Genomic DNA, 72089 nt, shown 5'->3' on the forward strand with positions numbered 1-72089 from the left:
AGTCCTTCCACTAGGCCTCCACTGACCACACCACTGCTGCCCGTGTACCCCTGGAACCAATTTAAAATTGCCTACAGCCATGTGTTATTATTTTAGGCCTTCGATGCCTGTCTGCGGTCACTCCTTCCACTAGGCCTCCACTGACCACACCACTGCTGCCCGTGTACCCCTGTAACCAATTTAAAATTGCCTACAGCCATGTGTTATTATTTTAGGCCTTCGATGCCTGTCTGTGGTCACTCCTTCCACTAGGCCTCCACTGACCACACCACTGCTGCCCGTGTACCCCTGGAACCAATTTAAAATTGCCAACAGCCATGTGTTATTATTTTAGGCCTTCGATGCCTGTCTGCGGTCACTCCTTCCACTAGGCCTCCACTGACCACACCACTGCTGCCCGTGTACCCCTGTAACCAATTTAAAATTGCCTACAGCCATGTGTTATTATTTTAGGCCTTCGATGCCTGTCTGCGGTGACTCCTTCCACTAGGCCTCCACTGACCACACCACTGCTGCCCGTGTACCCCTGTAACCAATTTAAAATTGCCTACAGCCATGTGTTATTATTTTAGGCCTTCGATGCCTGTCTGCGGTCACTCCTTCCACTAGGCCTCCACTGACCACACCACTGCTGCCCGTGTACCCCTGTAACCAATTTAAAATTGCCTACAGCCATGTGTTATTATTTTAGGCCTTCGATGCCTGTCTGCGGTCACTCCTTCCACTAGGCCTCCACTGACCACACCACTGCCCGTGTACCCCTGGAACCAATTTAAAATTGCCTACAGCCATGTGTTATTATTTTAGGCCTTCGATGCCTGTCTGCGGTCACTCCTTCCACTAGGCCTCCACTGACCACACCACTGCTGCCCGTGTACCCCTGTAACCAATTTAAAATTGCCTACAGCCATGTGTTATTATTTTACGCCTTCGATGCCTGTCTGCGGTGACTCCTTCCACTAGGCCTCCACTGACCACACCACTGCTGCCCGTGTACCCCTGTAACCAATTTAAAATTGCCTACAGCCATGTGTTATTATTTTAGGCCTTCGATGCCTGTCTGCGGTGACTCCTTCCACTAGGCCTCCACTGACCACACCATTGCTGCCCGTGTACCCCTGGAACCAATTTAAAATTGCCTACAGCCATGTGTTATTATTTTAGGCCTTCGATGCCTGTCTGCGGTCACTCCTTCCACTAGGCCTCCACTGACCACACCACTGCTGCCCGTGTACCCCTGTAACCAATTTAAAATTGCCTACAGCCATGTGTTATTATTTTAGGCCTTCGATGCCTGTCTGCGGTCACTCCTTCCACTAGGCCTCCACTGACCACACCACTGCTGCCCATGTACCCCTGGAACCAATTTAAAATTGCCTACAGCCATGTGTTATTATTTTAGGCCTTCGATGCCTGTCTGCGGTAACTCCTTCCACTAGGCCTCCACTGACCACACCACTGCTGCCCGTGTACCCCTGGAACCAATTTAAAATTGCCTTCAGCCATGTGTTATTATTTTAGGCCTTCGATGCCTGTCTGCGGTCACTCCTTCCACTAGGCCTCCACTGACCACACCACTGCTGCCCGTGTACCCCTGGAACCAATTTAAAATTGCCTACAGCCATGTGTTATTATTTTAGGCTTTCGATGCCTGTCTGCAGTCACTCCTTCCACTAGGCCTCCACTGACCACACCACTGCTGCCCGTGTACCCCTGGAACCAATTTAAAATTGCCTACAGCCAGCCCATTTTTTTTATTTTAGGCCTTCGATGCCTGTCTGCGGTGACTCCTTCCACTAGGCCTCCACTGACCACACCACTGCTGCCCGTGTACCCCTGTAACCAATTTAAAATTGCCTACAGCCATGTGTTATTATTTTAGGCCTTCGATGCCTGTCTGCGGTCACTCCTTCCACTAGGCCTCCACTGACCACACCACTGCTGCCCGTGTACCCCTGGAACCAATTTAAAATTGCCTACAGCCATGTGTTATTATTTTAGGCCTTCAATGCCTGTCTGCGGTCACTCCTTCCACTAGGCCTCCACTGACCACACCACTGCTGCCCGTGTACCCCTGGAACCAACATCAGAAAATATAAAAATAAGTATTTTGCTTATAAAAAAGAAAATACTGGAGAGATATCAAATGCAGACATTTTAACATTAACCCCTTTACCCCCAAGGGTGGTTTGCACGTCAATGACCAGGCCAATTTTTACAATTCTGACCACTGTCCCTTTATGAGGTTATAACTCCGAAACGCTTCAACGGATCCTGGTGATTCTGACATTGTTTTCTCGTGACATATTGTACTTCATGATAGTGGTAAAATTTCTTTGATAGTACCTGCGTTTATTTGTGAAAAAAACAGAAATTTGGCGAAAATTTTGAAAATTTCACAATTTTCAAACTTTGAATTTTTATGCAATTAAATCACAGAGATATGTCACACAAAATACTTAATAAGTAACATTTCCCACATGTTTCCTTTACATCAGCATAATTTTGGAACCAATTTTTTTTTTGTTAGGGAGTTATAAGGGTTAAAAGTTGACCAGCAATTTCTCATTTTTACAACACCATTTTTTTTTAGGGACCACGTCTCATTTGAAGTCATTTTGAGGGGTCTATATGATAGAAAATGCCCAAGTGTGACACCATTCTAAAAACTGCACCCCTCAAGGTGCTCAAAACCACATTCAAGAAGTTTATTAACCCTTCAGGTGTTTAATAGGAATTTTTGGAATGTTTAAATAAAAATGAACATTTAACTTTTTTACACAAAAAATTTACTTCAGCTCCAATTTGTTTTATTTTACCAAGGGTAACAGGAGAAATTGGACCCAAAAAGTTGTTGTCCAATTTGTCCTGAGTACGCTGATACCCCATATGTGGCAGTAAACCACTGTTTGGGCGCATGGGAGAGCTCGGAAGGGAAGGAGCGCAGTTTGACTTTTCAATGCAAAATTGACAGAAATTGAGATGGGACGCCATGTTGCGTTTGGAGAGCCACTGATGTGCCTAAACATTGAAACCCCCCACAAGTGACACCATTTTGGAAAGTAGACCCCCTAAGGAACTTATCTAGAGGTGTGGTGAGCACTTTGACCCACCAAGTGCTTCACAGAAGTTTATAATGCAGAACCGTAAAAATAAAAAATCATATTTTTTCACAAAAATTATATTTTTGCCCCCAATTTTTTATTTTTCCAAGGGTAAGAGAAGAAATTGGACCTCAAAAGTTGTTGTCCAATTTGTCCCGAGTACGCTGATACCCCATATGTGGCAGTAAACCACTGTTTGGGCGCATGGGAGAGCTCGGAAGGGAAGAGCGCCGTTTGACTTTTCAATGCAAAATTGACAGGAATTGAGATGGGACGCCATGTTGCGTTTGGAGAGCCACTGATGTGCCTAAACATTGAAACCCCCCACAAGTGACACCATTTTGGAAAGTAGACCCCCTAAGGAACTTATCTGGATGTGTGGTGAGCACTTTGACCCACCAAGGGCTTCACAGAAGTTTATAATGCAGAGCCATAAAAATAAAACAAAATTTTTTTCCCACAAAAATTATTTTTTAGCCCCCAGTTTTGTATTTTCCCTAGGGTAACAGGAGAAATTGGACCCCAAAAGTTGTTGTCCAATTTGTCCTGAGTAAGCTGATACCCCATATGTGGGGGGGAACCACCGTTTGGGCGCATGGAAGGGGTTGGAAGGGAAGGAGCGCCATTTGGAATGCAGACTTAGATGGAATGGTCTGCAGGCGTCACATTGCGTTTGCAGAGCCCCTAATGTACCTAAACAGTAGAAACCCCCCACAAGTGACACCATTTTGGAAAGTAGACCCCCTAAGGAACTCATCTTGATGTGTTGTGAGAGCTTTGAACCCCCAAGTATTTCACTACAGTTTATAACGCAGAGCCATGCAAATAAAAAATATTTTTTTTTCCACAAAAATTATATTTTAGCCCCCAGTTTTGTATTTTTCCAAGGTTAGCAGGAGAAATTGGACCATAAATGTTGTTGTCCAATTTGTCCTGAGTACGCTGATACCCAATATGTGGGGGGGAACCACCGTTTGGGCGCATGGGAGGGCTCGGAAGGGAAGGAGCATCATTTGGAATGCAGACTTAGATGGATTGGTCTGCAGGCGTCACATTGCGTTTGCAGAGCCCCTAATGTACCTAAACAGTAGAAACCCCCCACAAGTGACCCCATATTGGAAACTAGACCCCTCAATGAACTTATCTAGATGTGTTGTGAGAACTTTGAACCCCCAAGTGTTTCACTACAGTTTATAACGCAGAGCCGTGAAAATAAAAAATCTTTTTGTTTTCCCACAAAAATTATTTTTTAGCCCCCAGTTTTGTATTTTCCCAAGGGTAACAGGAGAAATTGGTCCACAAAAGTTGTTGTCCAATTTGTCCTGAGTACGCTGATACCCCATATGTTGGGGTAAACCCCTGTTTGGGCACACAGGAGAGCTCGGAAGGGAAGGAGCACTGTTTTACTTTTTCAACGCAGAATTGGCTGGAATTGAGATCGGACGCCATGTCGTGTTTGGAGAGCCCCTGATGTGCCGAAACAGTGGAAACCCCCCAATTATAACTGAAACCCTAATCTAAACACACCCCTAACCCTAATTCCAACGGTAACCCTAACCACACCTCTAACCCTGACACACCCCTAACCCTAATCCCAACCCTATTCCCAACTGTAAATGTAATCTAAACCCTAACCCTAACTTTAGCCCCAAGCCTAACTGTAGCCCCAACCCTAACCCTAACCCTAGCCCTAACCCTAGCCCTAACCCTAGCCCTAACCCTAACCCTAGCCCTAACCCTAGCCCTAACCCTAGCCCTAACCCTAGCCCTAACCCTAACCCTAACCCTAGCCCTAACCCTAGCCCTAACCCTAGCCCTAACCCTAGCCCTAACCCTAGCCCTAACCCTAACCCTAGCCCTAGCCCTAACCCTAGCCCTAACCCTAGCCCTAGCCCTAACCCTAGCCCTAACCCTAGCCCTAACCCTAGCCCTAGCCCTAACCCTAGCCCTAACCCTAGCCCTAATGGGAAAATGGAAATAAATACATTTTTTTTTATTTTTCCCTAACTAAGGGGGTGATGAAGGGGGGTTTGATTTACTTTTATAGTGAGTTTTTTAGCGGATTTTTATGATTGGCAGCCGTCACACACTGAAAGACCCTTTTTATTGCAAAAAATATTTTTTGCAATACCACATTTTGAGAGCTATAATTTTTCCATATTTTGGTCCACAGAGTCATGTGAGGTCTTGTTTTTTGCGGGACGAGTTGATGTTTTTATTGAAAACATTTTTGGGCACGTGACATTTTTTGATCGCTTTTTATTCCGATTTTTGTGAGGAAGAATGACCAAAAACCAGCTATTCATGAATTTCTATTGGGGGAGGCGTTTATACCGTTCCGCGTTTGGTAAAATTGATAAATCAGTTTTATTCTTCGGGTCAGTACGATTACAGCGATACCTCATTTATATCATTTTTTTATGGTTTGGCGCTTTTATACGATAAAAACTCTTTTACAGAAAAAATAATTATTTTTGCATCGCTTTATTCTCAGGACTATAACTTTTTTATTTTTTTGCTGATGATGCTGTATGGCGGCTCTTTTTTTGCGGGACAATATGACGCTTTCAGCGGTACCATGGTTATTTATATCTGTCCTTTTGATCGCGTGTTATTCCACTTTTTGTTCGGCGGTATGATAATAAAGCGTTGTTTTTTGCCTCGTTTTTTTTTTTTTCTTACGGTGTTTACTGAAGGGGTTAACTAGTGGGACAGTTTTATAGGTCGGGTCGTTACGGACGCGGCAATACTAAATATGTGTACTGTTATTGGTTTTTTTTTTTTATTTAGATGAAGAAATGTATTTATGGGAATAATATTTTTTTTTTTTTTCATTATTTTGGAATATTTTTTTTTATTTTTTTTACACATTTGGAAAATTTTTTTTTTACTTTTTTACTTTGTCCCAGGGGGGGACATCACAGATCAGTGATCTGACAGTTTGCACAGCACTCTGTCAGATCACTGATCTGACATGCAGCGCTGCAGCCTTCACAGTACCTGCTCTGAGCAGGCTCTGTGAAGCCACCTCCCTCCCTGCAGGACCCGGATCCGCGGCCATCTTGGATCCGGGGCTGGAGGGAGCAGGGAGGGAGGTGAGACCCTCGCAGCAACGAGATCACATCGCGTTGCTGCGGGGGCTCAGGGAAGCCCGCAGGGAGCCCCCTCCCTGCGCGGTGCTTCCCTGCACCGCCGGCACATCGCGATCATCTTTGATCGCGGTGTGCCAGGGGTTAATGTGCCGGGGGCGGTCCGTGACCGCTCCTGGCACATAGTGCCGGATGTCAGCTGCGATAAGCAGCTGACACCCGGCCGCGATCGGCCGCGCTCCCCCCGTGAGCGTGGCCGATCGGCTATGACGTACTATCCCGTCCAGGGTCAGATAAGCCCAGGGCACCTCGACGGGATAGTACGTCTAAGGTCACAGAGGGGTTAAAAACAAACACATACAACAAAAATCTGGTACAGTACTAAAAATGGCCACCAGCTACAATAACTTTCTCCTGCATGTAGTTAACTGAAAGGTTTTTTCAATTTTAAACACAGATATGGCATCCACCGAGTGTTGTCCTGTCGCGTCTTCTTTATATTATTGCCAAGAAGATGCAAAACAATGAAAATAATAAAATCATTATTTACCAAAAAAATAGAGTAAGTCAAAACCACATTGCAAATAAACATTCATTACAAATAAAGAAGCAGGGCGCGTCCGAGGGTGAGTATATACCTAATAAGAATCTAATCACCCTCGGACGCGCCCTGCTTCTTTCCGACAGCCTTCCTTCCTAAGAATCAGCCCTTCCGTGGTGTAGAGAGAGGGTTTGTTACACTCCAAGGTGTTCCCCAGGTTGCCTTTCCTGAGCTTCGATCTTCCGGCTCTCGTTTAGTAGTTGTTGGAAACTACGCTGCATTGGGCCTACAAATTGGGTATGGGGTGTAGATAGATGGTGTGTTCCACTCCAAGGTGTTCCCCAGGTTGCCTTTCCTGAGCTTCGATCTTCCGGCTCTCGTTTAGTAGTTGTTGGAAACTATGCTGCATTAGGCCTACAAATTGGGTATGGGGTGTAGAGAGATGGTGTGTTCCACTGTAGAGAGATGGTGTGTTCCACTCCAAGGTGTTCCCCAGGTTTCCTCGCCAATGCTTCGATCATCATGCTCTCGTTTAGTAGTTGTTGGAAACTACGCTGCATTAGGCCTACAAATTGGGTATGGGGTGTAGAGAGATGGTGTGTTCCACTCCAAGGTGTTCCCCAGGTTTCCTCTCCATTGCTTCGATCTTCATGCTCTCGTTTAGTAGTTGTTGGAAACTACGCTGCATTAGGCCTACAAATTGGGTATGGGGTGTAGAGAGATGGTGTGTTACACTCCAAGGTGTTCCCCATGTTTCCTCTCCATTGCTTCGATCTTCCGGCTCTCGTTTAGTAGTTGTTGGAAACTACGCTGCATTAGGCCTACAAATTGGGTATGGGGTGTAGAGAGATGGTGTGTTACACTCCAAGGTGTTCCCCAGGTTTCCTCTCCATTGCTTCGATCTTCCGGCTCTCGTTTAGTAGTTGTTGGAAACTACGCTGCATTAGGCCTACAAATTGGGTATGGGGTGTAGAGAGATGGTGTGTTCCACTCCAAGGTGTTCCCCAGGTTGCCTTTCCTGAGCTTCGATCTTCCGGCTCTCGTTTAGTAGTTGTTGGAAACTACGCTGCATTAGGCCTACAAATTGGGTATGGGGTGTAGAGAGATGGTGTGTTCCACTGTAGAGAGATGGTGTGTTCCACTCCAAGGTGTTCCCCAGGTTTCCTCGCCAATGCTTCGATCATCATGCTCTCGTTTAGTAGTTGTTGGAAACTACGCTGCATTAGGCCTACAAATTGGGTATGGGGTGTAGAGAGATGGTGTGTTCCACTCCAAGGTGTTCCCCAGGTTTCCTCTCCATTGCTTCGATCTTCATGCTCTCGTTTAGTAGTTGTTGGAAACTACGCTGCATTAGGCCTACAAATTGGGTATGGGGTGTAGAGAGATGGTGTGTTACACTCCAAGGTGTTCCCCAGGTTTCCTCTCCATTGCTTCGACCTTCCGGCTCTCGTTTAGTAGTTGTTGGAAACTACGCTGCATTAGGCCTACAAATTGGGTATGGGGTGTAGAGAGATGGTGTGTTACACTCCAAGGTGTTCCCCAGGTTTCCTCTCCATTGCTTCGATCTTCCGGCTCTCGTTTAGTAGTTGTTGGAAACTACGCTGCATTAGGCCTACAAATTGGGTATGGGGTGTAGAGAGATGGTGTGTTCCACTCCAGGGTGTTCCCCAGGTTGCCTTTCCTGAGCTTTGATCTTCCGGCTCTCGTTTAGTAGTTGTTGGAAACTACGCTGCATTAGGTCTACAAATTGGGTATGGGGTGTAGAGAGATGGTGTGTTCCACTGTAGAGAGATGGTGTGTTCCACTCCAAGGTGTTCCCCAGGTTTCCTCGCCAATGCTTCGATCATCATGCTCTCGTTTAGTAGTTGTTGGAAACTACGCTGCATTAGGCCTACAAATTGGGTATGGGGTGTAGAGAGATGGTGTGTTCCACTCCAAGGTGTTCCCCAGGTTTCCTCTACATTGCTTCGATCTTCATGCTCTCGTTTAGTAGTTGTTGGAAACTACGCTGCATTAGGCCTACAAATTGGGTATGGGGTGTAGAGAGATGGTGTGTTACACTCCAAGGTGTTCCCCAGGTTTCCTCTCCATTGCTTCGATCTTCCGGCTCTCGTTTAGTAGTTGTTGGAAACTACGCTGCATTAGGCCTACAAATTGGGTATAGGGTGTAGAGAGATGGTGTGTTACACTCCAAGGTGTTCCCCAGGTTTCCTCTCCATTGCTTCGATCTTCCGGCTCTCGTTTAGTAGTTGTTGGAAACTACGCTGCATTAGGCCTACAAATTGGGTATGGGGTGTAGAGAGATGGTGTGTTACACTCCAAGGTGTTCCCCAGGGTTCCTCTCCATTGCTTCGATCTTCCGGCTCTCGTTTAGTAGTTGTTGGAAACTACGCTGCATTGGGCCTACCAATTGGGTATGGGGTGTAGAGAGATGGTGTGTTCCACTCCAAGGTGTTCTCCAGGTTGCCTTTCCTGAGCTTCGATCTTCCGGCTCTCGTTTAGTAGTTGTTGGAAACTACGCTGCATTAGGCCTTCAAATTGGGTATGGGGTGTAGAGAGATGGTGTGTTCCACTGTAGAGAGATGGTGTGTTCCACTCCAAGGTGTTCCCCAGGTTTCCTCGCCAATGCTTCGATCATCATGCTGTCGTTTAGTAGTTGTTGGAAACTACGCTGCATTAGGCCTACAAATTGGGTATGGGGTGTAGAGAGATGGTGTGTTCCACTCCAAGGTGTTCCCCAGGTTTCGTCGCCAATGCTTCGATCATCATGCTCTCGTTTAGTAGTTGTTGGAAACTACGCTGCATTAGACCTACAAATTGGGTATGGGGTGTAGAGAGATGGTGTGTTCCACTCCAAGGTGTTCTCCAGGTTGCCTTTCCTGAACTTCTATCTTCAGGCTCTCATTAAATTGTGGTTAAACGGAACAACTGCATTTGGCGTACTAGTTGGTTTGGGGCCTACTATCGGTGTCTGCCGCTCCTTGCTGTTCTCCTGGTTTCCTGTCCTGAAATTCCGTTTTCAGGCGCTCGTTAAGTAGTTGTTAATGTTAGACTGCATTTGGCCTACTAGTTGGGTTGGGGCCTACTATCGGTGTCTGCCACTCCTTGCTGTTCTCCTCCACTGAACAAAGCTGTGCCGCCTGTTTACTACTGTTGCCAATTTTGAACTGCATTTCGACTACTTACTGATTTGGGCCTACTCTCTGTGTCAGCCTCTCATTCCAGTTGTCCTCCACTGCAATGCCCCCTGATTAGTCCTGTGTTACCAATTTTGAACTGCATTTAGCCCACTTTATTCTTTGGGCCTATATCTGTGTTTCCTCCTCATCCTGCCCATTGCCCAGCCAGTGATAGATGAGTCTGCTGGTACATTGACCCATAACGCAACATTTCCCGTGCACGCTACACTGCAAGATTGTGACCCTGCTGAAAGTCAGGTCCCTCTTCCCGCATACCATACCACCTTACACGGGGACAAACAGGAAGGTGCAGATGAAAGTGCAGGTTCCTTCATCAGGTGGGGGGAGGAATACTAGTTGGCGACGTCACTGGCACAGGGCCTCTCATGGTACGCAAAAGTGTTGCTGCCGGTGGGAGGCGCCCCCGCCGTGCAAACACACCGCTGTACTTTGAGGGGCCCTGTGCCAGTGCCAATGCCAACGAGTGGGCCCCCCCTGCTTGCTCAGGTTCACAGCACTTGCAAAGTTGAAATACTTACCTCTCCCTGCTCCACTGCCGTGACGTGGTCCAGATTTCCTGGGCCCACTAATTACTTGAACCAGCCCTACCCACCACAACTTTAGCCAAATGACCCCCAATTTCAAATGCCTTCCAATTATTATAAGGTAAATTACGCTTGACAAGCTTCATTAAGAAGAATGGATGGTTTTGACATTAAAATGGGCACTCTAGGTGTTTTCCTGGCCCCCACTCACTGCCGACTATGCTGCCCCATTGACTTGCATTGGGTTTCGTGTTTCGGTCGATCCCGACTTTACGTCATAATCGGCCGATTTCACTCGACCCGACTTTTGAGATGGTCGGGTTTCGCGAAACCCGGCTCGACTCTAAAAAGGTCAAGGTCGCTCAACTCTAGTGGCTAGTGTTACACTACAGTGATATATAAAACTCCACAAAAAGTTCATTTTTTTTTCTGGATACAATTAGTCATCCATACATCTTAACGTGAATTGTGTAAAATTACGGTACTTTAAAATGTTTAAAAAGCGCTTGGCCTGATACAGTTCAAAAAAATATTTCTCTTCCAAAAATTGACTATTGTCATTCATACAGCTTAACATGCTTTGGGATAAATTACGGTGCATTACAATTTTTGAAAAATGATTGGCCTTGTATAGATCACAAAATATTTTAGTTCCAAAGATTGACTATTGTCATTCACAGAATTTAACCTGCAATATGCGAAATTTCATTGGTTTGAAATAAAAATAGAAAAATTGGCCTGCTACAGGTATACAAATTTGGATGTTCATAACTGACTATTGTTTTTTATACTGTAGAACCTATTTTGTGTGAAATTTCATTGGTTTGAAAGAAAAAGAAAAATTGCCCTGCTACGGTTGTACAAATTTAGTTGTTAAAAAATTGACTATTGTCATAGATACTGTAGAACCTGGTCTATGTGAAATTTCATTGGTTAAGATAAAAAAAAGAAAAAAATGTTCTGCTACAGGTATACAAATTTCGTCCCTTGGTACTTGTTTCCAATCCACCACTATTTTTCCCGATGTGGCATCCCCGCCTAACAAGAACGTGCCCAGGAAAATCACCTGTGCCCTTATCAATGCAGTTACTGGAATTGTCCACTTAATGGCCGACACATAGACAAGCGCTTGTGGCCAGGTATGCTACATTTCCCTGATGGCACACTTAGTTAACATTGTGGAGGCCATAGCTGAGTCCTACTTTGGCATGTCGCATGTGCTACTGACACTGAGGATTGTTGGCCCTACTTCTATCAGGGCTTCCTCCACCTCCAACACCAATTACTGCACCCCCTCTTCCTCTATCTCTGATGTGCTCTCTCAGAGCACGTTGTCCACATCAGCTGGTCAGGCGGATGCGATTATTAGTTATAATTCCACCAGCAGAACTAAAAACCCTCTCTGACAAAATGCTAGCGCACGACAGGCCAGGACTTCCAAGGCATTGAGAGCCAGTTCATGCCATGTATCCAGCTTGGATAGCCAATAATTATAAGGCACAGAGGAATCACAGAGGACGTTGGTGCGGTCCGCAAGGTTATTCCTCAGCATCTTCCAAAAATGTGCACTCCTTGTGAGAGTACCCCGCGCCTCACGGGCAGTGCAATGGTAAGGTCTGAGAAAACTCCCAGAACATTGCCATTGTTCCCCTGCCTCTGCTGGATTTAAGTTATGCCTCTCTCGCCTGTACTCCCTGGTTGTCCAATGAACTGTGACCTCTGCCGCCAGCATTTTCAGATGGGAATTTTTTTATACTTCAGCAACAAGGGCCCTCTGGTACAGCCCCATTTTAGTACACCTGTCTGCCTCTGTAATAAAAGATAGAAACTTCTCCTTGTAGTGTGGGTTTAGAAGTGTCACCAGCCAGTAATGACTGTCACAAAAAAAAATTTGAGAATGCAAGGGTCACGGGAAAGGCAGCATAACATAAACTCAGCCATGCGTGCCAGACTGCTAACCGGCAAGACTTCTGTGTCTTCACCAAGAGGATGACTGACCATGCTCTCCTCCTCCTCCTACTCACCCATGTCCTCAGGCCATCCGCGCTGAACAGACGGTATGACAGTTGTGCTTGTAGTACCATCTACAGCACATGAAAATAGCTCCTGTTCTTCCTTCTCCTCTCCCTCATTCTAACCCAATCCATGTTGGGATGGGATGAGGCTAGGCTGTGTGTAATCACTATGTATAGTTCCTTGCTCCATCTCAATTTCCTCCGCTTGCAATGCATCCTCTTTGATTGTCAGCAGAGGGCTTTTCAGAACATAGAGAAGCGGGATGGTGACGCTAATTATGGAGTCCTCAAAGTTTTGCAGGATGGTATATATATCTGACATCCATGTCCACTCCTGAGGTCTTATGTGTGGAGCCTGAACTGAATACCGATGGCCTTGTTGATGCTGGTAGTCAACAACTGCCCTCTTCTGCTCACAAATCCTTTCCAACATCTGCAGTGTGGAGTTTCAACGCGTGGGGACATGTTTTGACCTGGTGGTTAAGAGGCCACACTGAAATGACCTGGTGGCTAAAACGCAACATGGAACGAGCTCTGAGAAGGTGGTATCTCTACTGACCGCAGTCCCTAATCCTAACAACACAACTAGAAATAGCCGTGGGATGTTCCTGACACTCCCTAGACACCTCGTCACAGCCTCAGATATAACTACCCCTAAAGAAGGAAATAGAAAGCTATCTTGCCTCAGAGAAACCCCCAAAAGGAAAGACAGCCCCCACAAATATTGACTGTGAAAGGAGAGGGAAATAACGAACACAGAAATGAAATTAGATTTCAGCAAAGGTAGGCCAAAACTAAACTAGATAGACAGAGAGCAAAGGATACTGTGCGGTCAGTATTAAAAACTACAGAATCCACGCAGTTTACAAAAATGAACTCCACACCGACTCATGGTGTGGAGGGGCAAATCTGCTTTCCCAGAGCTTCCAGCCAGCCTGAATAAGACATAGTGACAAGCTGGACAAAAGAGACAAAATGCAAAGCAATAGAGTCCAAACAAATGGACAAACAAAACTAGCAAAACTTATCTTTTGCAGACAAGGACTGGCCTTATGAAAAATCCAAGGGAAGAATCAAATCCAACCAAGAACATTGACAGCAGGCATGGACTAAAGCCCAGAGCAGGTTTAAATAACAAACCCAGGCAAGGGGATTAGTGAAGGCAGCTGCTACAGCCACCCAACGGAGCAGCAGTTCCACTTGAAACCACCAGAGGGAGCCCAAGGGCAGAACCCGCAAAAATACCATTAGCAACCACAGGAGGGAGCTCCAGAACGGAACTCACAACAGGAACATCACACAACAGTCTGTGAGCTGGAAGCTGCAAACACTGCTGAAGCAAGGGCGAGGGAAGCTGTAGCTGACTTTCTAAATTGGTCACTGCCTCAGCGAAGTGGCAACAGGCTCTGTTGAAGCTAATTTGTCTAGGAGATGAACCACATACTGTGGCAGAGTTATTGAAAGAAATAGCAGAACAAACAGATCTCTGGCCACTGAACCTACAACCAGGCATGGCCATGTATGAAAATGGCCGTAACTTGGTTGAGGCTATGAAGCTTGGCAATTCCACACATGTACCATGTTTGGGTCATGTGCTCATATTGATAGTTCAACAATTTCTGAAAACCTACCCACATTTGCCAGAGCTTCTGGCCAAGGTAAGTCACATCAACGCCCATTTCCACAAGTCAGTTACACCTGCAGCCACGCTGGCAGTGCTGGAGAAGCTCATGCAAGTGCTAGCTCACTGACTGGTGTGCAATGTCACCATGCACTGGAACTCTACACTGCACATGCTGGCAAGGCTTTGTGAGAAGAGGCTAGTTTTGGAATATCAGCTCCAACACCCCTGTCAGTATTCTGGTCAGCCTCCACACATAACAGCTAAAGAGTGGGCATGGATGTCTGACATTTGTGCTGTTATCCATGACTTTGAGGACTCCACAAAGATCGTAAGCAGCGATGGTGCCATCTCAACTATCGCAACTATCCTGTTTCTGTGCCTAACTAAATATTTGCTGCTGACAATTAAAGATGAAGCCTTGCATGTGGATCAGGTGGAGATGGAGGAATACATGAGACTGGGAGATACTAGCCAGCCTAGCCTAGTATCATCTGCTCAGTGCAGATTCGGTAACAATGAGGAGGTGGAGGCTGAGGAGGAACAGGAGCTGGCTGATAGCACAACTGATTTTAGAACCCATACAAGCTTTGTCCCATCACTCCTTCACCATGTTCCAAATTATTATGCAAATCATATTTTTCTCAGATTTTCCTAAATGTTCGGTGCAAATGACAGTCAGTCTAATAAAAGTCATCACCCGTTAAAGCATACATTGAATTTTATTGAAGAAACCTCACAATGATAACAATATAATCTCCAAAATGAATAAAAACTCAAAATGCGCTGTTCCAAATTATTAGGCAAAGTAGAATTTCTAAACATTCGATATGTTTTAAAGGACTGAAAATGCTCATTTGCTCATTTGTGGAATTTGCAGCATTAGGAGGTCACATTCACTGAACAAAAAAGCTATTTAACTCCAAAACATCCTAACAGCCCAAGTTACATGTTAACATAGTAACCCTTCTTTGATATCACCTTCACAATTCTTGCGTCCATTGAACTTGTGAGTTTTTGGAGAGTTTCCGCTTGTATTTCTTTGCATGAAGTCAGAATAGCCTCCCAGAGCTGCTGTATGATGTGAACTGCCTCCCACCCTCATAGATCTTTTGCTTGATGGTACTCCAAAGGTTCTCTATAGGGTTGAGGTCAGGGGAAGATGGTGACCCGTTTCTGCTTTTTATACCATGGACAAAAGTTGTCAGTCAGAAACTCTACTGTATATACAGTACTTTGCAGAGGTCATTTTCACACCTTCAGGAACCTTAAAGGGCCCTACTAGCTGTTTCCTCATGTTTCCAGCCCAAAACATGACTCCTCCACCTCCTTGCTGATGTTGCAGCCTTGTTGGGACATGGTGGCCATCTACCAACCATCCACTACTCAATCCATATGGACCATCCAGGGTTGCTCGACATTCATCAGTAAACAAGACTGTTTGAAAATTAGTCTTCATGTATGTCTGGGCCCACTGCAACCATTTCTGCTTGTGAACAATGTTTAGGGGAGGCCGAATAGTAGGTTTATGAACCATAGCAAGCCTTTGAAGGATCCTACACCTTGAGGTTCTAGGGACTCCAGAGGCACCAGCAGCTTCAAATATCTGTTTGCTGATTTGTAATGGCTTTTTAGCAGCTGCACTCTTAATCCAATGAACTTGCCTGGCTGAAACCTTCCTCATTATGTCTTTATCAGCACGAACACGTGTGTGCTCAGATTCAGCCACAAATCTCTTAACACGATCACGCTTACGTTTTCTGGAAATATCTAATGTTTTCATCCCTTCACCAAAGCATTGCACTATTTGATGCTTTTCGGCAGCAGAGAGATGCTTTTTCTTTCCCACGTTACTTGAAAACTGTGACCTGCTTAACAAAGTGGAACATCATTTTTAAGTAGTTTTCCTTTAATTAGAATCACCTGGAAAACTAATTATCACATGTGTTTAAGATTGATTTCAGAGATCCATTGAGCCCTGAGACACAATACCATCCATGAGTTTATTTGAAAAACAAAACAATCAAATCTTTACGACACTTAAATCCAATTTACATAATAATTTGGAACACAGTGTACATGGATGGGCTGAGGAGGGGAATGAGTAGGAAGAGATGGAGGAGGAGATGGAGAGTAGTCATCATGGTAGAGACAAAGAAGTGTTGGCTGTAGGGAGCTTGGCACGTATGGCCAACTTTATGTACCACTGCCTTTCCCATGACCCTTGCATTACATTCATCTTGGCCAAAAAAGAGTACTGGCTGTTCACTCTGCTGGACTCACGCTACAAGGAGAACCTTGCATTTCTCCTTTCTGAGGTGGAGAAGTCTACTAAAATAGTGCTATGCCAGACTGGCATTGTGGAAAATATGTTGAAAAAAATCCCATCAGACAATGCTAGAAGGTTCTTTGCCCAATCGAGGAGGAGAGGAGAGGTAGACACACACCAGGTACCGCAGAGGCAGGGGTACATTTTCAAAGGTCTGAGCCAAAGTCATGACACCTTTCCAGTGTCTAGGCCTTGATTACTGGGTATTTTTGACAAGGAGGGAAAAGTTTTTAAAGATGGTCAAGCAATACCTGTCTGACAAAACCAGGGTACTCCCTAATACTTCTGCAACCTTCTGCTATTTGGTCTCAAAGCTGGACATCTATGCGTTGGAAGTGTTGTGCTGCCCTGCTGCTAGAGTCTTGTCTGAGCGGGCTTTAAGCACCATTCGGTAGGTCATAGCAGAATGTGATGACACCCTCACTCTGGTAAAAATAAACAAAGCCTGGATTCGCCCCGACTTTTCCACACCACCTGATGACAACAGCAGATAAACTGTTTTTAATCTTCAACATTTGAATGAGACTTGCCAGTTGTTTCCATCTAGGGTCTATGGGTGACTGGATGACCTTCCTTATAATTTTTCCTCACTTTGCACTATGTGCAGTACTTTATGAGTACTGTAGAAGTGTCCTAACTACACTTTCTTAATATTTGAATGAGGTACTACAGTCAGTGCCTTGAAGGGTGTATGGATGACTGTGCTTGTAATTTGTGGCAGGCTTTGCACTGTGTGGATAGCCTTCATGAGTGTAGAAGTACCACAATTACACTTTGCTCACAATATTTCAATGGGGTACTACACTTGGTGCCTTGAAGGGTGTATGGATGTCCGTTCTTGTAATTTTTGGCAGCCTTCAAACTTAGTGCATAGCCTTTATGAGATAGGAGTACCACTAGATGACAAATTGAGCAGAATGTCTACGAGACCCACCTTTATGTCTAACACAGAGTGTATCTGAGTCCCTAATTTTTGTCAATTCTTGCTTCCTTCATAAACTACACTAAAATTTTGAATTTTCATATAAAAAATTCACATTTGGTTTTCTAAAATTGAAAAAGAATAGATATAAACACTGGGGCTCAGCAAATGACTGACCCAAGGATAAGATTTGTATAAAGAGCTGCTGGTGATTGAAGCAGGTTATGTGTATACCTGCTAGAAAGCAAAGCCTAAAAAAACAAGAATATATCACCGCGCTACTCCATACTTATGTAAAGCCAAATTGTGAAGATGTAAATATGCAAATGTAAAGAAACTTATTGCGGTTATGCCAAAAGGACAGATCTAATGAGTGGCACTTAGTTTAGTGAGGTGATGATCCCAACAATTGGTGGGAGAGGGTATGATCTGCCCTATGAGAAAAAAAAGGGAGTTTTGCTGTCACCCAGAAGACTTTTAATATGAACAGTAAAGAGTACTGATGTGTTCGTAGTTGTATTTACTTAATTGCCTTGAGGTGGTGTGACCGCTAGGGTAGTACTACCCTGAAGAAGAGGGCTGCTATCCCTCAAAACACATTGGTTTCTTGTTCCTTCTGCACACCAGTCCGTCTCTCAATCGGTGACATCACTCCGAAACCCCGCCCATCCCATTTCCGCCACATACACAGCATGCTTCCGGGCCGGGGCACATGTGATCATTGTCGGCATCCAGTGCAGCGGTTCCTGCACACTGACTACGGTCACCCTCTGCAGCACAGCAGTTAGTCTTCCGGACGCAGGCACACAACTTGTCGTCCCTACACCCAGGATCAACACAGTGAGGGCCGCCTTAAACCTGATTAACCCCTTTCTGACATCGGACGTACTATCCCGTTGAGCTGGGGTGGGCCCCTATGACCACCGATGGGATAGTACGTCATACGCGATCGGCTGCGCTCATGGGGGAGCGCGGCCGATCGCGGCCGGGTGTCAGCTGCCTATCGCAGCTGACATCCAGCACTATGTGCCAGGAGCAGTCACGGCACATTAATCCCCAGCACACCGCGATAAAACATGATCACGATGTGCTGGCGGTACAGGGAAGCATCGCGCAGGGAGGGAGCTCCCTGCGGGCTTCCCTGAGCCCCCCGCAGCAACGCGATGTGATCGTGTTGCTGCGAGGGTCTGCCTACCTCCCTCCCTGCTCCAGGCCTGGATCCAAGATGGCCGCGGCATCTGGGTCCTGCAGGGAGGGAGGTGGCTTCACAGAGCCTGCTCAGAGCAGGCGCTGTGAAGCCTGCAGTGCTGTAAGTGAGATCGGTGATCTGACAGAGTGCTGTGCAAACTGTCAGATCACCGATCTGTGATGTCCCCCCCTGGGGAAAAGTAAAAAAGTAAAAAAAAATAATTTCCAAATGTGTAAAAAAAAAAAAAAAAAAATATTCCTCAATAATGAAAAAAAAATATTATTCCCATAAATACATTTCTTTTTCTAAATAAAAAAAAAACAATAAAAGTACACATATTTAGTATTGCCGCGTCCGTAACGGCCTGACCTATAAAACTGGTCCACTAGTTAACCCTTTCAGTAAACACCGTAAGAAAAAAAAACGAGGCAAAAAACAACGCTTTATTATCATACCGCCGAACAAAAAGTGGAATAACACGCGATCAAAAAGACAGATATAAATAACCATGTTACCGCTGAAAACATCATCTTGTCCCGCAAAAAACGAGCCACCATACAGCATCATTAGCAAAAAATAAAGTTATAGTCCTAAGAATAAAGCAATGCAAAAATAATTATTTTTTCTATAAAATAGTTTTTATCGTATAAAAGCACCAAAACATAAAAAAATGACACAAATGAGGTATCGCTGTAATCTTACTGACCCGAAGAATAAAACTGCTTTATCAATTTTATCAAATGCGGAACGGTATAAACGCCTCCCCCAAAAGAATTTAATGAATAGCTGGTTTTTGGTCATTCTGCCTCACAAAAATCGGAATAAAAAGCGATCAAAAAATGTCACGTGCCCAATAATGGTACCAATAAAAACGTTAACTCGTCCCGCAAAAAACAAGACTTCACATGACTCTGTAGCTCAAAATATGGAAAAATTATAGCTCTCAAAATATGGTAACGCAAAAATTATCTTTTGCAATAAAAAGCGTCTTTCAGTGTGTGACGGCTGCCAATCATAAAAATCCGCTAAAAAACCCGCTATAAATAGTAAATCAAACCCCACTTCATCACCCCCTTAGTTAGGGAAAAATTAAAAAAATGTATTTATTTCCATTTTCCCATTAGGGCTAGGGTTAGGGTTAGGGCTAGGGTTAGGGCTAGGGTTAGGGTAAGGGCTAGGGTTAGGGCTAGGGCTAGGGTTAAGGTTAGGGCTAGGGTTAGGGTTAGGGCTAGGTTTAGGGTTAGGGCTACAGTTAGGGTTGGGGCTAAAGTTAGGGTTAGGGTTGGGGCTAAAGTTACTCTTAGGGTTTAGATTAAATTTACAGTTGGGAATAGGGTTGGGATTAGGGTAGGGGTGTGTCAGGGTTAGAGGTGTGGTTAGGGTTACTGTTGGGATTAGGGTTAGGGGTGTGTTTGGATTAGGGTTTCAGTTATAATTGGGGGGTTTCCACTGTTTAGGCACATCAGGGGCTCTCCAAACGTGACATGGCGTCTGATCTCAATTCCAGCCAATTCTGCGTTGAAAAAGTAAAACAGTGCTTCTTCCCTTCCGAGCTCTCCCTTGTGCCCAAACAGGGATTTACCCCAACATATGCAGTACTCAGGACAAATAGGACAACAACTTTTGGGGTCTATTTTCTCCTGTTACACTTGGGAAAATACAATACTGGGGGCTAAAAAATAATTTTTGTGGGAAAAAAAAGATTTTTTATTTTCACGGCTCTGCGTTATAAACTGTAGTGAAACACTTGGAGGTTCAAAGTTCTCAAAACACATCTAGATAAGTTCCCTGGGGGGTCTAGTTTCCAATATGGGGTCAATTGTGGGGGGTTTCTACTGTTTAGGTACATTAGGGGCTCTGCAAACACAATGTGACGCCTGCAGACCATTCCATCATTCCATCTACGTCTGCATTCCAAATGGCACTCCTTCCTTTCCGAGCCCTCCCATTCGCCCAAACGGTGGTTCCCCCCCACATATGGGGTATCAGCATACTCTGGACAAATTGTACAACAACTTTTGGGGTCGAATTTCTCCTCTTACCCTCGTGAAAATACAAAACTGGGGGCTAAAAATAATTTTTAGGGGAAAGTTTTTTATTTTTTTATTTTCACGGCTCTGCGTTACAAACTGTAGTGAAACACTTGGGGGTTCAAAGCTCTCACAACACATCTAGATGAGTTCCTTAGGGGGTCTAGTTTCCAAAATGGTGTCACTTGTGGGGGGTTTCTACTGTTTAGGTACATTAGGGCCTCTGCAAACGCAATGTGACACCTGCAGACCATTCCATCTAAGTCTGCAATCCAAATGGAGCTCCTTCCCTCCCGAGCCCTCCCATGCGCCCAAACAGTGGTTTCCCCCAACATATGGGGTATCAGCGTACTCAGGACAAATTGGACAACAAATTTTGGGGTCGAATTTCTCCTCTTACCCTCGTGAAAATACAAAACTGGGGGCTAAAAATAATTTTTAAGGGAAAGTTTTTTATTTTTTTATTTTCACGGCTCTGCGTTACAAACTGTAGTGAAACACTTGGGGGTTCAAAGCTCTCACAACACATCTAGATGAGTTCCTTAGGGGGTCTAGTTTCCAAAATGGTGTCACTTGTGGGGGGTTTCTACTGTTTAGGTACATTAGGGCCTCTGCAAACGCAATGTGACACCTGCAGACCATTCCATCTAAGTCTGCAATCCAAATGGAGCTCCTTCCCTCCCGAGCCCTCCCATGCGCCCAAACAGTGGTTCCCCCCAACATATGGGGTATCAGCGTACTCAGGACAAATTGGACAACAAATTTTGGGGTCCAATTTCTCCTGCTATCCTTATCCTCGGGAAAATACAAAACTGGGGGCTAAAAAATAATTTTTGTGGGAAAAAATTTTTGTTTTATTTTTACGGCTCTGCGTTATAAACTTCTGTGAAGCCCTTGGTGGGTCAAAGCACTCAACACACATCTAGATAAGTTCCTTAGGGGGTCAAATTTCCAAAATGGTGTCACTTGTGGGGGGTTTCTACTGTTTAGGTACATCAGGGGCTCTGCAAACGCAACATAGCGTCCCATCTCAATTCCTGTCAATTTTGCATTGAAAAGTCAAATGGCGCTCCTTCGCTTCCGAGCTCTGTCATGCACCCAAACAGTGGTTTACCCCCACATATGGGGTATCGGTGTACTCAGGACAAATTGTACAACAACTTTTGGGGTCCATTTTCTCCTGCTACCCTTGGTAAAATAAAACAAATTGGAGTTGAAGTAAATTTTTTGTGAAAAAAAGTTAAATGTTCATTTTTATTTAAACATTCCAAAAATTCCTTCCCTTCCGAGCTCTCCCATGTGCACAAACAGTGGTTTACCCCCACATATGGGGTATCAGCGTACTCAGGACAAATTGTACAACAAAGTTTGGAGTCCAATTTCTTCTATTACCCTTGGGAAAATAAAAAATTGGGGGCGAAAAATAATTTTTGTGAAAAAATATGATTTTTTGTTTTTACGGTTCTGCATTATAAACTTCTGTGAAGCACTTGGTGTTGTACAACAAATTTTGCGGTCCATTTTCTCCTGCTACCCTTGGTAAAATAAAACAAAATGGAGTTGAAGTAAATTTTTTGTGAAAAAAAGTTAAATGTTCATTTTTATTTAAACATTCCAAAAATTCCTGTGAAGCACCAGAAGGGTTAATAAACTTCTTGAATATGGTTTTGAGCACCTTGAGGGGTGAAGTTTTTAGAATGGTGTCACACTTGGGTATTTTCTATCATATAGACCCCTCAAAATGACTTCAAATGAGATGTGGTCCCTAAAAAAAATGGTGTTGTAAAAATGAGAAATTGCTGGTCAACTTTTAACCCTTATAACTCCCTAACAAAAAAAAAATTTGGTTCCAAAATTATGCTGATGTAAAGTAGACATGTGGGAAATGTTACTTATTAAGTATTTTGTGTGACATATCTCTGCGATTTAATTGCATAAATATTCAAAGTTGGAAAATTGCGAAATTTTCATAATTTTCACCAAATTTCCATTTTTTCACAAATAAACGCAGGTACTATCACATAATTTTTACCATTATCATGAAGTACAATATGTCACGAGAAAACAATGTCAGAATCACTGGGATCCATTGAAGCGTTTCAGAGTTATAACCTCATAAAGGGACAGTGGTCAGAATTGTAAAAATTGGCCTGGTCATTAACGTGCAAACCACCCTTGGGGGTAAAGGGGTTAAGCACACTAGGTTACTGCCATCAAACCCTGTTAGATCCTCCCATGGATTGTTAACCACTGAGTGCACCATATTTTATACAGACAATTCACTATGAATACTTATTGTGCTGTTACTGGGGGCAACGTAACAGAATACTATATCCACATCTGAATAACAGCATATTCATGCATTATTAAAGGATTCACCACCAACTATCCACAACTATCAATCTTCTTGTGGTCACACCACCTCAAGGCAATTCAGTAAGTACAACTACGAACACATTAGTACTCTTTACTGTTCATATTTATAGACTGGGGGGGGGGGACAGCAAAACTCCCTTTTTTTTCTCATAGTGGAGATCATACTGTGTCCCACCAATTGTTGAGATCATCACCTCACTAAACTAAGTGCCACTCATCAGATCCATCCTTTTGGCATAACCGCAGTAAGGGTACCGTCACACAGTGGCATTTTGATCGCTACGACGGCACGATTTGTGATGTTCGAGCGATATATCCGTGACGTTCCAGCGATCTCGCTGTGTCTGACACGCTCCTGCGATCAGGGACCCCGCTGAGAATCGTACGTTGTAGCAGATCGTTTGAAACTTTCTTTCGTCGTCTAGTGTCCCGCTGTGGCGGCATGATCGCATGGTGTAACAAAGGTGTGCACGATATTGTATACGATGTGCGCATAGTAACCAACGGCTTCTACATCGCACATACGTCATGAAATTATCGCTCCAGCGTCGTACATTGCAAAGTGTGACAGCAGTCTACGACGCTGGAGCGATATTGTTACGATGCTGGAGCGTCACGAATCGTGCCGTCGTAGCGATCAAAATGCCACTGTGTGACGGTACCCTAAGTTTCTTTTCATTTGCATATTTAACATCTTCACAATTTGGCTTTACACATGTATGGAGAAGCGTGGTGATATATTCTTGTTTTTTTTAGGTTTACTAAAATTATTTTTTTAATTGCTTTTTAAATTTGCCTTATATTATAGTCATTATATAGGAAAAATTGCTTTTTAATATTTTTGTCCTGTAAACTCTAAGTTCTCTTCGGTTTTGATTGTTTTATTGTCAGTCAAGTAAAAGTGTGACACCATTCTTGTCAGCAGCGATCTGGGAGTCTGATATGCTTCCAGTGGTCTTCCCCATGCTGTTCTCCTTCCATTCAGCACTTTTTCCATCCATTTCTCTGCTTGCCAGACCTTCTTGTAGGGTCTGCCAGAAAAATGCTCAGACTTCCCATTGACTCCCATTATACTCATTACTCAAAACAAGCATCCAAGCATTTTAGTGCTTGCTTATTCCAAGTGATTAGACAACTTTATTCTTCAGGTTGGTGCGATTACAGCTATAACAGATTTATATAGTTTTTTAAATATTTTGCTGCTGTCACGCACTAAAATATCCTTTGTTTTTGCAAAAAACTAGTTTCACATCCACTTGTTTTGAAAGCTGTAATTTAGGATCTTTTTTATGCCATTTCGCACGTAGTAAAATTGATATGGCATCTTTATTCTTCGGGTCAGTATGATTACAGCGATAACACATTTGCATAATTTTTTATTTTTTGGAGCTTTTATACAATAAAAACTATTTTAATTACAGAAAAAATATTTATTTTTGCATCACTACATTCTGAGAGCTACTGTATAGCTTTTCTATTTTTCTACTGATGGAGCAATATAGCGGCTTGTTTTTGCGGAACAACATTTTATTTTCATGGATACCACAATTATTTACAGTTGTAATTTTGCATTTTATATAACCTTTTTGTTCAGCACTATAATAAAAAGCATAGTTTTTTACCTCTTTTTTATTTTTTTTACGGTGTTCACTAAAGGGGTTAACCAGAGAGACAGTTTTATTGGTTGGATCTTTCCGGACATGGCGAACAATAAATATATATATATTTATTATTATTATTATTTATTTTTTTTACTATATACAGTAAATGTTTTTCAGGGTTTTTTTTACTGGACTATCACTATTTGCAGTCCAATCACTGTTATTAAGCATTACAATGTTTTATAAACTGTCAGTTCAGCACTGACACACAAGCTTGTTAGACTATGTTCTGAGCATGGTCTAACAAGCTTGCTAGCCTGGTGACCTGGATGTCATCATGATGACCTCAGGTCTCCAAGGCAATAACCGGGCCTTTGTTTTATTTTTATTGTGAACCAAACAATAAATATGACAAAGTAACTGTAAATTCAATATGCATAACTATTCACCCCCCTGAAGTCAGTACTTTGTAGAGCCTTCTTTTGCAGCAATAACAGCTGCAAGTCACTTTGGATAATTCTCCATGAGCTTTCCATATCTTGTCCCTGGGATTTTTGCCTATTCCTCAAGGCAAAACTGCTCCAGCTCCTTCTAGTTAGGTGGTTTCCTCTGTTGAACAGCAATCTTCAAGTCTGACACAGATTCTCAATTGAATTAAGGTCTGGGCTTTGACTAGGCCACTCCAAAACATTTACACTTTTCCCCTTAAACCACTGGAGTGTTGCTTTAGCAGTATGCTTTGGTTTCCTTCTTGTTGGAAGGAGAACTTCCATCCCATTCTCAAATTACTAACAGACTGAAACAAGTTTTGTTCAAGAATATTTCTGCATTTAACACCATCGATCTTCCCGGACCATTTTCCCTGTCCCTGCTGTTGAAAAAATTCCCACAACATGATGCTGCCACCACAATGTTTCACTATGGAAATGGTCTTCTTGGGGTGATGAGTTATATTGGTTTAACGACAGACATGGAGTTTACCTTGGTGGCTAAAAAGTAAAATTTTGGTCTCATCTGACCACAGCACCTTCCTCCATACATTTGGGGAGTCTCCCACATCTTTTGACGAATTAAAATAAGCCTTACAAGTTTTGTGGGTAAGTAAAGGCTTTTTCAGCCCCAATCTTCCATAAAGGCCACCTCTATGTAGTGTACAGCCTATTTTGGTCATATGGACAGATACACCAGTCTCTGCTTGGGAACTCTGCAGCTCCTTCAGGTTTAATTTTGGTCTCTGTGCTGTCACTCTGATTAATTACCTCTTTGTCTGGGCTGAGAGTTTTTATTGGTGACTCACTCTTGGCAGGTATGTTGCGGTACCATGTTCTTTCAATATGATGATAATGGATTTGATGGTGCTTTGGGAAATTATCAGAGATTGGGATTTTTTTTTAAATCCAACCCTCAACAACTTTATCCCTGACTTATTTGGGGATTTCCTTGGTCTCCATAGTGTTGTTTGGTTAATGGTGCCTCCTACTTATCCCTCTGTCATGTGCACTTCTGGCACTCCCGAGTTAATGCATGGTGCGCCTGATAGGCACAGGTTGTAAAACCATCTATAATATCTAATTACAGTGAAGAGCAAAAGGGTAACAATGTTTTGAACTTTTTAATTTCAGACTCCATATCTCACCATCCACTACTGATAGGATCATGAGATTACCATAATTTTACAGACAATCATCTTGGCGTTCTCACACATATATTTGACTTGCTACTATTTAGCATATGATTAGCTATGCAGATTCTTGTCATGTCACTGCATTGTTACTGTTTTCCACCTGGTGGTGGAAAATTATTTTTCTTCCTGAATACTAAAAAATGCAACCTATTCTCACATTCCCTAATAGCTCAGTGTATTATTTGGTTGATTTCCAAGTGAAAATTCCTTGGTTCGAATCAAGGAGCAGCCATGAAGACAGTTTCTCAAGAAAAGAGAAACAGAATCATCCAGCTCATCGATTGCAGTCTCTTGGCCTAGAAAATCGCCTAACTGCATCAAGTGAGTGTCATGAAAGTAGGAAGAATACAAAATGAAGTCTGTCTATCCATTCAGAAGCCAAAAGGTGGACATCCAGACAAAATATTGGAGTCAACGAGTCTGCTCATCCCAATTTCTATCAGTTCTGGTGTGACAAACACGGCAGTGGAGGTGACGTCAATGCAAGAACGGTGCAAAGCCCATTACATAAGTCTGGAATGATGGCCCAAAAAAGGTAAAGAAGAATCAACTTCAATATTGTTATAAGAAACATTGGTTCGAGTTTGCAAACAAGTACGAAAAGTAGACATTTAAAGATTTGAAACAGGTGATTTTGAGTGATGACACGAAAGTCAATAAACTAGATGTTGATAGGTGCAAATGGGCCTGAAATAAACAAGAGAAAAAGGGTCTAACAGAATGAGAAATTGAAGGAAATGTCAAGTTTGGTGAAGGAAGCCTGATTATCTGGGTTTTTTCACAGCCAAAGGCATTAATACTTTTCCATGCTCAATGGTGGTCTCAATGCTAATATATATTTGAGTATCCTACAAGATGAGTTACTTTGTACACTTAAGTACTATGGGTATGAAAAGCACAACTCAGTGTTCCAACAGGATTACAACATGAAGCATATGTCGAGATTATCAAAGAAAAGGATCAATGACAATTTAGTAGAGGTGCTGGAGTGGCCCCATGGCCCCAACAGTCCACAGACCTCAACCCAATGAAACACTTGTGGTTAGAAATGAAGATAAAACTCTACACATACCCAAGTGCGTCGATCAGTGTGCGCCAACTTTGGAAACGTGTAGAAGAAGCATGAGATCAAATTTCGGTCAACACATGTTTGAATCTGAGTAACAGCATGCCCAGAAGAATTCAGGCAGTGTTGAAAGCCAAAGGTGAATTTACAAAATAATAACAAAATAATAAAAATTTAAATATAGATCTTTAGGAGGAAAACAGTAACAATGCAGTGACGCAACAATAATCTGTATAACTAATCATATGCTAAATATTTGCAAGTCAAATTTAAGTATGAGATATCCAAGATGATTGTCTATAAAATTATGATAGTCTCACATTAGAAGCAGTACTGGAAGGTGAGATATGGAGCCTGAAAGTTACATATAGTTACATAGTTACATAGTTATTAAGGTTGAAGGAAGACTATAAGTCCATCTAGTTCAACCCATAGCCTAACCTAACATGCCCTAACATGTTGATCCAGTCAAAAGTTCAAAACATTGTTACCCTTTTGCTCTTCACTGTATCTAAATTTCCAGACTTTTAAAGTAATCTATAAGTGACATTTATAGGATGTATTAAAAGAGAGCACCCAAAATCAGATGGAAAAAACAACAATTAACCATAAACATGTTAAAACAAAAATTTCTCAACTACCGCCAAATAGCCTCCAGTTTCTATAATTAGAGGGATCAATATAACCAGGGGTCAATAAAGTGATCTAAAGCTCTTCGGAACCATATATGGAGGTGTAAGTTAGCCAGGTTAACAGTCAGCTTCTGTTACTATGTATCTGCATCATTCACAGTATGCACATAACTCTGCAATACACACAAAATTTCAATACACAGAAAATTTAAAAACACTTAAAAAGCATCCAAACAAGGATTGCCCAAATTGATCCAAAAAATATCCGTGTTCAATAATAAATGTCCCTAGCAGCCTGATGACAACAATAACACAATCAATAATAAAAAAAATCATACATAAATAAATACAATTAGCCATACATTATCCCAATCATGGATATAACTCCAAAGCCTTAATAGTGCTGATAATACATCCATTGCGTCATGATCAAATAAAAGGTAGCTATATACATGACCAAAAGGTAAAGCCAAGTGATCCAATATGCTCAGAACAGAGCAAAAGTTTGCAAGCATTCAGGCATCAAAACTATGAATTAACACATGTGGAATTATATACTTAACAAAAAAGTGTGAAACAACTGAAATATGTCTTATATTCTAGGTTCTTTAAAGTAGCCACCTTTTTCTTTGATGACTGCTTTGCACACTCTTGGCATTCCCTTGGTGAGCTTCAAGAGGTAGTCACCGGGAATGGTTTTCACTTCACTAGTGTGCCTTGTCAGGTTTAATAAGTGGGACTTCTTGGCTTCTAAATGGGGTTGGGACATCAGTTGTGTTGTGCAGAAGTCTGGTGGATACACAGCTGATAGTCCTACTGTTAGAATGCCTTCAGTGTGAATTTACAATTTTCATAGTCATGAAAATACAGAAAAATCTTTAAATGAGAAGGTGTGTCCAAACTTTTGCTCTGTACTGTATACACTCCGTGACAGAAGTTATGTCGCTTATCCATGTTATGTAAATAAAAGCTTATGACCTGACGTTAAATTATTCCATTGATTGTATAAATTTTTCTTTTGACAGCTGAAACCCTCCAAAATGTGGTTTAGGTTAAGAAAATAAATTGGCATCAATGCAGAAATATTGATCAGTTAATGGACACAGAATGGTCAGATTTTGGTAAGACAAAAGTTTTGTCGCCTGGTCATATAATGCACCCAATCCTAGTTTACATCCTCACCTCTGCTTAGTAAATAATCGGTTAATTAGTGTGTGTGTGTATAAAACGAAACCCAGCACCCTAGACATTCACTTGAACTATAACTTGAGCTCTGACAACATGCCAAAAATCAACCCTGCGACCAGAGCCTGGATTACCAAGAGGCTGAAGACCAGATCCACTGCAGAGGTGGCTTGCACTTTTAATGTGTCTCAGCGTCAAGTACAAAGAATTAAAAAAAGATTTGAAGAGACTGGAGATGTGTTTGACAAGCCCTGGTCTGGCAGACCCAGCAAGACAACTGCTCAGGAGGAACGTTTGTTGGTTAGAAAATCCAAAGAAAACCACTCTTCCACTGCAGCAGAGCTCCAACAGGCCTGGTCACCTCAAGTCCCTGTGTCAACTAAAACAGTTTGTAGGATTCTGTCTCAAAATGGCCTCCATGGATGAATCAGTGCCCAGAAGCCAGCACTAAACAAAAGGCAAATAAAAAAAGTAGCATTTTCAAAATCCCATAGCCTGCTAAAGAGATGGACGCTGGAAAAGTGGCAGAAGGTGGATTTCTACATAGTAACATAGTAACATAGTTAGTAAGGCCGAAAAAAGACATTTGTCCATCCAGTTCAGCCTATATTCCATTATAATAAATACCCAGATCTACGTCCTTCTACAGAACCTAATAATTGTATGATACAATATTGTTCTGCTCCAGGAAGACATCCAGGCCTCTCTTGAACCCCTCGACTGAGTTCGCCATCACCACCTCCTCAGGCAAGCAATTCCAGATTCTCACTGCCCTAACAGTAAAGAATCCTCTTCTATGTTGGTGGAAAAACCTTCTCTCCTCCAGACGCAAAGAATGCCCCCTTGTGCCCGTCACCTTCCTTGGTATAAACAGATCCTCAGCGAGATATTTGTATTGTCCCCTTATATACTTATACATGGTTATTAGATCGCCCCTCAGTCGTCTTTTTTCTAGACTAAATAATCCTAATTTCGCTAATCTATCTGGGTATTGTAGTTCTCCCATCCCCTTTATTAATTTTGTTGCCCTCCTTTGTACTCTCTCTAGTTCCATTATATCCTTCCTGAGCACCGGTGCCCAAAACTGGACACAGTACTCCATGTGCGGTCTAACTAGGGATTTGTACAGAGGCAGTATAATGCTCTCATCATGTGTATCCAGACCTCTTTTAATGCACCCCATGATCCTGTTTGCCTTGGCAGCTGCTGCCTGGCACTGGCTGCTCCAGGTAAGTTTATCATTAACTAGGATCCCCAAGTCCTTCTCCCTGTCAGATTTACCCAGTGGTTTCCCGTTCAGTGTGTAATGGTGATATTGATTCCCTCTTCCCATGTGTATAACCTTACATTTATCATTGTTAAACCTCATCTGCCACCTTTCAGCCCAAGTTTCCAACTTATCCAGATCCATCTGTAGCAGAATACTATCTTCTCTTGTATTAACTGCTTTACATAGTTTTGTATCATCTGCAAATATCGATATTTTACTGTGTAAACCTTCTACCAGATCATTAATGAATATGTTGAAGAGAACAGGTCCCAATACTGACCCCTGCGGTACCCCACTGGTCACAGCGACCCAGTTAGAGACTATACCATTTATAACCACCCTCTGCTTTCTATCACTAAGCCAGTTACTAACCCATTTACACACATTTTCCCCCAGACCAAGCATTCTCATTTTGTGTACCAACCTCTTGTGCAGCACGGTATCAAACGCTTTGGAAAAATCGAGATATACCACGTCCAATGACTCACCGTGGTCCAGCCTATAGCTTACCTCTTCATAAAAACTGATTAGATTGGTTTGACAGGAGCGATTTCTCATAAACCCATGCTGATATGGAGTTAAACAGTTATTCTCATTGAGATAATCCAGAATAACATCCCTCAGAAACCCTTCAAATATTTTACCAACAATAGAGGTTAGACTTACTGGCCTATAATTTCCAGGTTCACTTTTAGAGCCCTTTTTGAATATTGGCACCACATTTGCTATGCGCCAGTCCTGCGGAACAGACCCTGTCGCTATAGAGTCACTAAAAATAAGAAATAATGGTTTATCTATTACATTACTTAGTTCTCTTAGTACTCGTGGGTGTATGCCATCCGGACCCGGAGATTTATCTATTTTAATCTTATTTAGCCGGTTTCGCACCTCTTCTTGGGTTAGATTGGTGACCCTTAATATAGGGTTTTCATTGTTTCTTGGGATTTCACCTAGCATTTCATTTTCCACCGTGAATACCGTGGAGAAGAAGGTGTTTAATATGTTAGCTTTTTCCTCGTCATCTACAACCATTCTTTCCTCACTATTTTTTAAGGGGCCTACATTTTCAGTTTTTATTCTCTTACTATTGATATAGTTGAAGAACAGTTTGGGATTAGTTTTACTCTCCTTAGCAATGTGCTTCTCTGTTTCCTTTTTGGCAGCTTTAATTAGTTTTTTAGATAAAGTATTTTTCTCCCTATAGTTTTTTAGAGCTTCAATGGTGCCATCCTGCTTTAGTAGTGCAAATGCTTTCTTTTTACTGTTAATTGCCTGTCTTACTTCTTTGTTTAGCCACATTGGGTTTTTCCTATTTCTAGTCCTTTTATTCCCACAAGGTATAAACCGCTTACACTGCCTATTTAGGATGTTCTTAAACATTTCCCATTTATTATCTGTATTCTCATTTCTGAGGATATTGTCCCAGTCTACCAGATTAAGGGCATCTCTAAGCTGTTCAAACTTTGCCTTCCTAAAGTTCAATGTTTTTGTGACTCCCTGACAAGTCCCCCTAGTGAAAGACAGGTGAAACTGCACAATATTGTGGTCGCTATTTCCTAAATGCCCAACCACCTGCAGATTTGTTATTCTGTCAGGTCTATTAGATAGTATTAGGTCTAAAAGTGCTGCTCCTCTGGTTGGATTCTGCACCAATTGTGAAAGATAATTTTTCTTGGTTATTAGCAGAAACCTGTTGCCTTTATGGGTTTCACAGGATTCTGATGAATCTTTAGTAGAATCACACCACAGCCGCTGCAAATGCTGCAGGAAGCCTACTGGAGCCCATATGGATCCAAAATACACCCAGACAACAGTTAATTTTGGTGGTGGAAAGATCATGGTCTGGGGTTACATTCAGTATGGGGGTGTGCGAAATATTTGCAAGGTGGAAGGCAATATCAATAGTCTAAAATATCAAGAAGTATTAGCTACCTCTTATATTCCAAATTATAAAAGGGGTCAAATTCTGCAGCAAGATGGTGCTCCATCTCATACATCCATCTCTACAACAAAGTTCCTCTAGGCAAAAAAGACCAAGGTGCTCAAGGACTGGCAGCCCAGTCACCAGACACAAACATCATTGAGCATGCTTGTGGTAGGATGAAAATGGAAGCTTGGAAGACAAAACCAAAGAATCTAGATGAACTCTGGGAAGCATGTAAGACTACATTCTTTGCTATTCCTGATGACATCATTAATAAATTGTTTGAATCATTGTTGACAGCATGGATGCAGCCTTCAAGCTCATGGAAGTCACACAAAATATTAAAAATGACTCTAATAGCACCACAACTTCATTCACCAATGTTATGCAACATATATTTGTATTTTAAGTTCATCATTTGTTTGAATATCTTATTACTTTCTGTGGGCAACAAAACTTTTGTCTTGCCAAAATCTGATCATTCTGTGTCCATTAACTGATCAATATTTCTGCATCGATGCCAATTTATTTTCATAACCTAAACCACATTTCGGAGGGTTTAAGCTTTCAAAATAATTTATACAAACAATGGATGAATTTAACGTCAGGTTATAAGCTTTTATTTACATAACATGGATAAGCGACATAACTTCTGTCAGGGAGTATATATATGTATATATATATACAGTTAGGGCCAGAAATATTTGGACAGTGACACAATTTTCGCGAGTTGGGCTCTGCATGCCACCACATTGGATTTGAAATGAAACCTCTACAACAGAATTCAAGTGCAGATTGTAACATTTAATTTGAAGGGTTGAACAAAAATATCTGATAGAAAATGTAGGAATTGTACACATTTCTTTACAAACACTCCACATTTTAGGAGGTCAAAAGTAATTGGACAAATAAACATAACCCAAACAAAATATTTTTATTTTCAATATTTTGTTGCAAATCCTTTGGAGGCAATCACTGCCTTAAGTCTGGAACCCATGGACATCACCAAACGCTGGGTTTCCTCCTTCTTAATGGTTTGCCAGGCCTTTACAGCCGCAGCCTTCAGGTCTTGCTTGTTTGTGGGTCTTTCCGTCTTAAGTCTGGATTTGAGCAAGTGAAATGCATGCTCAATTGGGTTTAGATCTGGAGATTGACTTGGCCATTGCAGAATGTTCCACTTTTTGGCACTCATGAACTCCTGGGTAGCTTTGGATGTATGCTTGGGGTCATTGTCCATCTGTACTATGAAGCGCCGTCCAATCAACTTTGCAGCATTTGGCTGAATCTGGGCTGAAAGTATATCCCGGTACACTTCAGAATTCATCCGGCTACTCTTGTCTGCTCTTATGTCATCAATAAACACAAGTGACCCAGTGCCATTGAAAGCCATGCATGCCCATGCCATCACGTTGCCTCCACCATGTTTTACAGAGGATGTGGTGTGCCTTGGATCATGTGCCGTTCCCTTTCTTCTCCAAACTTTTTTCTTCCCATCATTCTGGTACAGGTTGACCTTTGTCTCATCTGTCCATAGAATACTTTTCCAGAACTGAGCTGGCTTCTTGAGGTGTTTTTCTGCAAATTTAACTCTGGCCTGTCTATTTTTGGTATTGATGAATGGTTTGCATCTAGATGTGAACCCTTTGTATTTACTGTCATGGAGTCTTCTCTTTACTGTTGACTTAGAGACAGATACACCTACTTCGCTGAGAGTGTTCTGGACTTCAGTTGATGTTGTGAACGGGTTCTTCTTCACCAAATTAAGTATGCGGCGATCATCCACCACTGTTGTCATCCGTGGACGCCCAGGCCTTTTTGAGTTCCCAAGCTCACCAGTCAATTCCTTTTTTCTCAGAATGTACCCAACTGTTGATTTTGCTACTCCAAGCATGTCTGCTATCTCTCTGATGGAGTTTTTCTTTTTTTTCAGCCTCAGGATGTTCTGCTTCACCTCAATTGAGAGTTCCTTTGACCGCATGTTGTCTGCTCACAGCAACAGCTTCCAAATGCAAAACCACACACCTGGAATCCACCCCTGACCTTTTAACTACTTCATTGATTACAGGTTAACGAGGGAGACGCCTTCAGAGTTAATTGCAGCCCTTAGAGTCCATTGTCCAATTACTTTTGGCCCCTTGAAAAAGAGGATGCTATGCATTACAGAGCTATGATTCCTAAACCCTTTCTCTGATTTGGATGTGGAAACTATCATATTGCAGCTGGGACTGTGCACTTTCAGCCCATATTACATATATAATTGTATTTCTGAACATGTTTTTGTAAACAGCTAAAATAACAAAACTTGTGTCACTGTCCAAATATTTCTGGCCCTAACTGTATATATATATATATATATATATATACAGTATATATACTGTCAACACAATGATATAAAAAATTACTAGTGATGAACAAGTTTACTCGGTACTCGAGATTTCCCGAGCATGCTCGGGTGTCCTCCGAGTATTTGTAAGTACTCGGAGTTTTAGTTTTCTGCACCGCAGCTGAATGATTTACATCTGTTAGCTAGCATATGTACATGTGGGGGTTGCCTGGTTGCTAGGGAATCCCCACATGTAATCAAGCTGGCTAACAGATGTAAATCATTCAGCTGTGGTGCAGAAAACTAAATCTCCAAGTACTTACAAATACTCAGAGGACACCCGAGTACCGAGTATATCCGCTCACTCACCACTAGAAATTACCTCACACAAATTTAAGAAAAAAGGAGGTCACAAAAAGGCAAAATAAGGCACATCGTGGGAAAATTTCAGGGAATGAGCAGTTTAAATTATAATGTTCAAACCCATATGTATGGCCCCGGATGCAAAGGAGACATGGACCCACGCATATCGACCACCACCGTGTCTTTCTCAAGGTAAGTGTGTCTTTGAATTTTGCTCATCTACAAATATTCCCAACAATCAAATTAATAATGCTTAAATCCATACCAGGTGGTCAGCAGCAAGAAGAGACGAAGCATCCATAAGATCGGCGTCCTGCATATGGCGCATGAGCAAGACGTCACATCCAGTTATCCAAATAAGCTTTACCCATTCAGTTTTTCCCTTGCGCATGTGCTTCCCACACTATGTGCACATATAACGTAAGTTGCAGTTGAGAATTCCCCCTCATACACATAGTACCCTGGTGTTTTGCAAAAAGTCAAAGTTTGTTCATTGCGCACGTGCCCCACAAATTTCGGGACATACATAAGGAATGTCTAGGTCTACTAGGGTGCATGCGCCTCACATATCACTGCGTATACACCAATCAAACTCTTCGCAGTAGAAAGCGATCTCAAAAAAGTCCCTAATAAAAATATATATATATCACACATCATGTTGTGCAAATCAATACAAAAAAGTGCACTATGCCTATATTAATTTATAAGAGATTTCCTCTACTACATTTGTGCATGCGCTAGACATAATGAGTTCTCTCATTATACTTAATCTGTCACGTTATAATCTTATGTAACAACATGTTACAAGAACACGAAAAAAGTTTTTGCCCTTCATGCATTTTAAATTATTTAATGTCAAAATTGTTTTTCCTAACAATTTTATTAACATTTTCAACCAAAATAAGCATATATGTATATAGATGTATACATAGTTAACCATTGCTTAAATACAACACCTGAAATAAAAACGTTTAAGTAGTATATGTAACAAATAGGGATAATTCTTTAAAGTAACAAAGTGAAGCCTCACTTAAAGAAAATATAACAAAAAAATAGATAATGCGAAATGTATAAACTGTGTGGAACACTAAAATAAAAGTTGCCTGAGAGAAAAAACTCACTTGAGTATGTCAGTTGAACTTAACGTATGAAGTATATGATGGCTTTTCATGTCCGGATCACCTCCAGATGGGATTTGGATGATTCGCCCCCAGCAGTTCGCCCCCAGCAATTCGCCCCCAGAAATTCGCGCCCGGGTACATTTTCTTCACCTGTGGGAAGTTATACCATCCAGCTGCAATACCACCACCCCAGAGGACCCCTTAAAGCAGCGTCGCTCCCTACTAACCAAAACCACATGTGGCGTCACGAACAAACTTTATTCTTAAACTCGCTTTAAATACCTTTCCCTTTACATGGGCTCCCAGGGCCATGGACCGGGTGGCAGCCACCGTGATGTCCCCTTCAAGTACCGGACCTGGTACCGAGTACCCCACTGCCCTGGCAGTGATTCAACTTGGCGATACTAATAGGATGTACCCGGGGGCGAAGTGCTGGGGGCGAAGTGCTGGGGGCGAAACATCCTATAAACCCCTCCAGATGACCCCGAGACCTTATTGGGGGGAAAGTTCGGTTTATTCACAGGCTACATTGTGGAATATATGGAAAACAGTTTTACTGGGCATTTAAATAATATTTTTTACTTGGGACGAAGGATTGATTTGGACATGGAAGTGAAACCTGACGAGTTTCTGGGGGATGTTACACCAACACATTTCAAAAAGTCTGCTGCCTCGGCTGGGGAAGAGAAAACGATCCATTTAGTTGTGAATTTCACCTGTAGATTAGAGTGCTGAGTCCAATTGTAGGGTATACCGGCCTGTCGGAGTGTTATCATCCACCTCTCGTGTCTCCCCTTTTCCTCATAGTTTGTAAGCTTGCGAGCAGGGCCCTCATTCCTCCTGGTATCTGTTTTGAACTGTATTTCTGTTATGCTGTAATGTCTATTGTCTGTACAAGTCCCCTCAGTAGTCCCATCATCCGGCTAATGTGTTGAATGTAAAAAAAAACATACATACTACATACATACATACCACATAAATACAGCATACATACCACATACATATAATAATAATAATCTTTATTTTTATATAGCGCTAACATATTCCGCAGCGCTTTACAGTTTGCACACATTAACATCACTGTCCCCGATGGGGCTCACAATCTAAATTCCCTATCAGTATGTCTTTGGAATGTGGGAGGAAACCGGAGTACCCGGAGGAAACCCACGCAAACACGGAGAGAACATACAAACTCTTTGCAGATGTTGTCCTTGGTGGGGTTTGAACCCAGGACTCCAGCGCTGCAAGGCTGCTGTGCTAACCACTGCGCCACCGTGCTGCCCATATAACATACATATTACATACAACATACATACATACAACATACTATATACATACTACATACATACTACTTACATCTACTATATAATTGTCTAAGGATCACTTCCGTCTTTCTGTCTGTCCTTTTGTCTGTCTGTCTGTAACAGAAATCCCAAGTCGCTGATTAGTCGTGGCAAAACAGCCACGAACAATCAGCGACGGGCACAGTCCGGCGACAAAATGGCCGCTCCTTACTCCCCGCAGTCAGTGCCTGCTCCATAATCCCCTCCAGTCAGCGCTCACACAGGGTTAATGGCAGCGTTAACGGACCGCGTTGTGCTGCGGTGTAACGCACTCCGTTAACGCTGCTATTAACCCTGTGTGACCAACTTTTTACTATTGATGCTGCCTATGCAGCATCAATAGTAAAAAGATCTAATGTTAAAAATAATTTTAAAAAAAGATAGTTATATACTCACCCTCCGTCGGCCACTCGGATCCAGAACAGGCCTTTCCCACTCCTAGCGACGCCCCGGTGACCGCTTCATGTATTTCGGTTCTCGCAAGATTATGACGTAGTGGTCTCGCGAGACCGCAATGCACTCTTTGGACTGGAGTGCGCGAGGAGCATCGGTAAACGCTTCGCCTGGATCCGAGGCCCAACGGAAGGTGAGTATATAACTATTTTTTATTTTAATTCTTTTTTTTTTAACAGGGATATGATGCCTACATTGCTATATATTAAGTGGGCTGTGCAATATACGACGTGGGCTGTGCAATATACTACGTGGGCTGTGCAATATACTACGTGGGCTGTGCAATTTACTATGTGGGCTGTGCAATATACTATGTGGGCTGTGCAAAATACTATGTGGGCTGTGCAATATACTACGTGGGGTGTGCAATATACTATGTGGGGTGTGCTATATACTACGTGGACTGTGCAATATACTATGTGGGCTGTGCAATATATTATGTGGGCTGTGCCATATTTTATGTGGGCTGTGCAATATACTACATGGGCTGTGCAATATACTACGTGGCTGTGCAATATACTACGTGGCTGTGCAATATACTACGTAGCTGTGTTATACACTACGTAGGCTGTGCTACATACTGCATGCGTGGGCTGTTATATACTACGTGAGCTGTGTTATATTCTACGTGGCTGTTATAAACCACATGGCTGTGTTATATGCTATGTAAGCTGTTATATACTCCATGGGCTGTGCTATATACTACCTGGCTGTGCTATATACTCCATGGGCTGTGTTATATACTATGTGGCTGTGCTATATACTCCGTGAGCTGTACTATATACTACGTGGGCTGTGCTATATACTATGTGGCTGTGCTATATACTACGTGGCTGTGCAATATACTATGTGGCTGTGCTATGTACTACGTGTCTCTGCTATTTACTACGTGGGCTGTTATATACTACGAGCCTGTGCTTTATACTACGTGGCCGGCCGCGAAAAATCAGCGACAGGTGCAGTCCGGCCACAAATTGGCACAGGATTTGAACCACGATTCGCTAATTTGCCGTGCCCGGCCAGCCGAATCCTGTGTATTCAATATATTATTCTAAAATCTTCATAAATAAACTACACACATATTCTAGAATACCGGATTTGTTAGAATTGGGCTACCATCTAGTACTACATACATACATCCATACAACATACATACAACATACATACATACTACATACATACTACATACATACATACTACATGCATACTACATGCATACTACATACATACTACTTACATACATACTACATACATACAACATACAGACAACATACATACTACCAACATACAACAAACATACATACAACATACTACATACATACTACATACATACTACATGCATACATACTACATGCATACATACTACATACATACATACATACGTACATACTACATACTACATACATACTACATACATACTACATGCATACAACATACATATATACATACTACATATATACTACATACAATACATACATACAGACATACAGTATATATAACATAGATTACATACTCACCATCACTTGTCATTTTGATCCCCGAAGCCAGTGTCATCTGTAAAAAAGATTAAAATAACAAACAACCAATATACTCCCTGATCCGCACAAATCAACGAGTGTCCCACGACGATCTCCCGTGGAGAACAGCAGCATCAGCTGATGCGACCGCTCTCTAGGGGCTCCAGGAAAACAATGACGGGAGGAAGGTATCCTTCAGCACTTTATTCCTCCGCTGCTGTAAAAAAATAGTCCTAGTCTCACTTTTGGCATTGCTGTGTGAGAAATTTTCCCACGCACCAATTGCAATAAAGTGAGACTTTGAACTCTAGTAACCTCTCAGGGATGCACTGCAGGAGCCATTGTCTCCTGTCAGTGTGTCACTGAAGGTCCTATAGAGCAGTGACATCACCCGATATCACTGTTCTACAGGGAAAATCATCGTGGGACACTCGTTATTAATTGGACTACGGCAGACAGGTAGTATACGGTTTATTATTTTACTTTTTTGCAGGCGCTGAAGTATGGTAAGTATGGTTAAATGAAGAATATTAAAATACTTTTTTCCTAATGTGCGTGTGTTTTATTAACCCTTTACTAATATTGGATTAATAATGGATACACGTCTTATTGATGCCTCTCCATTATTAACCCAGCTTAATGTCACCTTACACTAGCAAGGTGACATTAACCCCTTATTACCCCATATCCCACCGCTACACAGGAGTGGGAAGAGAGGGGCTAAGTGTCGGAATTGGCGCATCTCACATTTCTGGGGCGGCTGCAGACTGGTATTTGTAGATGGGGGCAATATCCATGGCCCCTCTCTAGTTTATGAATATCAGCCCGCAGCTGTCTGTGTAGCCTTTCTGGCTATAAAATATAGGGGGACCCCACGTAATTTTTTTGGGGGTCCCCCTATTTTAATAGCCAATTAATGCTATGCAGACAGCTGTTGGCTCATATTCATAGCAGGCTACAAATATTGGCCCCTGTCAACTTTCCCCCTCTGGTGCAGAAAATTGCACGGGAGCCCATGCCGTTTTTTTCTTTTTTAAAAATTAAACGCTCATTAAGGCCCCTTTCATACTTGCGTCGGTATGGGTCCGTCGCTAAGCATCGGGCCGATGTACCGACACACGTTGTGAAATTTGTGCACGACGTGGGCAGCGGATACATTTTTTCAATGCATCCGCTGCCCATTCTGAAGTCAGGGGAGGAGGAGGCTGAGTTTCGGCCGTGCATGCACCGTAGAAAATGCCAAAAAGTGGCAGAAAATGGTAGACAGATGGGAGGACAGTTCAAGATGGACGTGTTGTTCCAGTGGTTTTGAGGCATAAGGGAGAAGTGATATAGGGCGATAGCTAGATACAGAGGATGGGTCAAGAGAGGGATTTATGAGGATAGGTGTGATTGAGGCATTTTTATAGCTTGAGGGGAAAACACCAGTTGTTAGTGATAGGTTGAAGAGATGGGTTAGAGTTGGGATGAAGACTGTGGTGAGGTTTGGGATGAAGTGGAAAGGGATCGGGTCAAGTGCACAGGTGGTGAGATGCGATCTTGAGAGTAGAGTGGAGAGTCGATCTTCTGTAATGGTGAAGAAGTTGGTTTTCGAGGTGGAGGGCTGGGTAGTTGGGAGGAAGTGCTCTGGGGGTTGTCGACTAAAACTGTCTCTGATGTTCTCAATCTTCTGCTTGAAAAATGAGGCAAAGTCTTCAGCTGAGATGAGTGGGGAGGGAGGATGTGCTGGGGACGGAGGAGAGAGTTGAAGGTGTTGAATAACTGTTTAGGGTTGTGAGACAGGGAGGATATGAGAAATGAGAAGTAGGTTTGTTTAGCTGTGGCAAGTGTGGTCTTGAAAGTAGTGAGGGACTGTTTGAATGCGATAAAGTGCTCGTTGGAGTGGGATCTCTTCCATCTCCGCTCTGCAGCCCTGGAAGCTCGCCTCAGTTCTTTGGTCAGGCTGGTATGCCAGGGCTGTCTGTTGATTTTGTGAGCTTTGGTGTGTGTGTGAGAGGGGCAAGAGATTCCAAAGATGCAGCTATTGTGGTGTTATATAGAGTGGCAGCATCATCCGCATTGTGTAGGGAACTTATGTCTGTGAGAGGGAGGAGGGATTCAGAGAGTGAATGTAGATCAAGGTGTTTAAGATTTCTGCGACGGTGTGCAAGTTTGTGGGGTTGGGATTGTAGACAAGGAGTGGAGAGGGAAGAGAATGTGAGTAGATTGTGGTCAGAAAGAAGAAGAGGTGAGTTAGAGAGGTTAGTTAGGGAGCAGAGGCGGGTGAAGATGAGGTCTAGTGTGTGACCATCTTTGTGAGTAGCTGTAGAAGACCATTGAGTGAGGCTGAAGGAGGAAGTGAGAGAGAGAAGTTTAGTGGCAGCTGAGAGAGAAGAGTCAATGGGTATGTTGAAGTCGCCCATGATGATAGTGGGAATGTCAGCAGAAAGAAAATGAAGCAGCCAGGTGGTGAAGTTGTCAAAGAAGGTGGTGGCTGGCCCTGGGGGGCAGTAAATGACAGCCAGTTGGAGGTTGGTGGGGGCATAGATGCGCACAGAGTGCACCTCAAAAGAAGGGAGGGTAACAGAGGGTGGCAGTGGGATTGGGGTGAAGGAGCAGGTACCTGACAGGAGAAACCAACTCCTCCGCCATGCATGCTGCTGGGGCGGGGTGTGTGAGAAAAGTGGAAGCCACCATAGGAAAGTGCAGCAGGAGAGGCTGTGTCAGAAGGGGTGAGCCAGGTTTCAGTGATGGTGAGGAAGGAAAGTTTGGTAGCAACAAAGAGATCATGGATGTAGGAAAGCTTGTTGCAGACAGAGCGAGCGTTCCACAGAGCTCCTGTTAGTGGGACTGAGGAAGTGGGGGCTGGTCGAATGGGTATAAGGTTAGAGAGGTTACGGAAATTTGTGATTGACCGTGGATAGGAGGTAGAACTGACTGTGGGCATGTGGTGAGGAGGACCAGGATTTGGAGAGATATCACCAGCAGTGAGAAGGAGCAGAGAAAGTGTTAGTAGGTGGAAGCAGGAGAGGGCATGAGGTGGCTGTCCATGCTTGGAGACAGAGGATTGTTTGTTAAGCAACAGTTCTGAGGAGGAGGTGAGATGGATGGGGAGGATTGAAGAGGAGATGAACAGTTCTTTACTAGGAGTAGGGATTAGGGGAGGTAGCAGAAAGTGAAGAATTATAGGGGAGAAAGTGAAAACAAACAGAAACATTGTTTACAGTGACTGTGTCCAGTTACTTTCAGTTCAATTCTGGTTTTAATTCTAAATTAATCTTCACACTTCTAGGACACACATATGGGAATCACAGAGCAGACTCAAGTCATTTCAGAATTGGACTATGCAATATATGTACAACTAAGTTCATTCAGGTGTGAAGCAGAGAGGAGTGGTCTCTGCTCATCTTGGTCAGAGAATAAAGGGTGGACCAGATGCATACAATCAAGCATTGAGTAAACAAGGTCATAAATAACACTGGGGTAAGCTGGGGTTAGCTGAAAGGCATACCATGTGAATGCTAGGAGCAGAGGAAAGTCTGTGTGGAAAGTTGAGTGATGTACTATGTGCACTTCATAGACAAGGCAGGAGAGCAGGCTGGAGAGCTGGGTGCACGAACATACCATGTGAATGCTAGGAGCAGAGGAAAGTGTGTGTGGAAAGTTGGTTGATGTACTATGTGCACTTCATAGACAGACAAGGCAGGAGAGCAGGCTGGAGAGCTGGGTGCATGAACATACCTGTAGGAAGAATAGACATGCTGGTTAGAGTGGGATGGTGGCAGATAGTAGGGCACAGTCTGTTTACATCCTTCTGGTTTTAACTCTAAATTAATCTTCACACTTCTAGGACACACTTATAGGAATCACACGCAGATTAAATGTTATATGTATGTAGTATGTATGTAGTATGTATGTAGTATGTATGCTGTATGTATGTAGTATGTATGTAATACATATATGTAGTATGTATGTATATAGTATGTATGTAGTATGTATGTATGTAGTATTTATGTTGTATGTGTGTAGTATGTATGTATGAAGTATGTATGTAGTATGTATGTATGTAGTATATATATGTATGTAGTATGTAGTATGTAAGTAGTATGTATTATGTATGTAGTATGTATGTTGTATGTATGTTGTATGTATGTATGTTGTATGTATGTTGTTTGTATGTAGTATGTAGTATGTATGTAGTATGTATGTAGTATGTATGTTGTATGTAGTATGGATGTTGTATGTATGTATGGATGTAGTATGTTGTATGTATGTTGTATGTATGTTGTATATAGTATGTATTTATGTATGTTGTATGTTTGTAGTATGTGTGTTGTATGTATGTAGCATGTTGTATGTATGTTGTATGTAGTATTTTTTTTCTACATTCAAAACATTAGCAGGATGATGGGACTACTACTGTCCCATCATTGGCTAATGTGTCAATCACTTCCATTGTAGCAGGCATAGCCCAATGGGACCTGTAGTCCCATCGGACGATGCCTGCACACCCGCACAGAAACCCGGCAGGCCGCCCAGACCCCAGAGAGGCCCGTACAGACCCCCCGCAGGCCGCACAAACCCCTGAGAGGCCCATACAGATCCCCGGCAGGCCGCACAGACCCCCGAGAGGCCCGTACAGACTTCCCCGCAGCCCGTACTGACCCCCAGCAGGCCGCACAAACCCCCGGCAGGCCAAACAGACTCCAGAGAGGCCCGTACAGACCCCCGGCAGGCCGCACAGACCCCCGGCAGGCTGCACAGAACCCCCGAGAGGCCCATACAGACCCCCGGCAGGCCACACAGACCCGCGGCAGGCCGCACAGACCCCCGAAAGGCCCATGCAGACCCCCGGCAGGCTGCACAGACCCCCGGCTGACCGCACAGACCCCCGAGAAGCCCGTACAGACCCCCGGCAGGCCCGCACAGACAACCGGCAGGCCGCACAGACCCCGGCAGGCCGCACAGACCCCCCGAGAGGCCCATACAGACCCCCGGCAGGCCGCACAGACCACCGAGAGGCCCGTACAGACCCGCAGCAGGCCCACACAGACCCCCTTGCAGCCCGCACAGACCCCCCATGGTCACGCACAGACTTCGCCCGCACACACAGATGCAGTCTCTGCCCACGCACCGCCCACATTCATTATAGTGCATCATTGCACTATTGGAACTTCCAATTTTGGCATCCGATATCTTAAAAATATCGGAACTCAGTATCGGAAATCCGATACAGCGAATATTGGCCGATACCCAATATTTCCAGTATCAGAATGCTCAACACTAATTATAAATAAAAAATTGCTAAACAGTGCGAGAATGAAGAAGACACCAGAGACCGCAGCGAAACAAGTCTATTGCATATTGTGCATGGTAATTTATGTGCTGTAGAAAGCTTGATAGAATTTACTTATAAATGTAAATGTAACTGTCATAGAAAATATTAAAATATCTGAATCTCCCATCGAAGGGGGCCTTCACCAATTTCCCTCCTCCCTTCTCATGCAGATTTCCAGTTAGGAAACAAATAGCTGAGCTGACAGTCTGAGTCTCTTAGAAATAGTACAATCGACATTAAAGAAGTAGGAAATTGGGTATAGTTGTGAAGTGACAATCTTAATTAATGTGCAGGCAGCTCCTTTTTGAAGTAAGAGATCTTGGCAGTACCAATGAGGATGTCTATTGAGCGTAGACAAAGCTATATAGATTAGACAGTTAACTGATGGTGGATAGGTCTTTTCAGAGGGCCAGATAACAAAGGTTCATGTGTTTACACATAGATTGAGAAGTGCAAGAAAGCTTTTGTTCCCCCTATACTTGGGAATTCCGAAAGAGAATTATGAATACTGGGACTTGTATAGATTCAATAGTGATGAGTAGGGTTGAGCGACTTTTGTTTTTACAGGATCGGGTCGGGTTTCACGAAACCCGGTTTTTTCAAAAGTCGGGTCGAGTGAAATCGGCCGATCCTATAGAAAAGTCGGGGTCGGCCGACTATTGCTATACTCACCCTCGGACGCGCCCTGGTTGTAACCGGGAGCCTTCCTTCCTAAGAATGAGCGCCTGAAGGACCTTTCGATGACGTCGCGGCTTGTGATTGGTCGCGTGAGCGGTCACATGGGCGTCATGCGACCAATCACAAGCCGCGACGTCATCGAAAGTTCCTTCAAGCGCTGATTCTTAGGAAGGAAGGCTGCAGGTTAGAACCAGGGCGCATCCGAGGGTGAGTATATTCCTAATAGGTATATATTCCTAATAGGTATATACTCACCCTTGGACGCGCCCTGGCTCTAACCCGCAGCCTTCCTTCCTAAGAATCAGCGCTTGAAGGACCTTTCGATGACGTCGCGGCTTGTGATTGGTCGCGTGACGCCCATGTGACCGCTCACGCGACCAATCACAAGCTGCGACGTCATCGAAAGGTCCTTCAGGCGCTCATTCTTAGGAAGGAAGGCTCCCGGCTACAACCAGGGCGCCTTTGAGGGTGAGTATAGCAATATTTTTTATTTTTATTCTTTATTTTACACTTAAATCTGAATTCTGATACCGATTCCCGATATCTTAAACATATCGGGAATCGGTATCAGAATTCCGATACCAGATTCAGAAGATCGCCGACCTCATGGCCGACCCCACACAGGGGTCGGGTTTCATGAAACCCGACTTTGCCAAAAGTCGGCGACTTCTGAATCTGGCCGACCCATTTCGCTCAACCCTAGTGATGAGACATACATTTTCAGCTTCAGGACAAATCAGGGTAGATGATGCATAAGTTTTTCATTACTGTAACCTCTGCCTATAAGCCACAAATCATTAGTGGGCACTGGGCAGCTGACAACAACCATGTCATGTTTGTTCTCTGAAGGAAGATAAAATCCTGATAAAAAGTATGGCTGCAATCTCAAACTTCTACAATCATCTAAAGTGAAGCTATTGCATATGTTGGGAATTTCATAATATCTTGAAAGGCTGAGGTCATCCCACAACCCAGTTCATGTGAGATCATCACAAGGAGGTATGTGTGTGTAACTCAGGTGCTGTTAAAATATCATGCCAAATTATGGTCTGAGATCTTGTAGAGAGATGCACACTGGTGTATGCATGAATCCCGTTCACTGATCGTTTCCAATCGAAGTGCTCACCTTCACTAGCTGAGCTATCCCTGTGGCCGGCTTAGAATGTAAGTCCGCAAGGACAGGGTCCTCTCCCCTCTGTACCAGTCTGTCACTGTAAACCTGTTTACTGTAAACGATATCTATAACCCTGTATGTAACCCCTTTCTCATGTACAGCACCATGGAATTAATGGAGCTATATAATAACTAATAATAATAATAATAGTAATGTTTCTTTGTTTCAGCCTTTTATTTTATGTAACTGCATGTGCTGTATTGTGTTGTCCCCTTAAAAAAAAATTGTATATACAGTACAGACCAAAAGTTTGGACACACCTTCTCATTTAAAGATTTTTCTGTATTTTCATGACTATGAAAATTATAAATTCACACTGAAGGCATCAAAACTATGAATTAACACATGTGGAATTATATTCTCAACAAAAAAGTGTGAAACAACTGAAATTATGTGTTATATTCTAGGTTCTTCAAAGTAGCCACCTTTTGCTTTGATGACTGCTTTGCACACTCTTGGCATTCTCTTGATGAGCTTCAAGAGGTAGTCACCAGGAATTGTCTTCCAACAATCTTGAAGGAGTTCCCAGAGATGCTTAGCACTTGTTGGTTCTTTTGACTTCACTCTGCAGTCCAGCTCACCCCAAACCATCTCGATTGGGTTAAGTCTGGTGACTGTGGAGGCTAGGTCATCTCCTTCTTGGTCAAATAGCCCTTACACAGCCTGGAGGTGTGTTTGGGGTCATTGTCCTGTTGAAAAATATTTGATGGTCCAAATAAATGCAAATCGGATGGAATAGCATGCTACTGCAAGATGCTGTGGTAGCCATGCTGGTTCAGTATGCCTTCAATTTTGAATAAATCCCCAACAGTGTCACCAGCAAAGTGCCCCCACACCATCACACCTCCACCTCCATGCTTCACGGTGGGAACCAGGCATGTAGAGTCCATCCGTTCACCTTTTCTGCAACGCACAAAGACATGCTGGTTGGAACCAAAGATCTCAAATTTGGACTCATCAGACCAAAGCACATATTTCCACTGGTCTAATGTCCATTCCTTGTGTTCTTTAGCCCAAACAAGTCTCTTCTGCTTGTTGCCTGTCCTTAGCAGTGGTTTCCTAGCAGCTATTTTACCATGAAGGCTTGCTGCACAAAGTCTCCTCTTAACAGTTGTTGTAGAGATGTGTCTGCTTCTAGAACTCTGTGTGGCATAGACCTGGTCTCTAATCTGAGCTGCTCTTAACCTGCGATTTCTGAGGCTGGTGACTCAGATAAACTTATCCTCAGAAGCAGAGTTGACCCTTGGTCTTCTTGTCCTCATGTGAGCCAGTTTCTTTGTAGCGCTTGATGGTTTTTGCCACTGCACTTGGAGACACTTTCAAAGTTTTCCCAATTTTTTGGACTGACTGACCTTCATTTCATAAAGTAATGATGGCCACTCGTTTTTCTTTACTTAGCTGCTTTTTTCTTGCCATAATACAAATTCTAACAGTCTGTTCAGTAGGACAATCAGCTGTGTATCCACCAGACTTCTGTACAACACAACTGATGGTCCCAACCCTATTTATAAGGTAAGAAATCACACTTATTAAACCTGAAAGGGCACATCTGTGAAGTGAAAACCATTCCCGGTGACAACCTCTTGAAGCTCATCAAGAGAATGCCAAGAGTGTGCAAAGCAGTCATCAAAGCAAAAGGTGGCAACTTTGAAGAACCTAGAATATAAGATATATTTTGAGTTTTTTCACACTTTTTTGTTAAGGATATAATTCTACATGTGTTAATTCATAGTTTTGATGCCTTCTGTGTGAATGTACAATTTTTATAGTCATGAAAATAAAGAAAAATCTTTAAATGAGAAGGTGTGTCCAAACTTTTGGTCTGTACTGTATTTCTTATAAACAATGCTTGTATAATTTGGATTCAATATAAAATTGAATAGTTCCTTTTGTTCTGTTATCCACACCTCAAAGCCATGTGCTACCAGAACCAGAAGGAGGCCTCCATTCAGCCTGTATAAAATACAACTGTTGTTGGCAGAGAGTAATCTGGGGTTATTGTGGAGCTCGCAGTGACTAAATTCGGGTATTTACATATATTCCATGCTTTGGAGTGGGAAATGTATATACCATTCGCTCACTATTAGCCTCCCGATAACCGGCCTATCAGTGGAAACTGTCCGCAGCATCCTTCGTTGCTCATCAGGCAATTGCGTTATTGTCTGGATGATAAGGGGCAGCAGAGAGCTGTTTGCTCTAAAGATAATAACCGATGGATCTGCGTGACTTTCCAGGTGTCATCACTTGACAATTGGTGGCAACGGTATAATTCTGCAGCACCCCTCCGGAGTCTAACCTTGATAGTTACTAAGACTTTAGTGTTAGTGGATTTCTCACTTAACAGCAGAGGTTTCATTTTACCACAATAATTTTACAGCAGCATTTATATCTTTAATACAGAATGCTTTTTATTATTCAGTAGATACACATAAGTCAAGGGCTAAGTAGAATTTGGTTAAAAGTGTAACTGCAGAATTTATATTGACTCTATCCCAACCCTTGTTTTGTTGTTTTCTTTGGTAACTGTATATATTTAAATATTTATGGTTATGTTTCCATACACCCTAGTCTGTACCCACAATCGGAGTAATTGTGACAATTGGTAAAAAGGCTTTGGCATATAATGTGTCTTAGAATTTCAGCCAGAAACCATCAGTTCAATTATTTTCTGACTTTTGTAACAATTAGAAAATATTTTACCACTAAGCCTGCCAGAATTTTTAATTTATGCAACCATTCTTCCAATAACTGAATGCCCTACTACATTGTTTGATCAGCTTCCAGTTTCTCAATCCGCCCTCATGAATGCAATTAGCTTAAAACTCTCTCATGTGGTTAATTGCTCAACTAGCCTTGCTTAAAAAAAAACCTCAAACTTGTAATACACTGCTACTGGCAAAAGTTGCATTAAATACATGGAGTATTAATTTGCCTCTGTAATAAGTAGTACTGTGCGCCTTTGACATCTATATAAGTCTGCAGAAGAAAAAAAAAAGGATTTAATATGATCATTCATAAACATGCCTCTAGCATAATCCAAGTGTATCTGTTGAAGTGTGAGACCAGTTTTATTCATCATATTTATGTGCAATTAGCATGGGACCCTTTTGGTCAAAGATACAGTGGTAAGTGGTAACATTCTTTTTGTGTGTGTACATTTGGAGTGCCTGATAAAGATACCCATGCAACTTTGTCCAGTGGTCTTCAGGGCAGGGGCGGACATTTCATTGGTGTAACATGTATGGCCGCACCGGGTCCCCAGAGTCATAGGGGCCATTTTCCACCCCCAAAGCAGGTAGATTATGATGAGTTGTTAGACTGTAGAGGGCCCATATATTGTCCTTGCACAGTGGCCCTTTTCTGTCTGTGCTTTAGAGTTGCAGTTATTCCCCTGTTTAGAGTGCTCAACATACAGAGAACTGAATGATCTGCAGCAGATCGGTGATTTTATCAAAACTGCAGCAAGCAGCAAGTAATACATAGCTGGAATCTGGGTCTCCACACCTATATAATGCTTACTCAAACGAGAGCTAGCTTTTAGCAGGAAAAGTTTTTGAGTTTTGAATGACACCATTCAATTTATCATATAGAGTAAAATTGCCATATAGGGAAGATGAAAAAAAAAATAAAGTGCAGTGAAATGGTGAAAAATGCCCACTTTTGTTACTTGAGATTTATTTTTAATCCCTTCACGACCTTGCGATTTTACATTTTTGTGTTTTCGCTTTTTCCTCCCCTTCTTCCCAGAGCTGTAACTTTATTATTTGTCCATCAATATGGCCATGTGAGTGCTTGTTTGTTGTGGAACAAGATGTAGTTTTGAACAACACCATTGATTTTACCATATAGTGTGCTGGAATCCGAAAAAAAAAATCCTCATAATTTTTTCTATTTTTTCCATCAATGGAGCTATTTAAGAGCTTTCTGTTTGCAAGATTAGCTTAGTGTTGTTATTTATCCTATTTTGAGGTACGCATTATGTTTTGATTGCATAATAAAAATGAGAGTGTCCTATGAAGCCCAGGCTATGGCTGGACATTCCAGAAGAAATCAGATGACAGACATGATGGCCCTCAGAAGGCCCTTTGCTGTTATAGCACGCTGTAGATCATGTGATGGGGGGCCGATGATCACCTGAAAGGACATATAGGCTGGATCGCTGCAATAAAATACTTCATGATCGGAAACTGCATTTAAGAGATTAAAAGCAACAGCAGCATTGATTGCCGCTGCTAAAAGAAATTGCCAGGTATGTAATATGGCAAGTATCTGCTCTGTTTCTGCAAGCTCTAAACATTATAACATGTTCTATGAATTAATATTATGGAATGGAGCATTACGGGTTAAATTCAAACTGCCCAATTCTTATGCCTCCAACATTATTGGTCAGGAAAGCGTTGGGAAGCCCCTACACACGAGATCGGACTGGCCCACAGGGGAACAGGTTAGTCTCCTGGTGGGCCACTCTCCCTATATAAGCAGAATGAGCAGAACCTCTGTTTGATGATTTATAGGAAATATGGCTCAACCTATCTAATATGGAAACTAGGCTTAAAATAGCAATAATATGTATAAAGATGTTCATGTTCAGGTTTCACCAGCTATTTATTAAAAGTCTTATTTACACGTTAAACTTAGGATATGGTAAGGTTATAACTTGACCTCGATAGACTTATGTCTTCTTTCAACCACATAACTGGGAATAATTCCAGGTATATAAAGATTTTTCCACCATGGATTTCTCCATCGTTCACTTGCTGTGAATACTCTTTGAAATTTGCATGTGTTTTATTGAGCTTTGCCAAGGTTTTTGCTACAGATTTATCATTTGGCATTTTCGCAACAGAGTTGACATAATGTCATTTCACCAAATTATGTGCTGTTTTCTGTGTATGTATACCTGTAAATTGAAGCAGATTTCCAGTGTTAAAGTTACCTTGGGACAAATACCCGATGTCTGAACTAACACATAAAAGTAGTGAAACGTCCATTCTTTTTCACTAATTAAAGCCAAACACTGAAATATTACCAAAAATTCTTGAGAAATGTTTCAAAAAATGACCTTCAATTTCAGACAATACATTATATTTCATTTGCTATACCTGCATTATATTTTGTATTATGTGCTACATTTTTGAAAGACATAGGGGTATTTTATTAATTACTTGCACAAAATCATCTTTTTTATGAACATTCAGAAGTGCAGTAATCTTTTATATTTAAAGCTTACAGCAAGCGTTAGTATCACTTTAGTATAATTAATCATATCCATCACATCACCTCAGTAAGCTGTATATAATCTTGTATAATGAAGACACTTTACTGCTTTGCTTTTTTATGGAAGCGAGATTGCAGGTTTATATTCTGAACAGTAAGCTTTTTTACGGGACATGTTCCCATTAACTGTCATTTAAATGATGTCAATCAAAGCTGTTTGCATCTGGCACTGATGCCACATGAAATGTATTTATTGATACTTTCAGTCACACATGAAAAGTTTTGCAGATGGTGTCTTGTCATTAATTTATTTATTTTCCTATTTAATTATATATTTATTTAACTTTTCTCATCCATGCTGTCGCCTCCCACTCATCCCCAGCAATTTGATTTGATTTTTTTTAATAGATCTAATCAATGGTATGTTAAACACTGGGGGATCTTTTATGCATTCGCTGTTAGGACAAGCAAAGCACCACTGTAGATCACAAGAATAAACAACTCAGCCTTATTCAATTACAATGCCTTGGCTGGGTTTTTATCTGCTGGTGACATCATTTCAATCAAAATGTAAAATAATACAATCCAATAGATGCAAGAAGGAGAGATAGGACACAGACTGCTGCACTTAGTCATTTAATAAAAAGAAAAAAAAACAAGAAAGAAGAGAGCTCTCTATGACAGCCTTCTAAGACTGCTATTTCCAAAACTCTATTACCTTGTGTAATAGTATTCAAAAGAACTGAATGCAGAAAATTGTCTATTACTTTTTATTAGTGAGAGATATGTTGGATACAGCTTACCAGTTTTCCCTTTTTCCAGCTTGCTTTGTTCATTTAATTAATGAAAACATTAGATTATTTTATCCTGCATGGCTGAATGAAGGTCTGAACTATATTCGCCTTTGTCTCTTACTATATATATATACTAGCTGAAGAGCCCGGCGTTGCCTGGGCATAGTTAATACCTGTGTTTAGTTATAGCACCTCACTTCTCTTATTTTCCCATCATGCCTCTCATTTTCCCCATCACATCATTTATTTTCCCCCTCACATCTCTCATTCCCCCTAACACTTGTCATTCGACCTCACATCTGTCATTTTCCGATCACTCCACTATTTTCCCTCAGTCCTCTCATTTTGCACTCACACCTTTTCATTTTCACCTCACACTTCTCATTTTCACCTCAGTATATACATGTTTGTCATCTCCCTTATATATAGTATACACCTGTATGTCATTTCCTGTGTATAGTATATACCTGTATGTCATCTCCCCTGTATATAGTATATACCTGCTGTGTGTTGTCTCCCCTGTATATAGTATATACCTGTATGTCATCTCCCCTGTATATAGTATATACCTGCTGTGTGTCATCTCCCCTGTATATAGTATATACCTGTATGTCATCTCCTCCTATCTCTAGTATATACCTGTATGTCATTTCCTCCTGTATATAGTATATACCTGTGTGACATATCCCCTGTATATAGTATATATCTGTGTGTCATCTCCTCCTGTATATAGTATATACCTGTATGTCATCTCCTCCTATATATAGCATATACCTGTATGTCATCTCCTCCTGTATATAGTATATACCTGTAGGTCATCTGCTCCTGTATATAGTATATACCTGTGTGTCATCTCCTCTTGTATATAGTATATACCTGTATGTCATCTCCTCCTGTATATAGTATATATCTGTATGTCATCTCCTCCTGTATAGATATATATATAGATATATCTAATATATAAAGCTGAATGTGTGTATGTATGTATGTATGTGTGTATGTCCGGGATTGGCATCTGCACCGTGGCAACTACAGCCACAAAATTTTGCACAGTCACACGTCTGGACCCCGAGAGCATCATAGGCTATGTTGTGAGGCGAAATTTTAACCCCGCGTGTTCCAATTCACCAAATAATTTTGCCCCTATCTATATAATGGGGAAAAAGTGAAAGGAAAAGTGTTGGAGGCGTCGCAGCTACGGCCACAAAATTTTGCACAGTCACACGTCTGGACCCTGAGAGCATCATAGGCTATGTTGTGAGGTGAAATTTTAACCTCGCTCTTTCCAATTCACCAATCAATTTTGCCCCTATCTACATAATGGAGAAAAAGTGAAAGGAAAAGTGTTGGAAGCAAATTGACAGCTGCCAGATGTGAACAAGGGGGACTTAAAGAGTGAGAGCGATGGCGCCAAAGAGCATATACCGTACAGTTGCTAAGGTGGGGCCCCGACATGGGATACTCACCGCACACGGGGATATGACCTGTGTGTCATCTCCCCTGTATATAGTATATACCTGTGTGTCATCTCCTCCTGTATATAGTATACACCTGTATGTCATCTCCTCCTGTATATAGTATATACGTGTGTTATTTCCTCCTGTATATAGTATATACCTGTGTGTGATCTGCTCCTGTATATAGTATATACCTGTGTCATCTGCTCCTGTATATAGTATATACCTGTGTTTCATCTCCTGTATATAGTATATACGTGTCATCTCCTCCTGTATATAGTATATACCTGTGTGTCATCTCCTCCTGTATATAGTATATATCTGTGTGTCATCTCCTCCTGTATTAGACCGCGTTCACACGTCATTTGGTCAGTATTTTTACCTCAGTATTTGTAAGCTAACAGGAAGCCCTCCCCCCTGGCAGTATATATTAGCTCACACATACACATAATAGACAGGTCATGTGACTGACAGCTGCCGTATTTCCTATATGGTACATTTGTTGCTCTTGTAGTTTGTCTGCTTATTAATCAGATTTTTATTTTTGAAGGATAATACCAGATTTGTGTGTGTTTTAGGACGAGTTTCATGTGTCAAGTTGTGTGTGTTGAGTTGCGTGTGGCAACATGCATGTAGCGACTTTGTGAGATGAGTTTTGTGTGACGACATGCATGTAGCAACTGCATGTGACAGGTTAGTGTAGCAAGTTGTGTGCAGCAAGTTTTGCGCTTGGCGAGTTTTGCGCGTGGCGAGTTTTATGTGTGGTGCATTTTGAGTATGTGCAAGTTTTGTGTGAGGCAACTTTTGCATGTGTTGCAACTTTTGTGCATGTGGCAATTTTTCCGCGTGTGGCGAGTTTTCCATGAGGTGAGTTTTGCACGTGTGGCGAGTTTTGTGTGAGCCCAATTTTGCACGTGGCGTGTTTTGTGCGTGGCGAGTTTTTACTTTTGTGTTTCGACTTTTATGTGGTGAGGTTGGTGTATGTGTGGTGAAATGTGTGCTGAGGGTGGTATATGTGTTCAAGCACGTGGTAGTGTGTGGCGCATTTTGAGTGTGTGTGTTCACATCCCCGTGTGTGGTGAGTATCCTATGTCGGGGCCCCACCTTAGCAACTGTACGGTATATACTCTTTGGCGCCATCGCTCTCACTCTTTAAGTCCCCCTTGTTCACATCTGGTAGCTGTCAATTTGCCTCCAACACTTTTCCTTTCACTTTTTCCCCATTATGTAAATAGGGGCAAAATTATTTGGTGAATTGGAACGCACAGGGTTAAAATTTCGCCTCACAACATAGCCTATGACGCTCTCGGGGTCCAGACGTGTGGCTGTGCAAAATTTTGTGGCTGTAGCTGCGACGGTGCAGATGCCAATTCCGGACATACACACACACATTCAGCTTTATATATTAGATATATCTGTAAGTCATCTCCCATGTATATAGTATATACCTGTATGCCATATCCCCTGTATATAGTATATACCTGTATGGACTCTCCTCCTATATATAATATATAGCTGTATATCATCTCCCCTGTATATAGTATATACCTGTATGGACTCTCCTCCTATATATAATATATAGCTGTATATCATCTCCCCTGTATATAGTATATACCTGTATGCCATCTCCTCCTGGCTGTCAATTTGCCTCCAACACTTTTCCTTTCACTTTTTCCCCATTATGTAGATAGGGGCAAAATTGTTTGGTGAATTGGAACGTGCAGGGTTAAAATTTTGCCTCACAACATAGCCTATGACGCTCTCGGGGTCCAGACGTGTGACTGTGCAAAATTTTGTGGCTGTAGCTGCGACGGTGCAGATGCCAATCCCGGACATACACACATACACACACACACACATACACACACACATTCAGCTTTATATATTAGATTCTGTCCTCTGGGGTACAGTTCTGTGGTGTATAACACTACAAAAAAGAGATAAAAAATTGTCAGTATTATATTGCTCATCCATAGAGTAAAACCAGACAAAAAAGCCTGGTCAAAAAGCTCATCCACAATCACAAGATAAATCGAAGGGAAAAATGGACAATGGGGCATATATTCAAAAATTTCATACATAGCTTTAGTATAATTATTTTCATAAAAACAAATATGTAAATACAAATATTTAAAATAATGATTTGAAAGGGCATCAACACCATACTGCCATGTTTTGGCAGATCACAACATATGTGTCGGTAAGAGTTAATCAGTAGAAAATATCAGGGGGAATACAAGATACACACATACATCTGTATAAGAATAACCATGCAGGAATAGCAATGTATAATCACACTAAGAAAGCTATCATACAGAGTGAAAAATATATAGGAATAATAATATATTTTTAGACAAATGCCTATGACCAATGGGGCAGTATAAAGTACTTAGGGCATGTGAAATACATATAATTTCTGCCAGTCATAAACTATATGCATGTGTATAAAAATGCATTTTGTACTACTATTGCCAGAAAGGTTGCAGCCATCAGTGCTGATGGTGGTGCTGCTTCTAGCAGCTAACATATTCTTATATGTGATAATAGGTTTTTCTTCTATAGTCCTACCATGTCCGTTGCCTGTGTAAAGTTTAGACTTATTCATTTTGCACACAAGAATGTTAAATTTGCTTTTACGCTTTGTTGACAAACTTGCCCAACCTTAGTAGTTTGCTACTATGTATTCTCTAGTATAGCAATGTTCAATCCACAATGTTTAGATGACAAAAATATTGCCTAGTTAACTTTTTGCTGCAGTACTGGTACTGTACTGGTTTGCTACATCTTTACAAAATGTGGTCTCATTCACTAAATGCAATCTAATAACTTGAAAATGAATAAAAATATATAAGAAAGTTGTATAAATTTTCATTATATCTTTATTAAGATCTATTGTAGTAATCCTTGAAATATAATGACAGTACATTCTGCACCACTGCAATATAACTCTTCCTAGAAATTTTCTCAATTCTGTCCATCAGTGAAGTTGGACCCCACTTATATGGCATTTATTATATTTATCATCTGCCTACTGAACTGTTTTAAGCTGAAGAGGAGTATATAAGGAAAGTACAATGTAATTTTCAATGTAAGTATAAAAAATAAGAGATATCTCCTAAAGAGTATAAGCAAAAATGTCAAAGGGCAGGGTCTGATTCATCAAGAGCAGCATTAATCGTGCCACTTGTCATGAATTTGATGGGCAGCAGTTTTAGCCACCATCCTCCTACTTTGTTTGAGCTATAGAAAAATGATGCGAGAAAAGCAAAAGTATTAACAAAAGTTTTTAAGCCCGAAAGCCAAGTTAAAAACTTTGATGGATTGAGCCCAAAATCATTTCTTTAAGGCCGGCGTCACACTCAGCGTATGAAAATACGGTCCGTTATTTACGGCAATAATACGCAGAAAAGTCCCCAAAATAGTGATCCGTATGTCATCCGTAGGCAGGGTGTGTCAGCATATTTTGCGCATGTCATCCTCCGTATGCAATCCGTATGGCATCCGTACTGCGAGATTTTCTCGCAGGCTTACAATACGGACATACAATGGATCCATGGGCTCAAATAATTGTAAAAACATATATACTGTCTATATATATATATGTCAGTGAGACATATATATTAATATTTCATACAGCGCTAGATAGCAGAAAAGCCGGTAATTCAATTGCCGGCTTTTGTTATCTCCTTCTCAAACCCGACATGATATGAGACATGGTTTACATACAGTAAACCATCTCATATCCCTTTTTTTTGCATGTTCCACACTACTAATGTTAGTAGTGTGTATGTGCAAAATTTGGGTGCTCTAGCTGTTAAATCACGGAAAAAATTGTTGTGGGCTCCAGCGCAATTTTATCCGCCAGAGTGGTGACTGAGGGCAGATATTAATAGCCTGGAGAGGGTCCATGGTTATTGTCCCCCCCTCAGCTAAAAACATCTGCCCCCAGCCACCCCAGAAAAGGCACATCTGGAAGATGCGCCTATTCTGGCACTTGGCCACTCTCTTCCCATTCCCGTGTAGAGGTGGGATATAGGGTAATGAAGGGTTAATGTCACCTTGCTATTGTAAGGTGACATTAAGCCAAATTGATAATGGAGAGGCGTCAATTATGACATCTATCCATTATTAATCCAATAGTATGAAATGATTAAAAAAACACACACACATTATTGCAAAGTATTTTAATAAAATAAATACACAGGTTGCTGTAATATTTTATTATACTGGTAATCCACCTGAAGACCCTTGTCACCTGAAACAAATGTAAACAAAACAAACAACAATATTCCATACCTTCTGATGATCAGTCGAGCCTGGGAACTTTTTAGAATATTTTCCCAGGCTCGAGTTCATATGAGGACATCCAGCAGAGGGCGCATCACCGCAACGCGAGGTAACTCCAGGTCATTCACCTACATTCCATTCATTTGCGGGGTTTTTACAGGCAAAGGCGGCTGCATTAGCAGGCTTCTGCTTGTAAAATCAGTTAACCCTTTCAGATGGATTTACAGCATAGGACGAGACTGATCATCAGAAGGTATGGAATATTGTTGTTTGTTTTGTTTATTGGTGATTCCTTATGACCGACATAGTGCATGCTAGTTTTAATGAAGTGTTCATTGGAGTACATTGACCTGGTTCATTAAGCGGCACTTGGGGCAGGCGTACACTTCTGGATTTGGTTTCTTAACTTATGATGACTTTGACAGGCTGGCATGACCACAACAAGATCCACTGATGTCCCACCAATTCTATGGCCATATTTGTCTGACCAGCAGGGACTAGCATGTAAATGCCAAAAGTCGCAATATTTTGTTGCAAATACCAAGTTGCCCCAAAATATTGTGACTTTTTAAAGGTGATTTTTGGCATAAGCACCTTAATAAAATGCTCCTGTTTCCTTTTGCACAAAATCATATGGGTGTAGATCTAAATGTATGAGGTGCAATATATTAATTTATTGGATACATTATTAAAATCAACTATTACAAAGTAATATGAAAAGTGGAAAAAGGGTAAAAAAAAGAACCTCATGAAGTGATTAAGCAGGGGTAGCAAATTGTCAAGTTCACCAAATGTTAAAATTTATATGATAAAGCACGATGTGTGCACGTTATACAGTTGGAGTTATAAGTTTACATACCCCAGCAGAATTTTTGCTTTCTTGGCCTTTTTCAGAGAGTATGAATGATAACTAGTGTTGAGCATTCCGATACCGCAAGTATCGGGTGTCGGCCGATATTTGCGGTATCGGAATTCCGATACCGAATTCCGATACTTCCCGCGTATCGGATACCGGAATCGGAAGTTCCCAGAATTCAAACAGAACGCAGCAGCCAATGAGGAATGATTGGAAGTGTGGGCACATCCTGTTTAGCATGGTGGGCATGTAAGTACTGGCAAGGCTGTGATTGGCTGCTGAAATGATGTCACTCTGCACTATAAAAAACGCTGCCGCCATTTTGCGCTCACTCTGCTGTGATTTCAGTTAGGGACAGGACGCTGTGTTCTAACTGAGGGCCAGTTGAGCTAGCTAATTGCTTTTTTTTCCTTTCCAAAGGCTAATTTAGCAAAACGCTGTGTGTTCTTCACTGTTCACCTTGCTCTTGCCTTGCAGCGCTGTTTTAACAGCGTTCTGCAAGGTCTCTGTGTGTGTGTGCAGCTCACTCTGTAGTCTGTGTGCAGCCATATACCCGGTTGTATTCAGCTCAGGGGGGGTTCACACTGCCTCACACAGTTGTCCTTTTTTGCTCATAGTGCAGCCTGCTGCACATTTTTTCTCAAATTTCCTATTAGTGTTTTTCCACCCGTCTCCAGCTAAATTGTGGAAAAACACTACATAGGATAACCTAGAGGGGGTTTTTTGGGCCTTGCAGCGCCGTTTACGGCTGTCTGCACGGTCTCCGTGTGAGCCCAGCTCGCCCTGTAGTCTGTGTGCAGCCATAGCCGGTTGGATTCAGCTCAGGATTCGTTACTGGCTCATACCTTGAGAAAAATTTTCCTTTCTTTCAAATAGTGCAGCCTGTTTAAAAATTTTTAAAAAAATTCCCTATTAGTGTTTTTCCACCCGTCTCCAGCTAAATTGTGGAAAAACACTACATAGGATAACCTAGAGGGGGGTTTTTGGGCCTTGCAGCGCCATTTACGGCTGTCTGCACGGTCTCCGTGTGAGCCCAGCTCGCCCTGTAGTCTGTGTGCAGCCATAACCGGTTGGATTCAGCTCAGGGTTCATTACTGGCTCATACCTTGAGAAAAATTTTCCTTTCTTTCACATAGTGCAGCCTGTTTAAAAATTTAAAAAAAAAATTCCCTATTAGTGTTTTTCCACCCGTCTCCAGCTAAATTGTGGAAAAACACTACATAGGATAACCTAGAGGGGGGTTTTTGGGCCTTGCAGCGCCGTTTACGGCTGTCTGCACGGTCTCCGTGTGAGCCCAGCTCGCCCTGTAGTCTGTGTGCAGCCATAGCCGGTTGGATTCAGCTCAGGGTTCGTTACTGGCTCATACCTTGAGAAAAATTTTCCTTTCTTTCAAATAGTGCAGCCTGTTTAAAAATTTTAAAAAAAATTCCCTATTAGTGTTTTTCCACCCGTCTCCAGCTAAATAGTGGAAAAACACTACATAGGATAACCTAGAGGGGGTTTATTGGGCCTTGCAGCGCCGTTTACGGCTGTCTGCACGGTCTCTGTGTGAGCGAAGCTCGCCCTGTCGTCTGTGTGCAGCTATAGCCGGTTGGATTCAGCTCAGGGTGCGTTACTGCCTCATACCTTGAAAAACAATTTCCTTTATTTCAAATAGTGCAGCCTGTTTAAAATTTAAAAAAAAAAATTCCTATTAGTGTCTTTCCACCCGTCTCCAGGTAAATAGTGGAAAAACACTACATAGGATAAACTAGAGGAGGGTTTTTTGGCCTTGCAGCGCCGTTTACGGCTGTCTGCACGGTCTCTGTGTGAGCGCAGCTCGCCCTGTAGTCTGTGTGCAGCTATAGCCGGTTGGATTCAGCTCAGGGTGCGTTACTGCCTCATACCTTGAAAAACAATTTCCTTTTTTTCAAATAGTGCAGCCTGTTTAAAATTTAAAAAAAAAAATTCCTATTAGTGTCTTTCCACCCGTCTCCAGCTAAATAGTGGAAAAACACTACATAGGATAACCTAGAGGAGGGTTTTTTGGCCTTGCAGCGCCGTTTATGGCTGTCTGCACGGTCTCCGTGTGATTTAAACTAGCTCTGTAACCCGATCTGCACAAAAAAAAAAGTAAAGTTCACCAAACACAACTTAACACTTGTGTAGGCCACATTTGAAAAATAATAAAGTTTAGTCCACACTTTACAACATTAGTGTTTCTTACACCTGTTAGGAGGAGCATTTCAGGAATAAGCACGCTAAGGCCTTAGTACTTTTCTGCTTATCTGTATCTGTCAACCAAGATGAAGAGGGCAGGGAGTAAGGCACGTGGGCGTGGGCGTGGAGCAGGGAGAGGAGCAGGGAGAGGACGTGGTGATTCTGTGCCTGCTGCGGGCGCCGGTGACTCGTCGTCACTCAGTTTCAGCAGGGAACAGTCCTTCATGCGCAGCTTTGTCGGAGAGCGCCGTGCACCGCTGCTGCGTGAAGACCAAATTGAAGCCGTTGTCGGGTGGATGGCAGCTAATGCCTTGGCATCGACTTCAGTTAGTGCCACATCCTCTCAGGCACAGAGCACTGGAGAGCAGCCATCTGTCTCTTCACCACCTGCCAAATTGGCCAGGCAGTCAGAGAGCCCAGGACAGGAGCCGTCTCTACTTCTGTTCTCTGAATCTCTTGGCTTGGAAACAGGGGGCCAGCCAAGCAGCATTGGAGAAATGGAAGAAGAGGCAGTGTGCAGTGATGCCCAACAGCTTTTTCTCTCTGACTCTGAAGAGGCAGGTGGGCCAGTGCCTCCGGTGACCACAGCGCAGTACGCATCTGATGATGAAACTCAGGTGCCGCTTTCTGATGCGTACTGTGCTGCCGAGACTACCCAGGAGGAGCAGTTGGTGGCAGAGGGTAGTGGAGATGATGAGGTCCTTGACCCATCGTGGCGTGAGGAACAGGAAGGTGGTGGGAGCAGCTCTGAGGAAGAGATTCCCCTTACGGGCCAAAGAGGGAGAGGGAGGGGGAAGACTGCGGAGCCTGTAGCCTCCACTTTGGCACTCGTTAGGAGCCTGTCTCTTTCCAAAGCCAAAAAGGGCGCTCCCAAGACTTGCAGTGCCTGGTCCTTTTTTGACACAGTTGCAGATGACATTTGTTTTGTCAAATGCAAGCTGTGTCATCAGAAAGTAAAAAGAGATAAAGGGTCAGCAACCTCAATACCACAAATATGTGGAAACATGTGCGGACCAGGCACGCGGTGGAGTTACAGAAACACAGTGAAGACGTAGGCCAACCAACAGCGGCAGCTACCACCTCTTCATCTCGTGTTGCCTCTTCCTCCACTGTTGTCCAGAAACCTAGTGTAATTCCACCCACAGCACCACCTTCCCAGTCATCCTCACACTCCCAGTCTACTCTACAGCCATCGGTAGTACAGGCATGGGAGAAAAGGCGGGCATTTTCGGCCAACCACTCCCGAGCACAGGCTCTGAATGCAGGCATTGCCAAACTGTTGTCCCTGGAAATGCTCTCGTTCAGGCTGGTGGAGACTGACAGCTTCCGTGACTTGATGGCATTGGCAGTCCCACAGTACAAGGTGCCCAGCCGCTTTTACTTCAGCAGGCAGGCTGTCCCTGCCCTGCACAGGCATGTTGAGGCAAACATAAAACATGCGCTACTGAACGTCGTCAGTAGCAAGGTCCACCTCACCACCGATGCGTGGACCAGTCAGCATGGACAGGGGCGATATGTTTCCCTCACTGCCCATTGGGTTAATGTTGTTGAGCCAGGTACAGATCGTGCGAGTGGCGCAGGACGTGTCCTGCCCACTCCAAGGATTGCAGGAATCCAGTCTGTATGCATCGACTCCTCCTCTTACACCAGTTCCTCAGATTCCTCTCTGCAGGATCCGTCACAGTCCACCTCCACATGGACCCGTGAACGTTTACCTATGACCGACATGAGCACAGCCGTGGCCAAACGTCAGCAGGCCGTCTTGAAACTAGTTTCATTGGGGCATCGAAGCCACACAGCGCAGGAGCTCTGGAATGCCATCAAGCAGGAGAGCGATGTGTGGTTACTGCCAGCGAATCTCCAGCCAGGCATGGTAGTGTGTGACAATGGCCGAAATCTGGTGGCAGCTTTGGCCCTTGGCAACCTCACTCACATCCCATGTCTGGCACATGTGCTCAATTTGGTTGTGCAGAGTTTTCTGAGGGACTATCCGGATCTTGATGCCCTGCTGCACAAGGTCCGCCTAGAGTGTGCTCACTTGCGGCGTTCCAGCTTGGCCAGATCCCGCATTGCTGTTCTGCAGCGCCGATTCCGCCTTCCGGAACACCGCATCATATGTGACCTACCTACCCGGTGGAATTCCACGTTACATATGTTGGAGCGGTTGTGTGAGCAGCAGCAAGCAGTTATGGAGTACCAGCTGCATCAGGCGCAAAGAAGTCGCAGTCAGCGCCGATCAGACTTCACAACCACAGAGTGGGCCACTATGAAGGACGTCTGCCAGGTTTTGCGTCCTTTTGATTATTCCACGCGGATGGCAAGTGCAGATGATGCACTAGTCAGCATGACTGTCCCCCTTATCTGCCTGCTTCAGCAAACTTTGCAAGGGTTAAGGGATGATGTTGTGGAAGAGGTGGAGGATGAGGAGTCACCTTTTCCATCAGCTTCTGGAGAGTCAGCGCCACGTGGTTCCTCACAAAGGGGTACGCAGGGGCCAATTTGTGAGGAGGATGAGGAGGAGTCAATGGAGGAGGAAAAGCTCCGTCCAGAGGAGGGAGCGACACAATTGTCCAGTGGTCAGTGTGTACAGCGAGGGTGGGGTGATGACGAGCGGGCAGAGATCATGTCTCAAGCAGGGGACAGCGTTTCTGGGCCAGTTGGCACTCTGCAGCACATGGTGGATTTCATGCTGCAGTGCCTGAGAAACAACCGCCGCATCGACCACATTCTCAACATGCCTGATTATTGGGTGTCACCCTCCTCGATCCTCGCTACCGGGACAACGTCCAAAACCTCATCCCTGCGTTGACCCGGGAGCGTAAATTGCGGGAGTACCACGACACACTGGTGAATTCCATCATCTTCTCCTGTCCAACTGAGAGGAGTGCTGCTAGTGCTTTACAAAGCAGCTCAGTGCGTCGAGGCAGTGGGGGAGGCTCTGCCCAAAGAGGGAGCAGAAGCAGTGCCTCTGCCCAAGGCAAGCCCAGTATGGCACAACTCTGGCACACTTTTGTGTGCCCGCCCCAAATGTCTACACCATCACCGGCGGCTCCAGTCAGCAGGAGGCAACGGTTCCGTCAGATGGTGACAGACTACATGGCTTGCCCTCTTACTGTACTCCCAGACGGCTCTTCCCCGTTCAAGTTTTGGGTCTCTAAGCTGGATACATGGCCAGAGCTAAGCCAGTATGCATTGGAGGTGCTGGCTTGCCCTGCAGCTAGTGTCTTATCGGAACGTGTCTTTAGTGCCGCAGGTGGTGTACTAACAGACCGTCGCATGCGACTATCCTCCGATAACGTTGACCGGCTTACTTTCCTGAAAATGAACCAGGCCTGGATCTCGCAGGAATTTGCCACTCCTCTGCCTGATTAAGTAATTGGGTGTCATCCAGGTCTCCTGCTGTGTTCATCTTTCTACCACCTGAACTGCTATTCCTGGGCTCCAACACCGCCAGTTGCGGCTCAGAAGTGCAGGCTGCACAGTAAAAACATACGACCCAGTGTTATTGGGTTTCAGTAACGTCAGCTGATCCCCAGCTGTGTAGCCGGCAATGTGTCCTGCGACCGCCACGCTGGCACAACAACCTAAATGTAAGGGAACCTGTCCCCCCCCCCCCGTCGTTTGTTACTGAAAGAGCCATCTTGTGCAGCAGTAATGCTGCACAAGGAAAAGGTAGCTCTTTTTTTTTAGCTCCTTGCACACGAAGAACTTAACACTTATAAAATGTGTTCACTGATACCGTTATACTGTCCCGGAGCTGGGACTTTCCTTCGCAATGTGACGCAGCACAGCCGTCATTCCTACCCCCTTGGTGCCATGCGCTGCCTCCTCAGCGTTGTTTTAAGCTGTCACAGAGCCTGCGCTGTTCTGTTATCCCTTGGGCATGCCCTATTTGCGCTGCCTGTCTTCTGACATAATTTGGTGTCAGGCTGGCTGCGCCTGTGCGGCCGCGCTGCCCGAGATCCCGCCTCGCAGTGTCTTCTGATTGAGTCACACTGCGGGCCTGGGATCCATGGGCATGCGCAGTGCATATCTTCCCCTCGGGCTCTCGCTCATTTCCCTCCGCCTTCTTTAGACTGTGCGCCGTCAGCTGATCCCTAATAGCATGCCACGGCCGTGACACCGCACAGTCTGAAGAAGAGGGAAGGAGGGGAGTGAGAGTCGAGGATATGCACTGTGCATGTCCATGGTTCCAAGGCCCGCAGTGGGATTACGTTGGACGAGACTGCGAGGTGGGATCTGGAGCAGCGTGGACGCACAGGCAGTGACAGCCTGACACCAAATTATGTCAGAAGACAGGCAGCGCTAATTGGGCATGGCCAAGGGCTAACAGAACAGCGCAGGCTCCGTGACAGCTTAAAACAACACTGAGGAGGCAGCGCACGGCACCAAGGGGATAGGAATGACAGCTGTGCTGTGTCCCATTACGAAGGAAATTCGCACCTCCGGGATGGTTTAACGGTATAAGGGGACACATTTTTAGTGTTTACTTCGGTGTTTGCAAGGAGCATAATTAAAAGAACCACCTTTTCCTTTTGCATCGTTAGTGCTGCACAAGATGGCTCTTTCAGCTACAAACGTCTTGGAGGGGGGGTTAAAGGTTCCCTTTCAACTTGCTCCAATCAGGCTTCGGCCTACACTCTGTTCCTCTGCTCCTCCTGCTGTCCCTGGGCTCTAACACCGCCAGTTGGTGCCTGGAAGTGCTGTGTGCACAGTCAACAGTCGCTCCTCTGTTATTGGGGTTCAGTAACGTCAGCTGATCCCCAGCTGTGTGTGCGGCAATACCTCCAATCTGCTCCTCCTGCTGTCCCTGGGCTCTAACACCGCCAGTTGGTGCCTGGAAGTGCTGTGTGCACAGTCAACAGTCGCTCCTCTGTTATTGGGGTTCAGTAACGTCAGCTGATCCTCAGCTGTGTGTGCCGCAATACCTCCAATCTGCTCCTCCTGCTGTCCCTGGGCTCTAACACCACCAGTTGGTGCCTGGAAGTGCTGTGTGCACAGTCAACAGTCGCTCCTCTGTTATTGGGGTTCAGTAACGTCAGCTGATCCCCAGCTGTGTGTGCGGCAATACCTCCAATCTGCTCCTCCTGCTGTCCCTGGGCTCTAACACCGCCAGTTGGTGCCTGGAAGTGCTGTGTGCACAGTCAACAGTCGCTCCTCTGTTATTGGGGTTCAGTAACGTCAGCTGATCCCCAGCTGTGTATCCGGCAACGTGTCATGCGACCGCCACGCTGGCACAACTAAAATGTAAGGGGACCTGTCCCCCCCCCCCCAGGCGTTTGTTACTGAAAGAGCCACCATGTGCAGCACTAATACTGCACAAGGGAAAGGTCGCTCTTGAAATTATGCTCCTTGCAAACGCTTAACTACACACTCATGTAATGTGTCCCCTCACATCGTCCAACCGTCCCGGAGGTGGGACTTTCCTTTGTAATGTGACGCAGCACAGCCGTCATTGCTACCCCCTTGGCACCGTGCGCTGCCTCCTTAGCGTTGTTTGATTCCGTCATGGACCCTGCGCTGTTATGTTATCCCTTGGCCATGCACAGTTTGCGCTGCCCGTCCTCTGACATCATTTGTTGTCATCCTGGCTGCGCCTGTGCGTCCACGCTGCCCGAAATCACACCCCGCAGTGTCGTCTAATGTGATCCCACAGTGGGCCTGGTATCCATGGCTATGCGCAGTGCATATACTAGCCTCTCACTCCCCTTCTTCACGCTTCTTCAGACTAGGCGGCGTCAGCTGATCCCTAATAGCATGCCACGGCCGTGACGCCGCACAGTCTGAAGAAGCAGGAAGGAGGTGAGTGAGAGGCGATGATATGCACTGCGCATGCCCATGGATCCCTGGTCCGCAGTGGGACTACATTAGATGACACTGCAAGGTTGGATCTCGGGCAGCTTGGACGCACAGGCACTGCCAGCCTGACACCTACATGATGTCAGAAGACGGGCACCGCTAACTGTGCATGGCCAAGGGATAACATTACAGCGCGGGCTCCGTGACAGAACCAAACAACGTTGAGGAGGTGGCGCCCGGCACCAAGGAGGTTGGAATGACGGCTGTGCTGTGTCACATTACAAAGGAAAGTCCCACTTCCGGGATGGTTTGACGGTGTGAGGGGACACATTATATGAGTGTGTACTTCAGCGTTTGCAAGGAGCATAATTTTCGGAGCCACCATTTTCCATGTGCAGTATTACTGCTGTACAAGATGGCTCTTTCAGCAACAAATGCCTGGGGGGGGGTTAAAGGTTCCCTTTCAACTAGCTCCACTGCAGGCTTCGGCCTACACTCTGCTCCTCTTTGATTCCCTGGGTTTCAACACTGTCAGTTGCCACCTGGAAGTGTTGTCTACACAGAAAAAACACTAGGTGATGTGTCAGTGGGGTTCAGCACCGCCAGCTGTTCCCCTGCTGTGTAGTCCAGCTCAAGCCACGCTGGCACAACAGAACAAAAGCTGCCACCAGTGCAGGCTTCGGCCTACACTCTGCTCCTCTCCTCCTCCTGCTGACCCTGGGCTCAAACACCGCTAGTTTTTGCCCGGAAGTGCTAGCTGCACAGAGAAAAACACCAGCCAATGTGTTAGTGGGGTTCAGCAACGCCAGCTGTTCCCCTGCTGTGTAGCCGGCAACGTGACCTGCAAACGCCACGCAGGCACATGAACTGAAATTAAAGGGAACCTGGCCCCACCCCCCAGGTGTTTCTATGTATAACAGCCACCTAGTACAGCAGTACTGCTGCATTTGTACAAGGTGGCTGACTTTTTCTCCTTGCCCACGTGGAACTCAACACGTACAAAATGTGTCTCATTGAGACCATTCCACTGTCCCTGAGGTGTGACTTTCCTTTCTAATGATACGCAGCACCACCCTTGGTAGCGTTTCCCGTCTTTTATCATCATGGTTAGCTGGCTGCGCCTGTGCATCCTCCCTGCTAGAAACAACGCCCCTCGTTGTCATATTTATTTTGTCAGCGAGGGTGTGGTTTATGGGCACGAGCAGTGCATATGTTCGCCTGTCTTAACTCATCTCCTTCCGCCTTCTTCAGACTGTGCGGCCTCCTGGCCGTGGAAGGCGATAAGGGATCAGCTGAGGCCGCCCAGTCTGAAGCAGGTGTAAGGACATGTGTGAGCGGCAAACCTATTTACTGCACAAGGCCACGAATCCCAGCCACGCAGTGTGATTTTTTGAAAACACACTGTGGGTCTGGGATTCATGTCCATCGCTAACCGCAACGGCCGAAATGAAATGAGGTCAGAAGACAGGAAGCGCTCACAGCGCATGGCCAAGGGATCACAATAGCGCAGACTCCTGTACAGCAAATAACAACGCTCAGGAATCTGCGCCCAGTACCTAGGTGCAAATTTTGAAACCTGTGCTGCGTCTCCTTAAAAAGACAAGTCACGCCTCCACAACTGTTTGACAGTATAATGGGCTAAATAGTGTACGTGTTTTATTCAGCGTGTGCAAGGAGCAAACTAAATAGAGCAACCTTTTACTTGTGCAGCATTAATGCTGCACAAGGTGTGGCTCTTGTACCTTGCAACACCTGAGGGGGGTTAAAGGTAACCTTTGAAATTGGTTCAACTAGGCTTCGGCCTACACTCTGCTCCTCTCCTCCTCCTGCTGACCCTGGGCTCTAACACCGCCAGTTTTTGCCCGGACATGCGATCTGCACAGAGAAAAACACCAGTCAATGTGTCAGTGGGGTTCAGCAACGCCAGCTGTTCCCCTGCTGTGTAGCTCGCATCGTGTCCAGCACAAGCCACGCTGGCACAACCGATCAAAAGCTGCCACCAGTGCAGGCTTCGGCCTACACATTGCTCCTCTCCTCCTCCTGCTGACCCTGGGCTCTAACACCGCCAGTTTTTGCCCGGACATGCGAGCTGCACAGAGAAAAACACCAGTCAATGTGTCAGTGGGGTTCAGCAACGCCAGCTGTTCCCCTGCTGTGTAGCTTGCAACGTGACCTGCAAACGCCACGCAGGCACATGAACTGAAATTGAAGGGAGACTGCCCCCCACCCCCAGGTGTTTCTATGTATAACAGCCACCTTGTACAGCAGTACTGCTGCATTTGTACAAGGTGGCTGACTTTTTCTCCTTGCCCACGTGGAACTCAACACGTACAAAATGTGTCTCATTGAGACCATTCCACTGTCCCTGAGGTGTGACTTTCCTTTCTAATGATACGCAGCACCACCCTTGTTAGCGCTGCCTGTCTTTTGACATCATTGGTTAGCCGGCTGCGCCTGTGCGTCTGCCCTGCTCGAAACAACGCCCCTCGGTGTCTTATTTTTTTGGACAGCGAGGGTGTGATTGATGGGCATGTGCAGTGCATATGTTTGCCTGTGTTCACTCATCTCCTTCCGCCTTCTTCAGACTGGGTGTCCTCATGGCCGCGGCAGGCGATAAGGGATCAGATGAGGCCGCCCACTCTGAAGCAGGTGTAAGGACATGTGTGAGTGTCAAACATATTTACTGCACAAGGCCACGAATCCCAGCCACGCAGTGTGATTTTTTGAAAACACACTGTGGGTCTGGGATTCATGTCCATCGCTAACCGCAACGGCCGACATGAAATGAGGTCAGAAGACAGGAAGCGCTCACAGCGCATGACCAAGGGATCACAATAGCACAGACTCCTGTACAGCAAATAACAACGCTCAGGAATCTGCGCCCAGCAGCTAGGTGTAAATTTTGACACCTGTGCTGCATCTCCTTAAAAAGACAAGTCACGCCTCCACAACTGTTTGACAGTATAGTGGGCTAAATAGTGTACGTGTTTTATTCAGCGTGTGCAAGGAGCAAAATTAAGAGAGCAACCTTTGACTTGTGCATCATTAATGCTGTTCAAGGTGTGGCTCTTGTACCTTGCAACACCTGAGGGGGGGTTAAAGGTAACCTTTGAAATTGGTTCAACTAGGCTTCGGCCTACACTCTGCTCCTCTCCTCCTCCTGCTGACCCTGGGCTATAACACCGCCAGTTGTAGCCTGGAAGTGCTAGCTGCACAGAGAAAAACACCAGCCAATGTGTTAGTGGGGTTCAGCACCGCCAGCTGTTTCCCTGCTGTGTAGCCGGCATCGTGTCCAGCACAAGCCACGCTGGCACAACCGACCAAAAGCTGCCACCAGTGCAGGCTTCGGCCTACTCTCTGCTCCTCTCCTCCTCCTGCTGACCCTGGGCTCAAACACCGCTAGTTTTTGCCCGGAACTGCTAGCTGCACAGAGAAAAACACCAGTCAATGTGTTAGTGGGGTTCAGCACCGCCAGCTGTTCCCCTGCTGTGTAGTCGGCATCGTGTCCAGCACAAGCCACGCTGGCACAACTGACCAAAAGCTGCCACCAGTGCAGGCTTCGGCCTACACTCTGCTCCTCTCCTCCTCCTGCTGACCCTGGGCTCAAACACCTCCAGTTTCTGCCCGGACATGCGAGCTGCACAGAGAAAAACACCAGCCAATGTGTTAGTGGGGTTCAGCACCGCCAGCTGTTCCCCTGCTGTGTAGCCGGCAACGTGTCCTGCAAACGCCACGCAGGCACATGAACTGAAATTGAAGGGAGCCTGCCCCCCACCCCCAGGTGTTTCTATGTATAACAGCCACCTTGTACAGCAGTACTGCTGCATTTGTACAAGGTGGCTGACTTTTTCTCCTTGCCCACGTGGAACTCAACACGTACAAAATGTGTCTCATTAGAGACCATTCCACTGTCCCTGAGGTGTGACTTTCCTTTCTAATGACACGCAGCACCCCCATTGTTAGCGCTGCCCGTCTTCTGACATCATTGGTTGGCTGGCTGTGCCTGTGCGTCCGCCCTGCCCGACACAACGCCCCTCGTTGTCTCATATATTTTGACTGCGAGGGTGTGATTGATGGGCACGAGCAGTGCATATGTTCCCCTGTCTTCACTCCCCTCCTTCCGCCTTCTTCTGACTGTGCGGCCTCATGGCAGCGGCATGCGATAAGGGATCAGCTGAGGCCGCCCAGTCTGAAGCAGGTGTAAGGACGTGTGTGAGCGGCCAAAATATTTACTGCTCAAGGCCACGAATCCAAGCACCGCAGTGTGACTTTATGAAAAGGCACTGTGGGTCTGGGATTTATGGCCATCGTTAACCGCACCGGCCAACATGAAATGAGGTCATAAGACGGGCAGCTCTAACAGGGCATTGCCAAGGGATAACACAAGAGTGCAGACTCCTGTACAGCAAATAACAACGCTCAGGAAGCTGCGCCAAGCACCAAGGCGTTATTTGGGACACCTGTGCTGCGTCTCCTTAAAAAGCCAAGTCACGCATCCACTACAGTTTGACTGTAGAATGGGCTAAATTGTGTACGTCTTTCATTCAGCGTGTGCAAGTAGACAAATTAATAGAGCAACCTTTCACTTGTGCAGCATTAATACTGCACAAAGTGTGTCTCTTGTACTTTGTAACACCTGAGGGGGGTTAAAGGTTTCCTTTGAAATTGGTTCAACTAGGCTTCGGCCTACACTCTGCTCCTCTCCTCCTCCTCCTGCTTCACCACGGGCTCTAACATCGCTAGTTTTTGCCCGCAAGTGCTAGCTGCACAGAGAAAAACACCCGCCATTGTGTTAGTGGGGTTAAGCAACGCCAGCTGTTCCCACACTGTGTAGCCGGCAAAGTGTCCTGCAAACGCAACGCTGACACAAAGCTGCCTCCAGTGCAGGC

The sequence above is a fragment of the Ranitomeya imitator genome, chromosome 6 (genome assembly GCF_032444005.1).
Source record: "Ranitomeya imitator isolate aRanImi1 chromosome 6, aRanImi1.pri, whole genome shotgun sequence".
In the NCBI taxonomy this organism is placed as follows: domain Eukaryota; kingdom Metazoa; phylum Chordata; class Amphibia; order Anura; family Dendrobatidae; genus Ranitomeya; species Ranitomeya imitator.